Source organism: Lolium rigidum, chromosome 5 (assembly GCF_022539505.1).
Source record: "Lolium rigidum isolate FL_2022 chromosome 5, APGP_CSIRO_Lrig_0.1, whole genome shotgun sequence".
Lineage (NCBI taxonomy): Eukaryota > Viridiplantae > Streptophyta > Magnoliopsida > Poales > Poaceae > Lolium > Lolium rigidum.
The window spans coordinates 17,364,479-17,430,944 of record NC_061512.1 but is presented as its reverse complement, the minus strand read 5'-3'; the positions used below and the strand labels follow the sequence as shown (position 1 = coordinate 17,430,944).

At 42.9% G+C, this 66,466-nt stretch overlaps 4 protein-coding genes and 1 pseudogene across 4 annotated transcripts; 3 read left to right on the top strand and 2 right to left on the bottom strand.

Annotated features, from left to right (window-relative positions):
- Positions 1–16,327: 16,327 nt before the first annotated feature.
- LOC124655678 (NAC domain-containing protein 45-like) lies at positions 16,328–18,037 on the top strand. Its single transcript, XM_047194536.1, has 3 exons — positions 16,328–16,484; positions 16,577–16,872; positions 17,714–18,037. The coding sequence occupies exons 1-3, from the start codon at positions 16,328–16,330 to the stop codon at positions 18,035–18,037; spliced, it is 777 nt and encodes a 258-aa protein (XP_047050492.1).
- A 2,548-nt stretch (positions 18,038–20,585) lies between these two features.
- LOC124658249 lies at positions 20,586–22,863 on the top strand (annotated as a pseudogene).
- Positions 22,864–25,860: 2,997 nt separating this feature from the next.
- Positions 25,861–26,370, bottom strand: LOC124652716 (histone H4). Its single transcript, XM_047191760.1, has one exon. The coding sequence runs from the start codon at positions 26,366–26,368 to the stop codon at positions 26,057–26,059; it is 312 nt and encodes a 103-aa protein (XP_047047716.1). The 5' UTR covers positions 26,369–26,370; the 3' UTR covers positions 25,861–26,056.
- A 27,960-nt stretch (positions 26,371–54,330) lies between these two features.
- Positions 54,331–61,088, top strand: LOC124651858 (UTP--glucose-1-phosphate uridylyltransferase). The gene is made up of 21 exons (XM_047190882.1): positions 54,331–54,433; positions 54,534–54,581; positions 54,679–54,770; positions 54,875–54,965; positions 57,629–57,689; positions 57,776–57,853; positions 57,940–57,990; positions 58,079–58,152; positions 58,344–58,416; positions 58,964–59,021; positions 59,118–59,164; positions 59,233–59,298; positions 59,466–59,498; positions 59,593–59,645; positions 59,730–59,805; positions 59,877–59,933; positions 60,025–60,108; positions 60,190–60,288; positions 60,425–60,529; positions 60,676–60,747; positions 60,830–61,088. Exons 1-21 carry the CDS (start codon positions 54,357–54,359, stop codon positions 60,854–60,856), a joined length of 1,422 nt encoding a protein of 473 aa, XP_047046838.1. The 5' UTR covers positions 54,331–54,356; the 3' UTR covers positions 60,857–61,088.
- A 1,015-nt stretch (positions 61,089–62,103) lies between these two features.
- Positions 62,104–64,663, bottom strand: LOC124655677 (nudix hydrolase 23, chloroplastic-like). Its single transcript, XM_047194535.1, has 7 exons — positions 64,481–64,663; positions 63,945–64,076; positions 63,596–63,672; positions 63,037–63,172; positions 62,804–62,944; positions 62,649–62,707; positions 62,104–62,434 (listed from the first exon to the last, which is right to left on the bottom strand). Exons 1-7 carry the CDS (start codon positions 64,661–64,663, stop codon positions 62,374–62,376), a joined length of 789 nt encoding a protein of 262 aa, XP_047050491.1. The 3' UTR covers positions 62,104–62,373.
- Positions 64,664–66,466: the final 1,803 nt, after the last annotated feature.

The window sequence follows — 66,466 nt, the reverse complement described above, 5'->3', positions numbered from 1 at the left end:
AGTCCTGCTTGCAACTTAATACTGAAAGGGGTTCGGACGATAACCTGAAGGTGGATTATTAGTCATAGACGCAGTTGGATTACGGTCTATGTATTATGTTGTAATCCCCATATCAAGTTTCATAGTAATCATCTTGTCATGCATTGGTCGATATTCTGTCAATTGCCCAGCTGTAATTTGTTCACCCAACATGTTATTTATCTTTACGGAGAGACACCTCTAGTGAACTATGGACCCCAGTCCTATTTCCTTTACTGATAAATTCAAGTGCAATCTTGTTTTGTTTACTTTCTGCAAACATCTCTTTCCACTCGATACGTCTAATCCTTTGTGTTCAGCAAACCGGTGAGATTGACAACCTCACTGCAAGTTGGGGAAAAGTACTTTGGTTGTGTTGTGTGCAGGTTCCACGTTGTTGCTGATGCCGCTAGTGCGCCCTGCCACTAGTCAGCCAGCAACACCTTCAGAAGTCACGCCTTTCTCCTACTGGTCGATTAAACCTTGGTTTCGTGCTGAGGGAAAACTTGTTGTTGTGCTTATCACACCTTCCTCTTGGGGTTTCCCAACCGCTTCCACAACAACTGCCAACAAGATTGTCTGCCGCCATCACCGGAGCACCATCAGTGGGCGGCGACTTTAACTTCATCAGATTGGCAGGGGACAAAAGCAATGACAACATTAATTGCCTGAGGGTGTGCCGTTTTAATGATGCCATTGCTAACATGGCCCTGCGCGAGGTGAATCTGGTTGGGGCTAGTTACACATGGATGAACCGACAGCTGTATCCCCTCAAGTGCGCATTAGACAGGGTGCTTGTGTCTCTGGCCTGGGAGGCCGCCTTTCCTCTATGCTCTTTGACGGCAACTACGAGGATAGTCTCTGGTCATAACCCCTCGCTTCTTGATAGTGGGGAGCGGCCGGTGTGTAGGAAACAATGGTTCTTCTTCCAGACGCGGTGGTTTGGGGTATGTGGCTTCGGGTAGCTCATAAAAGGCAAGCTTGGAGGCTTCCTGAATGAGCGAGCCCCGGTCAAGTGCAGTATTAACCTCTGGCAGCGCGTGGCCCGTAACTCAAGGCAATTCGTGAAAGGTTGCGGGCTAACCTTGGTAAGGAAAAGCGTGTGTTCAAGGAGAATCTCCTCACCTCGGTTCGTGACCTAGATCAGTTGGCGGACTCGTTGGGATCGACGAGGATGGGTGGGCCTTTAGATATGACCTTTAGGATCACCTTCTAATGATGGACAAGGTCGAGGAGTAATACTGCGGTAACAGAGCCGGGTGCAGTGAACTCTCAAGGGGGACTCCTGCACGGCGTACTTCCACTCCATTGCTAATTCATTCGGGCTCCTAGTTTGGAATTCCATTCAGAAGATCAAATCGTATTTCAAGCTGGGAGCCCAACACAAGGTCCACAACGGGAAGTGGGCCTATTTCTGGCTAGACTGGTGGATGGGGACGGGACGCCCAGCTCCGCTACTATGACTCATGCCTCTTCCTCCTCTGTCGACTACACCGAGTAGGATATTGTGATGCTTAAGCACATGCTTGCTTATTCCGGATCTTCTTCACCGAGCACTACTGGCTCTATCACATGTACTTCTAGCACTGAGCTTCCGCCGTCTACATAGTCAGGTACATGTTCGTGGGTTCTGGATTCTGGAGCTCCTTTTCACATGACTTCTGATTCTTTTGCTCTTTCTTCTCTTCGACCCCTTGATCTTCATGTTAATGATCTCACTACTGATGGAACTTCTCTTATCGTTGCTAGTCCTGGCGCTCTCTCAACTCTATCCTTCTTTGTTCCTGATATTTCTCATGTTCCCCGTCTTACCATGAATTTATTTTCCGTTGCCCAACTTGTTGATTCTGGTTGTCCTGTCATCTTGATGTCGATTCTTGCTACGTCCAGGATCGTCACACCAGGGCTCTGGTTGGGGTTTTCCCTCGTCGTCGTGACTCCTAGGGTCTTTGGGAGCTCGACTAGCTTCGTGTTCCTTCTACTACCATGACACCCACCAATCCACACGCTCTTGTTGCTTCCGCTACCTCTTCCTTTCAGCAGTTGCATCATAAACTTGGTCATATTTGTTGTTCTCGCTTATCAGCTTTAGTATATCGAGGTCTTCTTGGGCCTGTCTCAGGAGATGTCTCATTTCACTGCGAGGGTTGTGGATTTGGCAAACGGACTCAGTTACCTTATCCCACTAGAGAGTCGGTGTCTATGCGTCCTTTTAATTTGGTGCATTCTAATGTATGGGATCCGGCTCCCTTCGCTTCGAAGGGGGAATCGCTACTATGTTATATTTATCGATGACTTCTCTCGCTACACTTGGCTTTACTTTATGACCTCTCGCAGCGAGGTTCTCACTATATATAAGCGTTTTATTGCCATGGGTTACACTCAGTTTTCCACGCCCATTCATGTGTTTCGAGCTAACTCTGTTGGCGAGTATGTCTCCTAGATGTTGTGTGGGTTTCTTGCTGAGTAGGGTAATCTTGCCCGGATCCCTTGTCTTGGCGCTCATGCTTAGAATGGTGTGGCTGAGCGCAACCATCTCCACCTGCTTCAGACAGCTCGTGCGATGATGATCGCCGCCTCTCTTCCTCCTCACTTTTGGTTTGAAGTCGTGTCTGTTTCCGCATATCTCATCAATAATCAGCCCTCAACTACCCTGCAGGGTGGCATTCCTCTCGAGTGGTTTTCAATTTTTTCTCACGATTACTCGGCGCTCGCTTGTTTGGTTGTGTTTGCTATGTCCTTCTAACAGCGTGCGAACGCACCAAGCTGACCGCTCAGTCCGTTGAGTGTGTGTTTTCTTCGATACAGTGATGAGCATAAGGGTTGTCGATGTTGGGATCATGTTGTTCATCGGATGCGCATTTCTCGAGATGTGAATTTCGATGAGTCACGTCCATTCAATTCGCATCCTTCCTCCTCGACAATTTATGTGGAGGACATCTCTTTTCTCATTTTTCCGGATTCACCTCCATGTGTGCCTCAAGTCACCACTCCTCTGAGGCCCCCCAGTGTCGGTCTCACACCTTCTTCACCTCCCAGCTCCTCTTCTTCCTCATCCCCAGACTATCCACCTTCTTTTGTCCCTTTTCCTCGCCTAGTATGATTCCCCTTTTCTGTGCACTAATCTCGTCGTCCCCATGATGATGATGCTCTCCTGATATGCCTTCCACTTCTAGTGCATTGTCTTGTATGCATGAGCCACCTCATAATCTTCATGATCGTCCTTGTCCCCCACCTGATCACTATTCTCCTACCCATTATGGTCTTTCCACTCTCCTTGAGCCGACCTCTTATCGGGATGTTGTTGCTCATCCCGAATGACGGCTAGCTATGGTAGAGGATATTGCCACGCTGGAGCGCATTGGAACTTGGGATATTGTTACCCCTCCTTCCTCTTTTCATCCATCACGTGCAATGGGTCTCTTGAGCGCTACAAAGACTCGTTCTGATAGTTCTCTTGAGCGCTACAAAGCTCGTCTTTTGGCTTGTTGTTTTCAGCAGGAGCAAGGTCGTGAATATGATGAGACTTTTACTCCACTAGCCCATACGGCCACTGTTCGCACTCTTCTTGTTGTTCCTTATGTTTTTCATTTCTATGTCCCTCAGCTTGATGTTCATAATATCTTTTTTAATGGCGAGTCACGTGAGGACGTTTATATGCAGCCACCTCCAGGTTACTCAGTTCCCAATGGCATTGTATGCCATCTCCGACGCTCCCTCTATGGTCTTAAGCAAGCCCCTCCCGCATGTTTTGAGTGATTTTCCTCTATGGTGACTGTGCTGACTTTTCTCCTAAAGCACATGACCTTGCTTTCTTTATCCACGCCTCTTCTCGTGGTCAAACTCTACTTCTATTGTATCTTGATAACCCCCAAGTGCAGGGGATCACCGCAGTACAATTCGATAAGTATTTGAGTGTCGAACCCACGAGGAGTTGAAGGTAAACTATCTATTCTATAAAGCTATATAACCCACTTATATGGCCTTCTATGCAAAGCTAGAGTGTGTGTGTGTGTGTGTGTGTGCGCGCGCGCGCGCGCGCGTGCGTGTGAAGAGTTTTTTCCCAAGTATAAGTAAAGTGCAATAAAGTCAAATGCGATGATATGAAGTGAAGTGAGGTAACTCGTGAGAGCAACTATTTAGGCAAATTGCTATTTCATTTGGTTGTCATAATTAGTGAAGCTCGTTATAGTATTTATATTGTTTCTTCTAGAGAGGAGCCATAGATAGGTGTAGCCATATACACTAGATTTAGTTGTGCGCCTTGGCGCACGACCTCGTAGAATTCAAACCTTAAAGAGGTAATTAAAGTTTTGCTATATACACTATTAAGAAGCAATAATATCATAGCAAAGATCATGGACAAAGAATTCACCAAAATAATCGAAGAGAGAAAAAAGAGAAACTAACACTTCAACCATTAGACTATAATAGTTAAATATATGCAGTAGACATTAGCTTGAGAAATTGCTCCGACATGCTCTCTAACCACATGATCTTACCCTTTGAGACCAACGAAGGATACATGGTATCATTGAAGATCTTGGCTTGGGTATGACAGCAATAACTTCAGTCGAAGTGACTTCGAATGATGGCCGAGACCTGTAGAAATTGTTTTCTTCAACAGACACAACAAGCCTGTACCTATTAGAGATTACAGCTGTGGCGATGGAAACGAAACGGCATACACACACCGCACATCGGGAAGAAAGGGGTCGACTCTTATGGGCCAGTTTTTTGCAATCACTCGTAGGATGGCAATACTGGTCAGCTAGTCACCGTGAGCCGCACGAAAAATAAATTCAGCCTCATCAGTACCTTATAAGAGAAATTTAATACGTGGTAAAATACATGGGTTGCAGGAGAGACTATGCAAAATAATGAAGCATCTGCAAAAACAGCCCGGAACACTTCATCAGACAAACACTTCATCAGACATACAACCAGGCCGACTATATACATATGAGCTGTCCAATGGAGAAGAAGATGAATCTAGCCTAGTTGATCTCCCACGGGTTCTATAGAAGGCACCAAACCACTCAGTGGTAGTGGCAAAACCCACAACATGAACATCATAGTGCAAGCGAGCATCCTAGTAGACCACGAGAAGCAAACATATTACTATTAATGACATAACTGAGGCAACAAACCGCAGATTAAAGTTGCTTAGCTCAATAACAGATTTTATTGAGTAATTGTCTGCTTGGAGACGTAAAGGGATAATGGTAGGCAGCGGAGAAGCCATGATGGGCTCGAATTGGTCGATTGCACCAGGAAGAGGCCAATTATCAGTTTCCATCATGCTATACCACACAACAAACAAATATATTTTTTCGACATAAGAGGAGGCACATTTGGATAATATGTATATCCAAGACACAACAGGCCTAGTCAATGAGTGATGAATCTCTGTGAACATAAATAAGCAGTAATTAAGCATAACAGACAATTATGCAAGGGCCACCAACCAAGCTCATAGTCTAAGATTTTTACTACTGCCAGTGTGCAGTCCGCGATTTTTAGGTATCTTAGTCCACGCCTACAAGGGACGAGCCGGCGATTAACATATTTAGTCATAACAGTGGTTTGACTGTCATGGATAAAAGCTGCTACCTTAATGTCAGATGGAAGGCAAGCTCCTCGACACTTGGGTAGTTTTAGCAAGTTTTAGTTCAGAAGCAAAAAAAGGCAAAGAGACTATGAATGTTTTTTATGAGATGATAAACACCAGATCAATATCAATCTAAGCTCCATATTATTGGCACACAGCCCTCTAAATATTTTTATTTCACAAAATATCTGGCACTACACAAGAATACATATTTTGAGTAAAAATTATAACATTGATGCAATAAGTCACAAACACCTATAGATTTGCGGTTCATAATTTTGGTGCACACAAAGATGGATTATCTATCGTTGGAAAAGAACAATCTAAATAGTACACATACTCAGAACCAAGAGGATTTTAATGAAAGTACATTGAGTTTTAGCTAGTTGCAGAAGAAACTAAGTTAGACTACTTAGAGCCAAATGAAATGAGCCTAATACCCATGGCTGCAACATGCTAGACACCACAATCCATACACCTTTCTCCAGCAGAAAGCCAATAGTGAATCAGCATTGCCTCTCCTCGGCTCCGTGACTTTGTGCATCTTTCTGACAAATCTGTATAGAATTCAAAACATTGATTTTCAATTCTAAAATTTACTTGAGAAACGATATTGTCAGAACCCAACCTATTAATATACAAAGGCTGAATCAGTAGAAATTTGACTGTAAAATGGACTTTAAATATGCGAATTATTATCTGATGCGTGAATCTGAAACAATTCACGTAGCTGAAACTGAGAGAGGAAATATATTATACATGCAGGTCACATATCTAAGTATAGTTTTGAAACTGAAATGGATGTTCATTTTAATATTTAAAGTAAGTATATGAGTAAATTAATCACCAAGGCTACTAAATCAATGCATAGAGCCACACTTCTAACATACTTTCCTCAAAATGGCATGTACACTGTAGAAGAAACAACACCTAAAAAAAGAGAGAAAAAAGAGGCATGTGCCAATATTGGTCAGGTCCAACGAAGGCACAACTTGTACAAATCTCAAAATTCACGCGGGCTGAAATACTAAACGGTTTTGCATAGAAATAAAACAAAATATAGGCATAAGCATTCTATGATTTACGTAATTAATGTTGGCAGGATAGTCTTAACTAATGTTGCTTGATCTGCATCACAAACTGGTCAAATTTGAAAATCAGATGCACATCGAAGCATAAGTAGAGAAAATGATTTGATTACCTGCTTTTACTGATATGGTGATATCAAATGGAAAAAATACCGGCATCAAATGATTTATTATGCAACTGCCACTTCTATTTTTACTTGACCTGGATGCAACAACCTTATATTTAGCATGGCACACTTACTGAATCTTCTTAAATGGTGTTGAGACTACTGCAGGAAAACATTTTCAAGCAGACTACTGATTGACTTGTCTCCAGATATGTTCCTATAACTACAGAGTATTTTAGTGAAGATACAAACTTGTGTTCTTAAAATCCAGCTTTAGTATTACTCCTTTGTTTTTTAGACCCAGGTCTGTGATGGTGGTGGCAGTGTTTTGTCCCAGGATAACTGTGCAGTACAGACTTAAGCTCAGTAGTGCAAGGTTAGCATACATGAAAGATGGAAGTATTTGTCAAGAGGGTAAACATGCAAATATTCCAAGAGGGTAGACCAGCCATTTATTCACTAATATCAGTTGAACAACATGAAAGATGGAAGTATTTGTCAAGACGGGAAAACCAAAAGGCCATGCAATTATAACTAAGATAATGAAGCCACGCAGATTATACAAGAAAATGTAGGTTCATAGGTATGGTCACATGACAATCTGAAAGTGCGCAGGAACACAACACAAACATCACCCACAGGCAATCTCTCCAAAATAGCTATTTGAAATGCGAGCATGACATATTATTAAATTCGAATGCAAACTTGAAAAGAGAAAAGAATATGTGCACATGAACGAATCAATTTCAGCATGACGGTTCGATACACACATAAGCACCATGTACATACAAATAAATAGAGTTATATACCCTTGTAGAAGCAGTAACATTTGAGCGGATTAAAAAAGAAATAGGAAACCGTTTATTAGCATGGGATACATATAATACCAATAACAAACTGACCGCTAGGTAAAAAGAGTCTGAATTAGTGGAAAAGAGAAGATCAAATTGGTTTACTGGCACTTGACAACCCAATGTTAGTTTGTAGTGAATCAAAGATCCTGTAAAAACACATCAGGGAGCAACAAATTAAATGGTAAATACAGTACAAATTAAATACTGAAGCCATACCAGTGAAGGAACAACATGTGTTGGAGATTGGTTATAGTAAATCATTAAATGAGGCTCTGAGAGTTAATTAATTAATGGACAATTTATGGAGACCATGATTAGAGATCCTACAGAAAACAATAGTTACAATCCAGGATTAATTAGGAACCACTCAAAAGTAAGGATGGGGAAAGGTTATCTTTTAAGCTACATGGCACACCCACTGACTACAAATTTATGAGTGACTACTGACATAGGAGAATGGGTGGACATTAAGCAAGTGCATATTTGCATCGTGAAATGAAAGTCATAACTGCAAATACACATCAAGGAAACAAGAAACATAATTTTACGAGAAGAACTTAAAACTAAGTATCACTTTGACAACCAAGAAAAAAATGCATATTCATTTAATATGGCCCATTACCTATAATTATTTCTATCCATTGGTTTCACACGACCTACAATTTTGAAGTAATTAATGAGATATCTTCCGGCAAAGTTTGTTCATACATAGTATGGATACTACCAGCTGCAGAAACACCTAACACCTGCCAAATTCCCAAGTCTGATGAAATACAAATAGAAGCGGCTACTGTAAAATTTCAAGGAAAACTTCAAAGTGAAGCTTCAAAGGAAATCAGTTAGTTCAGAACAAACCAACCTTCACTCATTAGGAAAGATGTGTTGGTGCAAGTAAACGATTCCCTCACCTGACAAATTGGTAGTCAATGATAGCTTCATAAACGATTTAAGCTAGTTGCAAGTTGTTGCCTTACAAACACAGTGTCACCCCTATCAAGTATCAACCATGCAGTTTTATAGAGTCACTCCTATCAATCCTGCAGCGTCGCCATAAAACCAGATCAGAACTGAAACCCGAGTCCTTCAGACAAAGACCCTCACCAAATATAGTAAAGAAGCAATAAAGGTGCAAGAATAAGGTAACAGTACCAATGAGTAATATTTTACTAATGATATATCTCAAACATCAATTATAGCTCCAACATTTCTAACCAAACATCAAATGGGAAGAAAATGTTTAGTTTTTCAACATTACCTATGATAAGATGTCCGTGGTAGCACCTTCCCATCAAATTGGACATAAATCTCAATCCTTAAATATTCTCCGGGCTATAACCATTATTGAAGATCTAAAACAAAATCCTATTATGAGTCTGCACCACATTATGATCTGAAAGGTCTCAAAAATTGCAGAGATGCGAAGAATATAAAAAGAGAATGGGTTCCTTAAATACACATATATATATTCAAAATATTCGCTTGGCTGGAAAGGTCTACACAACAGCTGAAGTGGCAAAATCTCTAGCAAACTGAAACTGCACGTCACAGAAAGTTCTTGCAATTAAAGAAAGAAGATAATTACAACAATAGGTCAGTACACAAAACTTCTAGAGATAATTGATTTCGCGTCTCATCGCCGCCCTTGTTAGCAAAGATATTTATAAATCGCACGCACACATGATGTACATGAGTTAAGACGTTTAAGGAAGCAAATTTAGCTCATACCTTCTTCAATATTAGCAAATGTGTGTCCATGATAACAGATATTGCTCGTTGATTGCGTCCAAGATGATGTACCTGAAATTTCACGATATCAAACATCAATAGCATATTAGGAACTGCGTAAGTACAACAAATATCCAGAGCATCATAAACAATCTAAAAATATTGCACTATATAAATCCTGATGTAAAATGGCTTCATTGTCTACCATCCTTTTAATTTTCAGGAGCTGAAACAAAAATCCTTGGTACATGACCAGAGAAAGATCACCAAGCATAACCAAGAAGAATTAAATTCCAGAAGCTTCGTATGATAAGGTGGCGCTACGTGAAATTAAAAATATGAAACCACCCAAGACAATCTTTCAACATGCCTCGTATGATAAAAAGACCATTTTCTGAACTTTTAACAAATCTGGCTATTCCTCTATTTGACATCCGTATGTTGTCCATCAATAATAAGCAAGACTGCTATGAGCCAATAGCTATAATGAGCATCTGTAGCTAACATTGGGTTGACCAAATTATGGCTGGCAATTAAAATTCCATACATAGTTGGACCCGTGATCCATACAACCTAATACATAAATTAAAAAAGACCAACTCCAAGCTTGAAATTTATATCATGGAATCATTTAATGAGGTTCCTAGACCAAATGTGTAACAGGAACCAATTAGGATTTCAATTTCAGCAAACTAATGACGGCCATGATATAGGTGTCCCTCACCTTCATCGTACTGGAAGCTGGTAGGCGACATGGTACAAATCATATTGACCAACTGAAGAAATGCAGCAGCAGTTCACACTGAATAATGAACCATAGGTGCCCAGCCTCATCGTGGAGGCCCTCCGATCAAGGACATGAATATATCAGGGAAGAGACAAATCACCAGATCTGAGGTGTGGCACCTCCATCATAGCCTTCACAGTGGAGATGAAAAAGAGGAAGGGCACGAACCAAATCTCCAAATAAATTCCCCGTACACCACCATACCCCAGCCTCCCTGTCAGACCGACATGCAGCCTGCCAGGAAGAATCCCAGTTGTGCTCCCCATAGTAGGCAGCCGTGCTTCCCGTACACCACCCGCAGCCCCACGCCCCTACACCTTGCGCTGCTCCACCACCACACACGGGCTCACCAGCTCGCCATCGCAAGGCCACTGCTCGCGCGCTCCGCCCCTGCTTCCTCCGGGCAACCGCCGTCCCACTGTCCCCAGCCTCGGCATCATGAAGAGGAGGTGAATGGGTAGCGGGGATTGAGGAGATAGGCCAGGGGATTGAAGGAGCTGAAGCTCGAGAGGCATTGGGTGGGTTGCGGCTCGTGGGGATAGGCTAGGGTTCCTACAGGAGCGAGCGATGGGGAGGAGACCGCGACGGAATTGGGAGAGGCGGCGCTCGGGAGGGGATTGGCGGGCTGGTGGCTAGGGTTTTCTCCGTGGAGTCTCCTTTTATACCGGCGCGGTAAAAAAACGAACGACTCAGATTCACCGGGGTAAAAATGAAGGGCTAGTCAAATCTGATTTACCTTGATGCCCCATAAGGGGGCATCTATTATACCTTTAGATGTGCAAGTACACCCCTAGTGATTGATCCTAAGGCCATTTTCATGAGCAAACAAAGGAATTATTAAGACATGCATATAAGAATGTCCAACCACCGATGTAAGTTTAAAGGTCCCCATAATTGGTCCCCCCGTTAACATGCATCTAAGAATCGGGATCGGGTTTCTGTCGCTCCCACTATACCTCATCCTGTCAACATGCAACGGTGATAACCTTATGCATCCCCTTGACATATGTGTGCACTCATATATCAATACATAAGACCATCATAGAAGATAACAAATACTTGTATGCAACCAACAACAAACTATATAACAATTGCCATGAACAATTCACTACTCAAACATCAACATAGAGATATAATAGATCATGGGAAAACAATATATTGCATCATACATCATGTTTTCCAAGTGATTGCAGAGGGGGGTGACTGTAGATGTTGATGAAGATGGTGTTGATGCCCTCACCGGAGGGGGTGGAGTCCACCGGAGGCGATTCCGGCAGCGTTTCCCCCCTCCGATCTCCGTCGGCGGCGGCATGTTGTCTCTTTGTTTACGTGTTTTTGATCTTCGTCGTTGTTTCCTTGACGAAACCCCCCGGGGTCGTATATATAGTAGTTTTTAGGGCAAAACAAGTCGGTTCGCGAAAAGATGAGAGGAAATGGACGCTCGAGGACCGAAAGAGCCCTGGTGGCGTGACCAGAGGGGGAGGCCGCGCCACCCTCTCTATTTCCCAGAATATTGACCTCCTGGTGGCCCACTTTATCTCATTTTGTTCATCTCGAAATTTCTGAAGCGTGGCCCCTGACCTTTCCCTTTTCGAGTCCCGTAGCTCCTGGAAAGTCAAAAACACTAAAATGTGGCGTTTCCTGCCAAACAGAATTAGAACCGGAGGAGGGGAGATTGTTTAGAAAATCCCATAAAACATTATGAAACATGAGAATAACATTATATAAGATACAAATATGTGGTAATATGTTGCAATAAAGTGCAAAGTGCATGTATGCGTTTTACGTGCATCATATGTCGATGAGATGATCATTACTAGTGACGACTCTGAGTACCTTTGTCAAGGCCTAGCTCCGCGAGCAATTTCTCATGATTGATCTTGGTCATCTTCGGTACTTCCTTAGGATTGAGGTTTCTTCCACCTCTCATGGCTTATATCTCTCCCGGGAGAAATATATTCATGACCTCCTTGCTCGTGTTGCTCTTGGTGATGAGCACACTATCGAGACTCCTATAGAGCTCAATGTTCACCTTTGTGCAACTGATGGTGATCCCATATCTGATCCAATGGGCTATCACCACTTGGTTTGGAGCCTTGTCTATCTAGATGCCACTCGCTCAGATATCTCGTATCATATCCATATTCTGAGGCAGTTTGTCTATGCTCCAACCTCAGTCCACTACAGTCACCTTCTTCGTGTCCTATGATATCTTCAGGGCACGATCTCTCATCGTCTTTTCTTTCATCAGTCCATCTTCTTACAGCTCTAGGTCTACTCTGATGCTACGTGGGCTAGTGATCCTTCGGATCACCGCTCACTTTCTGCCTACTGTGTTTTTCTTGGTGGTTCCCTCATTATTGCTTGGAAGATGAACAAACGGACTGCAGTCTCCTGTTCGAGTTTAGAGGATGAGCTGCGAGTTATAGCTCTCTTGATAGCGACGTGACTTGGTTACGCTAGTTATTGGAGGACATTGGTGTTGCTGCTGCCACATCGACTCGTCTCTTGTCATACCGTACTGGTGCTATCAGCATTGCGCGTGACCTGGTGAAGCATGAGCTCGTCAAGCACATAGGTGTTGATGCTTCCTTTGTGTGCACTGTTGTTCATGATCAGGTTCTCGCTCTACAGTATGTGCCTTCTAAGTTATGGTTGGTTGACTTCTTCACGAAGGCACACACTAGAGCGCTACATGGCTCTCTAAACTCAGTGTTGTTGATCCACCATGAATATGAGGGTGATATAGATGTATAGACCTGTTTCATGTATATCCCCGGTGTCTAAGGGGTTTCTTGCATAGTGTCTCACATGTATATGGATTGGCCTTTGGCCTCCTATGAATGATAGTTGCTCATTCGCAACATAGGTCCTACAAGATTGAGCCGAGTAGTTTCCAACTAGTCATGCTGCCTTTTTATACTACATAGCACACCCAGCTTGGTTGCCAATAGAGCTAAACAGTTTTGCAATTGATTAATCTAACTTTTTCTCCTAGTATGAGCACGGCCGGCCTTGCAGGTTATGTCGCGGCATATGCGACATACACCTATCGATCCACAAGTATTCAAAAGTTTAGCTTCCAAATGGTTGAACCTATTTACGATACATCTTCATTAACATATTCGTTGTAGAATTTACTTCAATAAGAGCTTTAAAACTATACCAAATATTGACATATTATCAGGACTATTATTTACTTCAAAGTTGCCACCCTTTGATTTGAGAAATTGGCATGTTTTTGTACCAGACTTACCATGTGGTAACTTACTAAGAAATATTTTGGCAACTAGTGCATTACTAGTTGGTAACAAAAGAGACCGATATTTTTTGCTGAAACACAATCAATGGGATCATGTATTAAAGTCCCTGTTGATACAAATATGACGATGAAAACGGACTTCCAACCAGGCACAGAGTTGAGGCTTTGACAGTTTTTTTCAAGTAGTTTCTAACCGCGAAAAGATAATTAGGTTCACATATGGAAAAGCAAATTCACATTTTATCATATGTGGATCTAATTTGCTATTGTGCGCGATGGTTAGAATGTTGTCACTATTTTGCATGCAAGTGATTAGCATCTTCCACGAGTGAAAATGCCGGCTAGAAGCTAGCGCGCTTATGTGAGCCATTATAATTCCTGTAATACTAACCTAAACATGGTTCATCTGGTTCTTAGAGTAAATCATATATTTATGTTCATGAAATATTGAACAATTTATGCATTAGATAATGGATACAAAGATTCCTGGGCATGTAACTTTTGGTACATGATATGACCAGTTGTGAGCTGTGCAAAAATCACATCAGGATTTTTTTTCAGTAAGCTATGTAACTAGCATTGTAAACTATATAATTTAGTAACCTATTTCCATGGATCACAAGTCATTTTATTTCTTACCAGAAATTACGTGGGCAAGTTTCTAGACTTTATCTATAAAAATATAATTCTTCTCATCGTTTTTTCGACCATGCACTCTTACTATGTTTTAACAAGTGTGTCCATATGCACAGAAGCTCCAAGAAATACTCTCTATTACACACTTCGCATTTCAGATACAAAAAAAAAGTAAGCATCACATGAATGATAATTATCCAGATTACAATAGCAAGGGACATATTCTTCCCGTGTCTTTAGGACGGCTGTTGTTCCATGTGTTGCCTTGTTTTAAGCTACACCAACCAATTGATCAATGACTCTACAGAGTATATATAGATATATTCATTGATGCAGCACAAATGTAACAAGGGCTGCTTTTATCTTCGAGGTACAATAGATGACTTGTGAATGAAAACACTAATTCTGGAATTAAAAAGGAAATGATATATATGCATATCCAGATTTAACCAATGAATATAGGTTATTCAAATGTGCCCCATGAATGAAAGAAATTTGAGGGAATGTATGACTATTTAAGCTACACCAAAGAATCGCACGACAACTCCACAATGTAGTAATTTAGATTAAGCATCCACCAAAGAATGTATGACTATTTAAGCTACACCAAAAAATTGAGGGAATGTATGACTATTTAAGCTACACCAAAAAATTGAGGGAATGTATGACTATTTAAGCTACACCAAAAAATCGCACGAAGAGGAGGAAAAAATTATTTTACTTTGTAGTGATTTAGATTTTGTGCACGCAGAGGTCGGGAATGTCTAGTAGGTAGGAGAGATGGTTTAACTTGTGGATCATTGATCACTGAATAAAGACATGATTATCCTCCACCAGATTGCACATACATTGCTGAGAATCCGGCCGCATGATACAATTGATGTGGTGTTGCTTTTACGTTCTTGCATGATGTGCCCGCACTCTTGCATGATGCCCAGCTTCATTCAGCGTAGTCTACAAGTGTTGCACCATGCACTCTAATTGATGCCCAGCCTAATTCATTTAAACCAGCAGGTTGTAATCCGTACACATAAATTTATATTTTTTAAAGAAATAGGCAACGTTATTTAGAAGCTAAAATTTTCTTATATTAAATTTTGTACTAAGAGCATCCGCATTCCTATGTGTTATGCAGATGCTAAAGGTGGAAGAAATTATTTAGCACTACTAGTGCTAAAGGGGAGCATGTGAGGGTAGAAGCTAAGCTCAAAAGGCCTAGCACCAACTCCAAGCTTAGCATTGGATGCTGAGCCAAATCAATTATTTTTTATTGATTGTGTCAATATTTTAGTAAAATAGAAGTACTCATGTGAGGGTAGAACCTTAGCATATGTTTTGTTTTATGTGGTGGTCACGTGCTTCGAGGTTCAAGTTTGATCATTAATTATTGCACCAACCAAACATCGGTCGTTTATTTAAAAATTGTATCATTGAATATGTTTTACCTATAACAATGTTGCCGGTGGTATCATATACTGCATCATTCTTCTAATTAATAGTCGAATTTAAATCGTGGAAACATGGGGCTGAAGGAGTATTGCACATGCAATGCTAGCTTTAGGGACGGTAAAAGCAGCTTGGAGAGATAAATGAACAGCGAAAACTATGTGTCTCCATGGAGCTAACTTATACTAGGTTTTAGGGACGCGGATGCTCCGAACAGTCGACCATGTACTATACACCGCTGTATACGAGAGTTCAAGTTTATATACGTGGCGGCTAGAGGTGGTAACAGAATGTATGTTAGATCAGTCCACGATTTCTCACAATTTTCAATTGACACTCGCATATATATTGATCGATTCACTGGCCAGACGGTGTTTGCTGATCAAAAAGAGGGTGCGAAAGAGAAATGGAGACGCGCGCACCGTGTAAGGAAAAGCCTCAAGCTTGCAAGGGAATCTGGAAAAGAGGAGGTAGCTAGCTAAAGGTGGCCCCCATCCGATCGATCAAAATCTCGAGCAAGAAGGGGCGACACGACTAACTGTGACACTGTGCCTCCTCCTACCCCCAGCCGACGACGACGATGGAGCCAGAAGAAAGAAACCTACTTATATAAGGGCCATCAAGCTGCCCAGTAAAGGAAGCAGAAGAGGCAAGGTGTGCATTGCCTTTGGCCAGAGCAACTACCTAGCTAGCTGTTCCAGCCACCGCCGGCGCACACACACACGGCGGCCCGCTCGGCGACTAAGTACGCCGGCAGCTAGCTATCGCTAACGTTCGTGAGCCAGGCATATCGATGGCTCCGGTGGGTCTTCCCCCGGGCTTCCGGTTCCACCCGACAGATGAGGAGCTGGTGAACTACTACCTGAAGCGCAAGATCCATGGCCTCCACATCGAGCTCGACATCATTCCGGAGGTCGATCTCTACAAGTGCGAGCCATGGGACCTCGCAGGTATCATTGTGTGAGATGATCATTCAATTTTGCAAGGCAATTCTTCATGTGATCTCGCATGAACTGACATGATGCCACGCTTCATGGTGCAGAGAAGTCGTTCCTGCCGAGCCGTGACCCGGAGTGGTACTTCTTCGGCCCGAGGGACCGCAAGTACCCCAACGGCTTCCGGACCAACCGGGCGACGCGGGCAGGGTACTGGAAGTCCACCGGCAAGGACCGCCGCGTCATGATGAACCACGGCGGCACCCCGCCGAGAGCGATCGGGATGAAGAAGACCCTGGTGTACTACCGGGGCCGGGCGCCGCAGGGGGTGCGCACCGACTGGGTCATGCACGAGTACCGCTACGATGACAAGGCCGACTCCGACGACACCAGCGCCATCCAGGTGCATACATATACCTTCTTCGTCATCACTGATCACGGTCATCGTCGTGATAATCATAGTTCATGGTGTCCATCTCCTTCTATGCATATATGGAAATAAGCTAGGGCTTTGAGAAGTCGTCGATCCTTTTGTTTTGTGATGGGCAAAGAAATTTTCTGCATCTCAAATGAAAGGAAATTTTATGAGCATTAGAACATGGCTTTCTATCGCGTCTGTAACACGGTAGACGTACCGATGCTGGTACACTTTGCTTTCTCCAGGTACGTACGTACTCTGATGAGACAAGCATGTGTAGCCTGGCATCGCTGTACAAAAAAACAAAGTGAAAGGCGCCGTGGTCTTAGTTAGCATCAGTATTTGAGATTAGAGCTAACAAGCAGACATGATCAGCGTTGATCTTGAGACATTAAAGGTCCAAAGCTATAGAGCAAAGCAAAACCTCATGTTGGCGCGAGTTTGCGTCATGGCCATATGCATGTCGGCGTCGCTCGCGCGCTTTCCGCTTTATTCCGTGCTGAATCCATCATCATCCTCGCAACCCTTCTAATTCCTTCCATGGCGGCCGGCTAGTCTTCTTCTCTCTCTCCCTTAGCTTTGATCATCGGTCTCTTTTTCTAATAACAAGAATAGAACACCATTATGACACTCTGGTGCGTAGATTTGCCCAAACCCAAGGCCAGTCAATTAATTGAAAGAAAATTTGCACATGAGATCATCATGCATCGGTATGAGGGCATAAACTTTCAGAAAAAATACTTGAGTAATCACATGGCAGATGGATCTCTTGTTCCGCTTTCCTTTGCTTGAATTGGTGATGAATACATCATGCATGGTTCATCAGGACACCTACGCCCTGTGCCGGGTCTTCAAGAAGAACACCATCTGCACCGAGGTGGAGGAGCTGCAGGAGGGGCAGTGCAGCATGGCGCTGCTGGAGGGCGCCTGCCAGCAGCTGCTCGCAGGCAGCGGCAGCCGCGGCAACAGCCAGGAGTACTACCAGACCCCGTCGCCGGACGTGCCGGTTGGGTCCACCTCTGGCACCGCTGATGCTGACGACGACGCGGACAAGGACGACTCCTGGATGCAGTTCATCTCCGATGATGCCTGGTGCTCTGGCGCCGCTGCCGAGGAAGACAGCACCACCTGCGTGGCCCTCGCCACCTGATCCTCGGCAGGCCGGCGGGAGAGCTTCTTCTGTTCATGGAAATAATTCTCATGATATATAACTACATATTTTCTGTCCTTTTGTGCTCTATGCTGCTGGCTATTAATCAATAATCACCCGAGTGTTGAAGGTGTAAGATTGAGCAGTAATAAGGTATATAATCATCCTTTTGGGTTCCATCTTCTAGCGTATTGCTGGAGCTTGGAGGACTGGTGCATGAAGGTGAAGGCTGTTGGAATCCTTCCTGGAGTTGAGTTCATAAGGAGGGTCTATATTTATGAAGATAGGGATAATCAGCTTATATTTTTGTTTTGCTTCTTTTTTTCATGTCTTCCTTGGTGTTCATATGTACTATGGTTCATATGTGGAGGACTTGCCACTTTTTTTGTTAAAAGGAGGAATGAAGCTATGCCATTGCATAGCTGTTTTGTGTATGATAAATCTGGGCAAAAATATAACTGCTTTTTTTGCGGGGAAAAATATAACTGTTTTTACCTGCCAGAAAATTGCATGAGTCTGAGTGTGGTGCCTCTGGTTCTGATGTGTCGAAATAATGTCATCTGCAAATCAATAAAACGAAACAATGAACACAATGCAGGTTATAACTTGTTGTATACATACATTATATAGCAAGAGGCAACTTTCTCAATAATAGCATGCTAAATTGTACTTAATTTACAGAAATCAAAAAAAGTTCCGAATAACACAGTTTACATATGTACATTCATGAGAAGAGATAGTCATGAAGATAACCTTCACTGAAGGATCGTCAGAATAAAAGACTAGTGATATAACTCCACTAAGAATTGAGTTCGAAAATTTCAAAATTATGTTATACTTTTATTTCAAAAAGGCATATTTGTTTATGTTTCATAGCTCGTGAATGAAATAGATATCAGAATAAACTAGTTTGTCATTTCAAACATGCCTTCAAATGCCTGAAACCCTACCTTGTATCAAGTTAGAGTTTCAGTAATATCACATGCACATTAAGAACTATACCATATGTTCCATTAAATGCTTGAATTGCAAGGCATTAAAAGTTCTATTCCCAAAGGGTTGAGGGAATACTATTCTAGAATATCAGAATGTCAATCATAATTGCAAGGCAAGTTACCACATGCTGTTGCCAGTAGCCCTAGAATGTCAATCAGAATCCTCACAAGTCAATAAATATAAGCCCGGAGCAGCTTTGTACTCTCAGCAAACATTGTAAGTCCAGGACTGTATTTTTCACAAACCGTGTACTGCAACAAAGTATTGCCCGGGTGGTGCTGCAGCAGCAGCATCTCCTTTTACCACATGTTCAAGAAAGCTTCCTTGTAGATCTCAGGCGAAAAACAGTAATGATGTATCATCTTTCTGAGCATCGGCCCTCACTGGTACCAGAGAAGACAGAACTAAAGTTCATTAGTTCACCTTATACGCGTCTTCAATCTGAATCTTCTTCGCTGCAAGCGTGTTGCCTCTGCATTTTCCAGAACACGCAGGTCAATAGTACCCTTAAACCGTCTCACCGTTTGGATCCTACAAAGTATTTTGCAAATCAACATTTAGCAACAGAAATTGCTTTAGACCACATGCATCTAAAGAGATGCCCATCTTTCCTGTAGAATTGGGTAACACTTGCTGGCCTCTTTACATGCTACCTGCTTCGATGTCATTGTAGTGGTAGGGAAGTTAAGAAGAAAAGAACAGCGAGTTTTTTAACAGCATATTTATCCCCTGCAAATTAAGGTTGCAGTATACATAAAATCTATCTTGGGTTGAGACTGATCATTTGATCTTATCGATCAAATGTATTTCATTCAAGAAAGAGAGGATTTACACTATTGCTGTCAGCTTCAATCAATTACAGACATAGACATACTCAGCTTTCTGATCAACTTATGTGTCTGGGGGCAATTATAAGTTCGGCTATAATTGTGTTGATCGATATGAGAATCTAAAGATAAAAGTTTTGTCTGATCTAGATGGCTAGCGATGCAAGCTCATTGACACTAGAGAGCCTCATGGCTACATGAACCTTTCCTTTTCTTTCTCCCTTCGGAAACTTTCTGTTTTACAATGCCGATCCCAAGACAGATACATGTGGCCACCGCTCCCTATCCTTGTCTTTAGTCCTCTTCTTCTCTACGACACTTCAAAGAGACTTAAGCTTGTGAGGCACAAAAACATGTTCAGTGGGCAAAAGAACATGATCTGATGCAGGATCCAGGCGGGCGACGTGGTGACAACTTTCTCATTCTGATACAGCCCTCCACAACCTAATAGCATTGGAGATCATAAAAGTGTGTTATCCATAGGAAATACAGAACAAAAATCGGTCCCGCTAAAACAAACGAAAAGAAGATCCTTCGGTGCTGTAAGACAGTCTAGAGACTGCTTGTGTAAGAATCTTGGAAAGAGACACAGCTACTTGTAGGGCAGGCTTTGAATCATTTCACGGAGGAGCTAAAGAGCGCAGCGGCTAGACGCGGTAGGGAAAGACAAAGGGGAAAGACAAAGAGAAAGATTGGTGAGAAAGGAGGCGGCGAACCAGGAGATCATGGCGCCGGTTGGTCTCCCCCAGGCTTTAGGTTCCATCCAACTGATGAGGAGCTTGTGAACTATTACCTCAAGAGGAAGGTCCATGGCCTCAGCATCGAGCTCGACATCATCCCAGAGGTAGACCTCTACAAGTGTGAGCCCTGGGAGCTAGCAGGTAACCTGACAATTAAACTCCATTGCGTTATTCATCCTGCTATCTAGCTACTCCCTGAGTCCTGATTGAGCTTCGGATATCTTCTTTGTTTTGAAAGAGAAATCATACCTTCCTAGTAGAGACCCTGAGTGGTACTTCTTTGGGCCAAGGGATAGGAAGTATCCAAATGGATGCCGGACAAACCGTGCAACTCGAGCAGGCTACTGGAAATCGACTGGCAAAGATCGGTCGATCAACTACCAGAAGAGGGCAATTGGTATGAAAAAGACGTTGGTCTTCTACCAAGGTCGAGCTCCTCAGGGGATCAGGAGCAACTGGGTCATGCATGAGTACCGCATCGAGGAAAGTGAATGCAATAACACCATGGGTGTTCAGGTTACTCCTCCATCCTCCTCAATGCCAGTATCAGTTAAATCATTGTGTTTCTTGTTGCATTTACTGAGCTCAGGGTGCAATTCAGGGTACTCAAATCTGACCAATCTTGTAGTAATCATACCTTGAGATAGGTAAGGTTTTAGAGAATTTTGTTTTGAATAAAAACTAAAACTGCTAGAATAAAATTGGAAATAGAGAAAGCTACAGTCAAAAAAAGAAAATTGAAAAGGAAAATATTAGCTAGGGCATACTTCAGGGAACCACGTTGTTTATGCATGGAGTGCATGAAAAGTTAGGGCTCTTCTCTCTTTAACCCCCATATCCATCACCATAAAGAATTCCTTGCTTCCATGGATCATTGCTACTTTACAAAGTACAGCAGAAGTTCTTCTAATGGGGCACACATGGTACACTTTATGGGTGCTCTTGATAAGACAAATGTAACATCCAGTTCGTTTATAGACTGAAAACTATACTGTGTGACTGTACAGTGGGATAGGTGTAGGTGCGGCCACCGGCTCATAATGCAGAATACACATAATCTAGGTCTTTTTTGCATGTTGATGCTACCTTAAAGCTTAGACATCCTTCAGTATGGCCCAGTGCTGTGTCGGTGGCTTTGCACTTTATTCTCCATGTCCCACTAATACTTTACTTAGTAGTTAAACTGAACATTACTGATGACCCCATGTTTATTGTAGATTAGATGGGAGTGAAGACCGCATTTTCTAGCTAAAAACAATAAATACTGTGACATCCATTTGATATTTCTACGAACTATTTATAAAGCAGTACTTCTGTAGTATTCGAAGTCTGTGAATCACTTTTCAAGAGAACTGAACTTGGTTACAATTTAGTCCGATTATAGCACAGCAATTAGAGCACTATAACTGTTCATGAGTGGATAATTGGTCATGGTTTAAGACAACTATTCTACTGCAACATATTTTCAGAAGTGAATGTGCATATCATTTCCCACTGTACATAAATGCTAAATTCTGTGGACTCCCAACATTGGAAATAAACAAGATGTTTTAGCTAGAAAACCTCCCGAATTTGATTAGCAACCAAATAGCTAATTGTAAGTCTTACAAAAAAATCGAAATAAAAGAATGTTGCAAACCCCAATCCACCACATGTATAAACAAACAACGTTATTTGAATGCATGTACCACACATACCAAAGCAGCAAAAGTCCCGAACATATGCCATGCAAAATTTAAAAAAAAATTAAAAAATTAATACCCGAACATATGCACTATGTTCATATGAAAAAATTTAAAAAAATCTACTGTTCATCTTGTTATTTTACAGGACTCATATGCACTATGTCGGGTATTCAAGAAAAATGTGCCAATTGATGAATTTGAGAAGCAAGGGGAATGCAGCTCATCACAGGCTAAAGGAAATCAAGAACAAGTTACAGACTTCGAGGATGCTGGAGAGTCCTCAGGTGTGAACGAGAATGACAAAGACAACTCCTGGATGCAATTCATAGTGGAGGACTTGTGGTGCAGCAACAAAACGAAGTAATGAAGTAGAGACAACAGATTGCTCAACTTGATCTAACCATACATTCCTCCACTAGTTATACAGTGTGTACCTTTGTATATGTTTGATAAGAACACTTCTCACTTTGGACAGTATGAACACTTAAGTTTGGACTCTGATTGTTAATGTAGGCTTATACTTTTCTTCTTTTGGTGATGTAATATACAAATGGAATTTTTTGTACTTGGACTCTTCATTTAGCTACCTGTATCTATCATCCAATGCAATGATTTTTAGTGAAAGCACTAATACAAAATCAGAAACTTACTTTATTGTACATCTTGTCTGGTGCACAGTTTTCATGTTCCTAAACTCATTATCATATCAGTTTACAATGTCTTTCAGGAGTATCATTCTACAATGAAGGGATACCGTACAGAAGTTACTAATCTTATTAGCAATCACCTTTACCAATAAAGATTCCAGTATGGTCATCAGACCGTACTGTCATCTCAGCGATCTTATTCATCAATAGCCTAAGCTCGATACATTTTCCAGACTGTTTTCCAGTTGTAAGTTCTAACTAGGTTAGTTTAGATTTGTCTTGCTTTTGCTTTTGGTTTCGGGGTTTTGCCCTGCTTTGTACTTTGCATCTTCTTTGGCGTTCTTCTAATACACAAAGACATGCATTTAGATGCAGGTTCAAGCAAAAAAAGTTGCAAGTTCTGACTACCTGTTTATATATATAATAGTACTTGTTTGATCATTTCAAGGCTGAACTCTCAATAATAAAACAGTAATAAAATGCTTGGATACATAACTAGAAGGGTAGCAGTAAAACCAAACCCAGACCCCATCAACCTAATGTTTGCATTTTGCAACTTTGGCTCCACACTAGTTCGTTATCTACATGGTGCATTCAGTTCATATCAATTCATCAGCCAAGGAGATCAACTGTTTCTTACAAGCACTCAAAAGGATGGACCAGATCAGTTAGTCAAAATCTGATTTCAGCCAAAGAAATAAACTGCTTCTTATCGCAATTCGAAAAGTTGGCAGATAGTCAAAATCTACTTTCAGAAAAAAACAAAGAATCAGCTGGTTTTTGTGAACATTTTAAAGGATGTCAGTCAGTCAATATACGTATTTCAGAAACAAGCAAAGATCAGCTGCTTCCCATCACAATTGAAATGGTCAGCAAATCAGGTCTGGAAAGTCTTAATTTGTTGTTTTAATTTGAAGAAAAAATGGTGAATTGATTCCATAAAGCAAGTATGAACTTCCCAGAGTAAAAGTCTCAAAATGTCCTATTTGTAACTTATTAGAACCAACTGACAGAGGAGATTTTAATGTAGCAAAGCCATGGAAGTAGTACTGATCCTGAAATTTTTTGGAAGAGAAACTAGCCAGGTAAAAGCAGATCTGTACCAAGAAATAGCAAATCCGGGCCCGGGAGCACGCAATCCAGGCCTCCAGAGTCGTCTATGCCACGGTCAAACCTCTGCCGCCTACTCTGCTCAGCTCCAAACTGTTCCGGAAGCAATTGTCATCCGAGCTCGGAAGAGGCGGCCATGTGATGCACCCAGGAGCTTGACGAAATCACCCAATCGGAACTCAGAAGCGGTTGGAGCCGCCGCGCTGCTGATGCCAACGAAATTTTACCTTTTGGCTCTCCGTTTCTGGGAGAGGAACGGTGATTGCAGGCATTGTTCGAGGGATTTCGAAACAGCTCGAAATCAGCATTTCACAGTTCAGATAGAGATATGGAGATCGAACTCAGAAGATGGGTCAGATCAGGTAGTCAAAAATTAATTTCAGCCTAAAATATAAGTTTCTTATAACAATTCAAAAAGTTGCCAGGTAGTCAGTATCTACTTTCAGAAACAAGCAACGAATCAGCTGGTTTTTGTCACATTTTGAAGTCTGTCAGGTAGCCAATATCTGTATTTCAGAAACAAGCAGCTGCTTCCCATCACAATTGAAATGGTCATGTCAGCAAATCAGGTCTGGGGAGTCATAATTTCTTATTCTGATTTAGAATAAATGATCGGAAGCCTAAATATTAGCGCCTAAAAATCAGGTCTGGGTAGTCTGAATTTTTTATTGTAATTTTAGACAAACTGATCGGAAGCCTTAGTTAGTAGTAGTAGCACATACTACAAATTAGGTCTGGGGAGTCTTGATTTGTCATATTAATAATAGAAAAATATATCGGAACCCTTTGTTAGTACCAGCACATACAAGTTACAATCGATTCCGGGTATGAACTCCCACAAGTCAAAGTCTCAAATGGGCAGCATATATCTTACTAATTTGAAACTTAGATCCAATTCAGAGCAGATTTCAATGTACCAAAGCCATGGAAGTAGTAGTAGTACAGAGGCAGGTAAATCAGATCGGTACCGAGAGATTATTGCAGGAGCGGCAAAGCAAATCGGGCCAGGGAGCAGGCGATCCAACCTCCTCCAGGGTCGCCAATTGCCGCCGCCGCGTTGCAGGGCTCCAGCGCGTGCGTCAGAGCGAGATCACGGCTCTGCTGCTTCGTGTTCTGCTCTGCTCCAAACTGTTGCAGAAGCAATTGGCGTCAGAACTCAGAAGAGGCGGCAACGCGAGGCACCTCAGCCTCGGGTGCTTGACGAAATTCGATGAATCGGAACTCGGAAGCGGTTGGAGGGCTCGTACCTGAGCCGCCGCTGTGCCGACGCCAACAGAGGTATGCTGGTGCCCCTCCGTTCTGGTCGAGGAGCCGAGGAACTGTGCAGGCAGAGCTATCGTTCGAGGGATTTCGAACTGAGGTTCGACTCAGCTCGATATCTGCATTCACCGTTCAGTTGCAGAAATGCAGAGCGCAGAGGTGATTCGAATCGTACCTACGCCCCGGCGAAAGCAATGCCGAAAGCCCTATTCATCCTGCAGCGTCTGGATCTCGGTTCCCCTATCCATTGTGGGGCGGAGGAATTTAGAAGAGCTTTGAATCTGCTCGAAGTGGGCAATTGACAGTTACACGCATTGATGGATTGAATCGCGCACTGATTGAAACACGATTGGATTAGAGCAAGTGCGATGCAGAACGCATGTAAGCAGCAACAGCCTCCACAAATCAACAGTAACAGAGCACATACTGCAGGCACATTCAGAGATATCTAGTCGAATTTCTACAGAGCAATAGAATCGGGGACTGCAGAATGCAATTATTAGGAGGAATAGCTTGCACAGATCGACATCAACAGAAGAGATCGCAGGTAAATTCATCAAGGATTAACTAGCGAAATTCCCATTCCATTCCACCGAACCAGAGGTTCAGCTCGACCTAGTACATCCAACGCATCACAGAACAACAGCAGCAAACAACAGCGAGACACGACGACTACACCGGACAGCAACAACAGCTACGAACCCTAAACACCATCTGGTCTAATCTGGTGACCGCAGAGGCAGGAGAGAGAGGCCTAGCCTCCGAAGCCGTAGAGTGTGCGCCCCTGGCGCTTGAGCGCGTAGACGACGTCCATGGCGGTGACGGTCTTGCGCCTGGCGTGCTCGGTGTAGGTGACTGCGTCGCGGATGACGTTCTCGAGGAAGATCTTGAGCACGCCGCGGGTCTCCTCGTAGATGAGGCCGGAGATGCGCTTGACGCCGCCGCGGCGCGCCAGGCGGCGGATGGCCGGCTTGGTGATGCCCTGGATGTTGTCGCGCAGCACCTTCCGGTGCCGCTTCGCGCCGCCCTTGCCGAGACCCTTTCCGCCCTTGCCGCGGCCCGACATCTTCTTCTTCTCCGGCGACGGCGAGGTTGGTTGACGACTTGTGTGGTGGTGGTTGGTTGATGATGACGGAGGTGGAGCGGGGTGGGATTTTATAGGTGGGTGGAGTGGGGAGGGGAGCGGGGGCCGATCCGCGTGATGTGGGGTGTGAGCCGTCGGATGGGGATGGAGGGTTGGGATGGGTGGAGAGTGGTGGCGCGGATCGGTGACGTGGCGGGGAGGTGTGTTTCTTCTGTGAGGAGGTGGTGGGGTGCTGGGATGCGAGGATGGCCTGACAGGTGGGATCGGATGGGGTTTTGGCTGGATGGGGTTGCGCGGGGTGCTCGTGGCCGCGAAAAATTCGGATGGAAAGCAGGGATTGGGCCCGTGAGTTCGTCTGCCCACTTCGAAAGCGCTTAATTCGTTTTGCACGACTCTTTTTTTTTAACAAGTTTTGCACGACTCAGATCAAAGGCGGATGTTGCAGGTATTCGAAAACATGAACAGGTCTAGAGGTAAAACCAATTTGAAAGATTTTTTTTTGAACCTGGGCTTACGCCAGCCTGAATAATTAAAAACCAACAAGTGTAGAAGGGATCATTACAAACTTTCTGGAGGGAAGGAGAGGAGCATGGAAGGGAGACCTCAAACCATGTCCCCGGGATGCCCCCATAATCCCTTTTTTTTTCATCCGGATGGACGAAAACGATCTAGTCACGTCCCTAGCTTCTCGTTTTCGTCCGCATATAGGCCTAAATCCGTCCGGACTCCCCATCCCCATGCCATCCTCGATTCCCCAGGGTGCTGACGGGGGCTCCGGATGGAGCAAATTCCGTGCTCTGGCCCGCGTGTCAGTTGGATTAGCCAAAAACTGGGTTCGGCGAGTTGTTGCTCCGCGTCGGGTTCGGCGGGAAGCGGCCCGAGCTACCCGCGCACCTGTCAGACCCCTGCCGCGACTTCGTCGACAGGTGCCTCCACTGCAATGACGGGGAGCGGTGGACCTACGAGCAGCTGTTGTGCCACCCGTTCCTTGCCTCGTACACTCACGACGATGACGACGCCGGCGAGCCGTCACCGCGAGCGGTCCTTGACTGGGCGGCGGCATTGGATTCGGACTCCGATGCGTCGTCCAACTGCTGGGAGGCTAATATGGGCATGAAGGCCGATGTGAAGCCCAATTTCATGACTCCACCAGCCTAGTTATCTTATTTTATGTAATGGTCATATATGGGCCAATTAGGGTTTTTAATAAGTCGAGTTAGTTTTGGTTTGGGCCTGTCCAAACCAAGTTAGGCAAGCCCACAAGGGCTTGGCCGGCCACCCCCTCATATAAGGGCTGGCACGGCTAGGGTTTAGGGTCAGACAAGTTTAGGTTAAAACTATTGCGTGTATTCACATGTATCATCCCTCTAGGGTACGGCGTTGTCGTTTATCTAGTTCGTAATACAAATACGTTGTGAAGGTTCTTGTGTTCATCAAGGATTGCCTAGCTCAGGTTTGAGGCGTATCGTTCATCGATCCGTTGTTTGCTGGATTCGTCCCTCTTCTCCAGGCTGCGTTCATCGCGTTGTTGGGAGATTCTATCTACCCGAGTTCTCGTTGTGAAAGATCGGGCAACACCCTAGGAGGATCGCCTGGGATCCCCTCATCATGTGGTATCAGATTTCAGTGTTTCCTCAGCTGGCATATTAGATTTCCGGGTTGCTCACGGCGAGGTTGTGTTGATCGATCTCATTGGATCGTTTTGCATCGGAGGAGATTGGCTCAAGGTTGAAGGAGGTTGGGTGGAGGAAGATTGGTGTTGTTGTGGTGCAGTTTGACTATCATCCATGGTTGTTCCAGGTGTCAAAATCGCGAACTTTCATGTTTGGAGTCGAGAAGAAGAAGGCAGATCGCGATAGGATCCGGCGCCCAGACCGGCCGACAGGCTCCTAGACCGGCCGGGCCGGTGCCACACCCAGTCGACCGGGCCTGAGGCCGGCCAACCCGGCCTAAACCGGCACCCAGGCCGGCATGACCGGACCACAGAGCGGCTAGGCAGGTGCCCAGGCCAGCCAAACCGGGCCTCTGACCGGCCCTGCTGCTGCCGTTTCACCTGCTCGTGTTGTTTTGACTGCTGATGTTGTTATTGTTTCTTCATGTTTTGTTGTTGTGGTTCTTAAGGAAGATGTATACCACGACTACCTTCATATTTTGATGGGTTCGCACTTCGATGCATCTACCATCAAGTGGAGGTTGGCTAGCTCCGCGACACCGGCAGAATTTCAGCTTTGGGAATCACACATTGATGGTGGTTTTGAGAGATGCAAGGCGTTTGATAGTATGTTCGGTGGCCAAACTGAATTTGATATTGCATACCGGCGTGTTGATGATGTTGTGGCTAGTTGGTACCATGATCATCTGATAGTTGAGGGTATCATTGGTGTACAGTCTAGTTGGGCAGATTTCAAGTAGTTTTTGCGTGCTAGATTTAAGTTTGCAAGGTTGAATAAGCAGGTGGTGTGTTCTAACACTATTGTGGAGAGGAAACCTGGCTCTGATACCATGGGCACTATTGTGGTTATGGAGGAGGATGTACCATTGAGCGGGATGAATATGCAACTCAAGAAGATACAAGATGATGCTTGCAAGACAGTTGACAAGGGCCAGCGGTGGAGTTTGTTTCAGACTCAATGCATTATAAAGGGCAAGACTTGCAAGTTGATGATTCATGGTGGTAGCTGTACTAATGACATAAGCAAGGCGATGGTGGCAGCATTGGGGTTATCTACATGGCGTCTTCCTGAACCTAAGCGTCTTGAGTGGTTGAATAACTGTGGTATGCTGAAGATTACTCATAAGGTGTGTGTGTTGTTTACAGCTGATGATTATGTTGATGAGATAGAGTGTGATGTGTTGCCATTGGAGGTGTGTGGATTGCTACTTGGGCATCCATGGCAGTGTGATCGTAATATGACACATGCTGGGAGAGAAAATACATATTCTTTTATGCATGGTGGCAAACAACGAACTTTGAAGCCTATGGGTGATGATCATATCAAGTCCGATGTGGAGTTAATGGTGCGTAAGGAGAAGTTGCACAAGCCTAAAGTGCAGCATGAGGTGCATGATGTTCCAAGCGTTGATGTTTGTGATGTTTCAGCCATGCCTGTAGATGACAAGCCAGTTCTTGTTGGTGACAAGCCGAATGAAGCTACACTTGTTGTTGATGTGGATGTTGCAGCATGTGCTATAGTTCCAGTTTGTGTTGATGCCGGTTGATGCGCGTAGATGTACACGTCCGTTGGGAACCCCAAGAGGAAGGTATGATGCGCACAGCAGCAAGTTTTCCCTCAGAAAGAAACCAAGGTTATCGAACCAGTAGGAGCCAAGAAGCACGTGAAGGTTGTTGGTGGAGGAGTGTAGTGCGGCGCAACACCGGTGAAACCTGCGCCAACGTGGAACCCGCACAACACAATCAAAGTACTTTGCCCCAACGTAACGGTGAGGTTGTCAATCTCACCAGCTTGTCGAAAACAAAGGATTAAACGTATCGAGTGGAAGATGGTGTTTGTTTGCAAAGAACGATAAGAACAAGTATAATGTATTCAGATGTAAAAGAATGGACCGGGGTCCACAGTTCACTAGTGGTGTCTCTCCAATAAGATAACTAACATGTCTGGGTGAACAAATTACAGAGCGAGCAATTGACAAATAAAGATTCAATACATACCAATGATGATTACTATGTGATTTAATCAGGGCATTACGACAAAGTACATGGACCGCTATCCGACATGCATCTATGCCTAAATAATCCACCTTCGAGGTTATCATCCGAACCCCTTCCGAGTATTAAGTTGTAAACAACGAGATAATTGCATTAAGTATGGTGCGTAATGTAATCAACACAAATATTCTTAGACAAAGCATCAATGTTTTATCCCTAGTAGCAACGAGCACATCCACAACCTTAGAACCTCATCGTCACGATCCCGGATTCAATGGAGGCATGAACCCACTATCGAGCATAATTACTCCCTCTTGGAGTTACAAGTATCAACTTGGCCAGAGCCTCTACTAGCAACGGAGAGCATGCAAGAACATAAACAACACATATATGATAGATTGATAATCAAGTTGACATAATATTCTATATTCATCGGATCCCGCCAAACACAACATGTAGCATTACAAATAGATGATCTTGATCATGTTAGGCAGCTCACAAGATCTAAACAATGATAGCACATGCGGAGAAGACAACCATCTAGCTACTGCTATGGACCCATAGTCCAAGGATGAATTACTCACGCATCAATCCGGAGGCGGGCATGATGATGTAGAGCCCCTCCGGTGATGATTTCCCTCTCCGGCAGGGTGCCGGAGGCGATCTCCTGAATCCCCCGAGATGGGATTGGCGGCGGCGTCTCTGGAAGGTTTTCCGTATCGTGGCTCTCGGTACAAGGGTATTCGCGACGAAGGCTATTTGTAGGCGGAAGGGTAGGTCAGGGGGCGACGCGAGGGGCCCAGACCACAGGGCCGCGCGGCCAGGGCCTGGGCCGCGCCGCCCTGTTGTCTGGCCACCTCGTGGCCCCACTTCATTATCCCTCCGGTCTTCTGGAAGCTTCGTGGAAAAATAGGACCCTGGGCGTTGATTTCGTCCAATTCCGAGAATATTTCCTTACTAGGATTTCGAAACCAAAAACAGCAGAAAACAGAATTGGCACTTCGGCATCTTGTTAATAGGTTAGTGCCGGAAAATGTATAATAATGTTGTAAAGTATGTATAAAACATTCAAGTATTGTCATAAAAGTAGCATGGAACATAAGAAATTATAGATACGTTTGAGACGTATCAAGCATCCCCAAGCTTAGTTCCTACTCGCCCTCGAGTAGGTAAACGATAACACAAATAATTTCTGAAGTGACATGCTACCAACATAATCTTGATCAACATTATTGTAAAGCATATGAGATGAATGGAGTGATGTGAACAAAAGATTGCTAACAAAGATAATGACTAAACAAATGAATCATATAGCAAAACTTTTCATGAATAGTACTTTCAAGACAAGCATCAATAAGAGTTGCATAAGAGCTAACTCATAAGCAATAAATTCAAAGTAGAATGCATTGAAACAACACAAAGGATGATTAAGTTTCAGCAGTTGCTTTTAACTTGTAACATGTATATCTCATGGATATTTGTCAACATAGAGTAATATAACAAGTGCAATAAGTAAACATGTAAGAATCAATGCACATAGTTAACACAAGTGTTTGCTTCTAAGATAGAAAGGAGTGATGCGTCTCTGACGTATCGATAATTTCTTATGTTCCATGCCACATTATTGATGATATCTACATGTTTTATGCACACTTTATGTCATATTCGTGCATTTTCTGGAACTAACCTATTGACGAGATGCCGAAGTGCCAGTTCCTGTTTTCTGCTGTTTTTGGTTTCAGAAATGCTAGTAACGAAATATTCTCGGAATTGGACGAAATCAACGCCCAGGTTCCTATTTTCACCGGAAGCTTCCAGAACACCCGAGAGCCGCCAGAGAGGGGCCACATGGGGGCCACACAAGGTGGTGGCGCGGCCAGGGCTGGGCCCGCGGCCCCCTAGTGTGTCGCCGCCCCGTCAGCCCTCCGACTCCGCCTCTTCGCCTATATAAAGGTCCCTGACCTAAAACACGATACGAATAAGCCACGGTACGCGAAACCTTCCAGAGCCGCCGCCATCGCGAAGCCAAGATCTGGGGGACAGGAGTCTCTGTTCCGGCACGCCGCCGGGACGGGGAAGTGCCCCGGAAGGCTTCTCCATCGACACCGCTGCCATCTCCACCGCCATCTTCATCACCGCTGCTGCTCCCATGAGGAGGAGTAGTTCTCCATCGAGGCTCGGGGTCGTACCGGTAGCTATGTGGTTCATCTCTCTCCTATGTACTTCAATACAATAATCTCATGAGCTGCCTTACATGATTGAGATTCATATGATGATGCTTGTAATCTAGATGTCATTATGCTAGTCAAGTGGGTTTTACTTATGTGATCTCCGGAGACTCCTTGTCCCGCGTGTGTAAAGGTGACGAGTGTGTGCACCGTGTGGGTCTCTTAGGCTATATTTCACGGAATACTTATTCACCGTTATGAATGGCGTAGTGAAGTGCTTATTTATATCTCTTTATGATTGCAATGTGTTTTGTATCACAATTTATCTATGTGCTACTCTAGTGATGTTATTAAAGTAGTTTTATTCCTCCCGCACGGTGTAATGGTGACAAGTGTGTGCATCTCGTGTTAGTACTTGGCGTAGGCTATGATTATGATCTCTTGTAGATTATGAAGTTAACTATTGCTATGATGGTATTGATGTGATCTATTCCTCCTACATGGTGTGAAGGTGACAAGTGTGCATGCTATGCTAGTACTTGGTTTAGTCGTGTCGATCTTTCGTGCACTCTAAGGTTATTTAAATATGAACATTTAATTGTGGAGCTTGTTAACTCCGGCATTGAGGGTTCGTGTAATCCTACGCAATGTGTTCATCATCCAACAAGAGAGTGTAGAGTATGCATTTATCTATTCTGTTATGTGATCAAAGTTGAGAGTGTCCACTAGTGAAAGTCTATTCCCTAGGTCTTGTTCCTAAATACTGCTATCACTGCTTGTTACTCGTTTTACTCGAATTACTACTCGCTGCGTTACTATCGCATGTTTACTTCCTGCAATATTACTACCATCAATTGCACGCCAACGAGCTATTTTCACAGCGCCGTACTCATTGCTCATATTCATTCATACCACTTGTATTTCACTGTCTCTTCGCCGAACTAGTGCACCTATTAGGTGTGTTGGGGACACAAGAGACTTCTTGCTTTGTGGTTGCGGTGGTTGCTTGAGAGGGATATCTTTGACCTCTTCCTACCCGAGTTCGATAAACCTTGGGTGATCCACTTAAGGGAAAACTTGCTGCTTGTTCTACAAACCTCTCGCTCTTGGAGGCCCAACACCGTCTACAAGAATAGAAGCACCCGTAGACATCAAGCTATTTTCCGGCGCCGTTGTCGGGGAGGAAAGGTAAAAGGTACTCACACTCCGGATCTCGGCTACCAAGCTATTTTCCGACGCCGTTGTAAGTACTCGAAGCTATTTCCTTTAGATCCTGCAATTGCATCTTTTTGTTTCTTGTTTACACTAGTTAGGCATAATGGAAAACAACAAAAATATGAGAGATCTTTATGAACTTTATCTTGAATTAGGACATGATGTGTTTGAAGAAAGAATTAAGAAACCCATGGAACTTTATATGCATGCTAATGGGAATGTTATTACTATGAATGCTTTGAACACCATTGTTGCTAATGCTATGGAAAATTCTAAGCTTGGGGAAGCTGGTTTTGATGAGCATGATATTTTTAGTCCCCCAAGCATTGAGGAGAAAATTTTATTTGATGATACTTTGTCTCCTATTTATGATGATTACAATGATAGTGGTCTTTTGTTACCACCTATTATGGAGGATAAATTTGATTATGATTACAATATACCTCCTATATTTGATAGCTACTTTGTTGAATTTGCTCCCACTACAATTAATAAGAATGACTATGCTTATGTTGGGAGTAGTAATAATTTTATGCATGAGACTGATGATCCACAAGTATAGGGGGTGTATCGTAGTATCTTCGATAAGTAAGAATGTCGATCCCAACGAGGAGCAGAAGGTGTTGACAAGTAGTTTCGATGAAGGATTCACTGTAAATGCTCACAAACAAGTATTCAATGGGTTTTGATGTAATAGATGAATAAAGTACGAGTAAGTAAAATGCGAGAGAAATAATTGCAGCGAGTGGCCCAATCCTTTTTAGCACAAAGGACAAGCCGGTTTGTTTACTTATAATGATCAAGCGTTCTTGAGGACACACGGGGATTTTAGTCTAGTGCTTTCGCTTCATGTAGCTAAATAATCTTTATTGTTTTGATAAGTGTTGTGTGGGTGAACCTACGCTAATGCACCGCCCTTCCTAGGACTAATACATACTTGTGATTATACCCCTTGCAAGCATCCGCAACTACAAGAAAGTAATTAAGATAAATCTAACCACAGACCTTAAACTCGAGATCCCGCGATCCCTCTTGCATCGGTATACTAACGGGGGCTTAGGTTTCGTCACTCCGGCAACCCCGCAATTAGCAACCGAATACAAGATGCACTCCCCTAGGCCCATAAATGGTGAAGTATCGTGTAGTCGACGTTCACACGACACCACTAGAAGAATGACACCACAACTTAAATATCATAACATTGAATATTACTCAACCATAGTTCACTACTAACATTTAGACTTCACCCATGTCCTCAAGAACTAAACGAACTACTCACGAGACATCATATGGAATACAATCAGAGGTGATATGATGATGAATAACAATCTGAACATAAACCTTGGTTCTATGGTTTCACTCAATGGCATCAATAACAAGTAGAAAGTAACACCGGGAGAGTTTCCCCTATCAAACAATCAAGATCCAACCCAAATCGTTACAGCGGTGACGAGGTGCAGCGGTGGTGATGGCGGTGTAGATGGTGGAGATGATGATGATGATGATGATGGAGATGATGTCCAGCTCGATGACGATGGCGATGGCGTCGATTTCCCCCTCCGGGAGGGAATTTCCCCGGGCGGATTCCTGCCCGCCGGAGAGCTCTTTTCTCTCTGGTGTTCTCCGCCCCGCAGAGGTGGCTGTAACCCTTCGTGAGGTACCCTCTGTGGCTTAGGTCTTCGGGACGAAGGGTTTCGCGAAGAAAAGGAGGCGAGAGGGGCTGTGGGGCCCCCACACAACAAGGTGGCGCGGCCAGGCCATGGGCCGCGCCGCCCTGTTGTCTGGGCCCACCTTGGGTCCAGCTGGCTCCCCCTCCTGGCTTCCTTCGTCATCTGGAAAAATAGGAATTTACGTGTAATTTCCTTCCACAGCTTGATCTTCCGAAATATTGCGTTCGACGGTGCTTTTTCCAGCGAGAATCTCGGCTCCGGTGCTTGATCCTCCAACAATGATGAAACATGAAAAATAGATGAAATAACATAAGTATTGTGTCCCAATATGAAATATATCAATGAATAACAGCAAATTATGATATAAAATAGTGATGCAAAATGGACGTATCAACTCCCCCCAAGCTTAGACCTCGCTTGTCCCCAAGCGAAACTGAGCTCAATAAACAAGACCACATGTTTATGGAGTGAAGAGTCGATAAATAAAATACGGACAAGAAGCATCATATTGATTCACACAAGACATTCTGGTAAACATTCTCTTCATATAACTCAACTTGAAATAAGTAATGAGAAATCACAAGTAAAGGTGCATAGGAAATCATAAATGGTTATGGCAAACTTTGTTCTTGGTCAGAGAACTACTAACGGATTGCTCTTATTTAATAAGAAAGGCTTTCATATTAGAATTTATATAGCAGGGCTTTCATTCTCAATCATAACAATCTCCTCATAATCATTGATAACTTTCAAAGTCATATTCATTCAGATAAAATTTGTACTAAACAAGAAAGTATAAAAGACATAATTAGCTCAATCATAGCATAAATGGTTGGTTCACAACAACTCAATTGCTTGCTTAAGACAGAGGGAAACTAGGTTTACTGACTCAACATAAAAATAAAAGATAGGCCCTTCGCAGAGGGAAGCAGGGATTAAATCATGTGCTAGAGCTTTTCAAGTTTTGAAATCATATAAAGAGCATAAAAGTAAGATTTTGAGAGGTGTTTGTTGTTGTCAACGAATGGTAGCGGGCACTCTAACCCCCTTGCCAAACGAACCTTCCAAGAGCGGCTCCCATGAGGGACGGAATCTCTACCAGCAAGGTAGATCATCCCCCTTCTCTTTTGTTTACACATGTATTTTAGTTTTATTATGGATGACACTCCCCCAACCTTGGCTTTCTCAATCCATGGCTAACCGAATCCTCGGGTGCCTTCCAACTTTCACATACCATGGAGGAGTGTCTATTGCAAAATTAAGTTGCTTACTGATAAATCAGGGCAAAACATGTGAAGAGAATTATTAATGAAAGTTATTAATTGGGGCTGGGAACCCCGTTGCCAGCTCTTATTGCAAAATTATTGGATAAGCGGATGTGCCACTAGTCCATTGGTGAAAGTCCGCCCAACAAGATTGAAAGATAAAACACCACATACTTCCTCATGAGCTATAAAACATTGACACAAATAAGGAGTAGTATAGTTTGAATTATTTAAAGGTAGCACATGAAGTATTTACTTGGAATGGCAGAAAATACCATATAGTAGGTAGATATGGTGGACACAAATGGCATAGGTTTGGTCTAAGGTTATGGATGTATGAGAAGCATTCCCTCTCAATACAGGTCTTTGGCTAGCAAGGTTTGATAGCAAGCATAAAGGTTGAGGGAAACAAACAAATATACATATGATAGAAACAATCATGCAACTTTCTCATAAGCACAAGCAATTTTAACTTCAGAATAATAAACTCATTAGCATAGAGATAATAGAGTAATATATCTAAGTGTATTTCTCTCTTCTATTAAACATCAAAATGTTGTTGCTATTGACCAATGCTAAGTTTGCCAAAACCAAATAGATTTACTTGATGCTCCCAAAGTGATATCAATACTAATGTCAAGAGTAATCATATAATGGAGATTGCAAACTAAAATAAGATGTGCAAAAAGTAAATGATAAGACTTCTCATTAATATTCCATAACGATAACTCACACCAACGGATACATAGATAACCAACCTAGAGAGATACTTCCACATTGCATACTATTCCATATGATAACTTCCCTACTCATGATATGACACTACTTGATAGAAAAAGATAAAGGTAGTGATGATGTGATACCGCGGCACTCCCCCAAGCTTGGAACAAACCAAGGGGATGCCAATACCGATGATGAATTACTCCTTCGGTGATGATGGTGAATCCTTGCCATCATCAGACTTCCATGGAAGAGGCTCTCCATCAACAAAAGACATCTTGGTCTCCGGAAACCTGAAACTAGCAGCATGACTTATGCGCTTAAACCTGTTTTCATACTCACAGTTTTGATTATGAACGTCATAGAGTTGAGCTTGGAGGTTGTTGGATAACTTTCAGTAGCATCATGAACAAATTCAACAATATAACTATCACATGAAACATTCTTGTCATGAGCCATATGCATAAAATTATTACTCTCCACATAAGCATAATCAATTTTATTAGTTGTAGTGGGAGCAAATTCAACAAAGTAGCTATCATTATTATTCTTATCATCAAATATAGGAGGCATAGTATAATCATAATAAAATTTACTCTCCATAGTAGGCGGCACCAAAAGACCACTATCATTATAATCATCATAAATGGGAGGCAAAGTATCATCAAAGAAAATTTTCTCCTCAATGCTTGGGGGACTAAAAATATCATGCTCATCAAAACCAGCTTCCCCAAGCTTAGAATTTTCCATAGCATTAACAACAATGGTGTTCAAAGCGTTCATACTAATATCATTGCTACCAAAGATGCAAATAAGATTTCATAGGTTTTTTAATTTTCGCAGCAAACAATCCATGTCTTAAATCAGGAAATAGAATAAGAAGCTCATTGTTGTCCATTATGCCTAACTAGTGTAAACAAGAAACCAAAAGATGCAATTGCAGAGTCTAAAGGAAATAGCTTCGAGTACTTACAACGGCGCCGGAAAATAGCTTAGTAGCCGAGATCCGGAGTGTGAGTACCTTTTACCTTTCCTCCCCGACAACGGCGCCGTAAAATAGCTTGATGTCCGATGTCTACGGGTGCTTCTATTCTTGTAGACAGTGTTGGGCCTCCAAGAGCAGAGGTTTGTAGAACAGCAGAGCAAGTTTTCCCTTAAGTGGATCACCCAAGGTTTATCGAACTCGAGGAGGAAGAGGTCAAAGATATCCCTCTCAAGCAACCCTGCAATCACTATACAAGAAGTCTCTTGTGTCCCCAACACACCTAATACACTTGTCAGATGTATAGGTGCACTAGTTCGGCGAAGAGATAGTGAAATACAAGTAGTATGGATGTATATGAGTGGTAGTAGTAATCTGAATAAAATATGGCAGCGAGTAAACATGCAATAAAACAGTAAATAAGCGGTGTTTGCAGTATTGGAAACAAGGCCTAGGGATCATACTTTCACTAGTGGACACTCTCAACATTGATCGCATAATAAATAATAACTTCTCTCATTTTGTGCTACATACACTCTTTTGTTGGATGACAAACACCATTCGTTGTGTAGGGCTACAAGAGCACCTCAATGCCGGAGTTAACAAGCTCCACAACATTCGATGTTCATATTTAAATAACCTTAGAGCATAAAAGATCATTGCAAAATAAACCAAGAACTAACATAGCGCACACACTGTCCACATTACACTATGAAAGGAGGAATAGATCACATCAATACTATCATAATGACAATTAACTCCACAACCTACAAGAGATCATGATCATAGCCTACGACAAGAACCACACGGTGCACACACTAGCACCTTTACACCATGCAGGAGGAATAGACTACTTTAATAACATCACATGAGTAGCACATAAACTAGTAGCGATACAAAGCTCATCATATGGATCTCAATCACGTAAGGCAGCCTCATGAGATCATTGTATTGGAGTACAGAGAGAGAGATTAACCACATAGCTACGGTAGAGCCCTCAGCCCCAGGGGTGAATTACTCCCTCCTCATCATGGAGACAGCGATGGCGGTGAAGATGGCGGTGGAGACAGCGGTGGAGATGACTCCGGGGGCAATTCCCCGTCCCGGCAGGGTGCCGAACAGAGACTTCGTCCCCCGAATTGGAGTTTCGCGATGTGGCGGCGCCCCGGAGTCTTTCTCGGAGTTTCGTCAATCGGTGTCGAAGTTTTAGGTCACGACGGCTTAAATAGGCGAAGAGTCGGAGCTCCGAAGAGTCCCGAGGGGCCCACCCCATAGGGTGGGGTGACCACCCTCCGTGCCGCGCCGGCCTATTGGGAGGAGGCCCCGGGCCTCCCCCCGGCTTGCCCTTCCGGCTCCGTGAGTCTTCCGACGAAATAGAATTTCTGTAATTTTTCTAGATTTTTCCGAGCACTTTGGTTTTTGGGCCTTTTCTGCAATAAACAGACATAATAAACAGAAACTGGCACTGTGGCATCTTGTTAATAGGTTGGTCCAATAAATGCCATAATATGATATAAAGTGCAAGAAAACCATGTAGGTATTGTCATCAAACAAGCATGGAACATCAGAAATTATAGATACGTTGGAGACGTATCAGCATCCCCAAGCTTAGTTCCTACTCGTCCTCGAGTAGGTAAACGATAAAAAGATAATTTCGAAGTGACATGCTACCAACATAATCTTAATCATACTATTGTAAAGCATATGAGATGAATGCAGCGATTCGAAGCAATGTTAATGCAATGAGTAAACAATTGAATCATATAGCAAAGACTTTTCATGAAAAGTACTTTCAAGACAAGCATCAATAAGTCTTGCATAAGAGTTAACTCATAAAGCAATAAATTCAAAGTAAAGGCATTGAAGCAACACAATGGAAGATTAAGTTTCAGCGGTTGCTTTCAACTTGTAACATGTATATCTCATGGACAGCTTGTCAATGCAAAGCAATATAACCAAGTGCAATATGCGAGTATGTAAGAATCAATGCACAGTTAACACAAGTGTTTGCTTCTTGAGATGGGAGGAAATAGGTAGACTGACTCAACATAAAAGTAGAAGAATGGCCCTTCGACGAGGGAAGCATCGATTGCTATACTTGTGCTAGAGCTTTTATTTTGAAAACATAAAGAGAGCATAAAAATAAAGTTTTGAGAGGTGTTTGTTGTTGTCAACGAATGGTAGCGGGTACTCTAACCCCCTTGCCAGACAAACCTTCAAAGAGCGGCTCCCATTTTATTTTATTTTTTGGTGGCACTCCTTCCAACCTTTCTTTCACAAACCATGGCTAACCGAATCCTCGGGTGCCTGCCAACAATCTCATACCATGAAGGAGTGCCTTTTTATTTTAGTTTTATTATGACACTCCTCCCCACCTTTGCTTTCTCAAGCCATGGCTAACCGAATCCTCGGGTGCCGACCAACAATCACATACCATGGAGGAGTGTCTATTTGTAAATTTATGAAAGTTAATTAATTCAGGGCTGGGAACCCCATTGCCAGCTCTTTTTGCAAAATTATTGGATAAGCGGATGAAGCCACTAGTCCATTGGTGAAAGTTGCCCAACAAGATTGAAAGATAAACACCACATACTTCCTCATGAGCTATAAAACATTGACACAAATAAGAGGTAATAACTTTTGAATTGTTTAAAGGTAGCACTCAAGCAATTTACTTTGGAATGGCGGAGAAATACCATGTAGTAGGTAGGTATGGTGGACACAAATGGCATAGTGGTTGGCTCAAGGATTTGGATGCATGAGAAGTATTCCCTCTCGATACAAGGCTTAGGCTAGCAAGGTTATTCGAAATAAACACAAGGATGAACCGGTGCAGCAAAACTCACATAAAAGACATATTGTAAACATTATAAGACTTTGCACCGTCTTCCTTGTTGTTCAACCCAATACTAGAAATTACCTAGACCTTAGAGAGACCAATTATGCAAACCAAATTTTAGCAAGCTCTATGTATTTCTTCATTAATAGGTGCAAAGTATATGATGCAAGAGCTTAAACATGAGCACAACAATTGCCAAGTATCAAATTATTCAAGACATTCTACCAATTACTACATGTAGCATTTCCCGTTTCCAACCATATAACAATTAACGAAGCAGTTTCAACCTTCGCCATGAACATTAAAAGCTAAGAACAAATGTGTTCATACGAACCAGCGGAGCGTGTCTCTCTCCCACACAAGCATTTATTCAAACAAAAACATAAACAAAAACAAACAGACGCTCCAAGTAAAGTACATAAGATGTGACCGAATAAAAATATAGTTTCAAGAGAAGAAACCTGATAAATTGTCGATGAAGAAGGGGATTCCTTGGGCATCCCCAAGCTTAGACGCTTGAGTCTTCTAGAAATATGCAGGGATGAACCACCGGGGCATCCCCAAGCTTAGACTTTTCACTCTTCTTGATCGTAGTATATCATCCTCCTCTCTTGACCCTTGAAAACTTCCTCCACACCAAACTCAAAACAACTCATTAGAGGGTTAGTGCATAATCAAAGACTCACATGTTCAGAGGTGACACAATCATTCTTAACACTTCTGGACATTGCACAAAGCTTCTGAAAGTTAATGGAACAAAGAAATCCATCCAACACAGAAAAAAGAGGCAATGCGAAATAAAAGGCAGAATCTGTCAAAACAGAACGAATCCGTAAAAACGAATTTTAAAATGGCACCGGACTTGCTCGATGAAAATGCTCAAATTGAATGAAAGTTGCGTACATATCTGAGGATCACTCACGTAAATTGGCATAATTTTCTGAGTTACCTACAGAGAATTAGGCCCAGATTCGTGACAAGCAAGAAATCTGTTTCTACGCAAGAATCCAAATCTAGTATGAACCTTACTATCAAAGACTTTACTTGGCACAACAATGCAACAAAACTAAGATAAGGAGAGGTTGCTACAGTAGTAACAACTTCCAAGACACAAATACAAAATAAAAGTACCGTAGCAAACTAAACACATGGGTTATCTCCCAAGAAGTTCTTTCTTTATAGCCATTAAGATGGGCTCAAGCAGCTTTAATGATGCACTCGCAAGAAATAAGAGTTGAGGCAAAAGAGAGCATCAAGAAGCAAATTAAAAACACATTTAAGTCTAACCCACTTCCTATGCAAAGGAATCTTGTACACAGATGAATTCATGAAGAACAAAGTGACAAGCATAAGAGGATAAAACACGAGTAACTTCAAGATTCTCAACATAAAGAGGGGAAACTTAATATTATTAAGATGCCTATAACCATGTTTCCCTCTCTCATAATAACTTTCAGTAGCATCATTGATGAAATCCACAATATACCCGTCACTTAAAACATTCTTACCATGGTTCATGTGCATAGAAGTATCATTAATTTTGGCATAAGAAGAGTTCTTCTCATTAATAGTAATTGGAGCAAGATTATTATCAAGAATTTGAACATGGTAAACAAGTTGCATATTAAGGGAATTGTTTTTGGCAATCCAATCATAACTATGACAAGTTTCATAAGGATAATTATAACCTATATCATAGCATTCTTTATAATAATCATCAAAGGTCTGGAGGCACAGTTGTCATCATAAGAAATAGAATAGTTATCTTTCACAGTCGGTTTATCTGTGACCATACCATCATTGTTATTAGAAGGAGATGTATCAAACACATAATGATCAGTAGCAAAAGGATTTTCAAACACCCCTTCCCCAAGCTTAGAGCTTTCTATATCATTATGGGAGGAAGCATGGATAGCACTGATACTATCGTAATTATTATCATCATCATTTTCAGAATTAGTTTCCCAGAGATTTGCAATATCAAAAGTAGTGTGCTCATTCAAATCATGATCACTAATGTATGTAAAGGGCATAGGAAGATCATTGTATTCAGATTCATTATCATAATAATCATTAGGAGCAACATACTTACGGTTACCTAGCGTTATCTCATTCACGTGGGGATATGCCGTTACCTCTTTCTTTTTATTCTCCTTCTTCTTCTTCTTCTTCTTCTTCTTCTTCTTCTTCTTCTTCTTCTTCTTCTTCTTCTTCTTCTTCTTCTTCTTCTTCTTCTTCTTCTTCTTCTTCTTCTTCTTCTTCTTCTTCTTCTTCTTCTTCTTTCCTTCTTCTTCTTCTTTTCCTTCTCCTCGTTCTCTTCTTTAGGAGGAAGAGGCTTGAAGGGTGGCTTGTCCGCATAACCTGATTTACTTTCAGAAACAATAGAAGAAACTTGGGAGGATCCCTCCTTTTCATTAATTAGTTGAAAACACACAACAGTCCTATCATATTTTGGCAAGGTGTCATCTTCTAAAATATTTTGTATGTAAGTGTTTGTATGGCTATTATTAATGCAATAAGAAAAACACCCATGCAGGACATCATCAATATCAAGATCACTCATATGTAACAAAGAGATTTTTCTTGAGAGCTCTTCACACCACAAAAATAAAGTAAGTTCATCATGCTGATTAGGAGTAATTTCATCATCACAATACAAATTTGCAAGCACTCATTGGGTTCAAATTATCATTGGAGGAGCATTGAAAATTAAAATGACCCACTTCATGGCAAACTTCACAAATAAAAGGATAGAGGGCACAAACTTTTTTACCAAGATCATCTAGAGTCCTAGCCCACTTTCTAGTTTTTTCATTAATATGGTGGATACAATATTCATCTTTGATTTGATTAATTCCACAAGGTCTATGCATTCCACAAAAATTAACATGCTTATAGGAAATAGCATTCTTAGGAGTTTGAGCATGCTTATTGCAATTATTAACAACAATTTCATTTTTCATGCAAGCCTCTTTAAAAGGTTCATGATACTTATCAAAATTCTTCTTAGGCAATTCAAAATGAGAAGCAAAGGCTTTATAAAGATTTGCAATAACTTGAGAGTCAAGACCATAGGTAACACTCATATTTCGAAATTCATCAGTATCCATAAAAGTTTCAATGCATTCATAATCATAATTTATACCTGACTCTTTACCTTTGTCGTTCTCCCAATCTTCAGCGTTCTTCTGAATCCGATTAAGAAGGTCCCATTTAAACTCTTCTTTATTCCGCGTGAATGATCCAGAACAAGTAGTATCCAAAGAAGGTTTTATCCTGAAAAGAAAGTCTTGCATAGAAATTATCAATGATAACATTACCAGGAAGCTCATGATTGGGGCATTTGAGCATTAAGGACTTCAATCTCTCCCATGCTTGGGCAATATTCTCTCCATCATGAGGCCAAAAATTATATATACGGTTTCGATATTTGTGAATTTCACTTGGAGGATAGAACTTGGAATAAAATAGAGGCACAATATCCTTCCAATCAAGAGAGCGCCCGTCCTTCAGCGAGCTTTATACCAATGCGCCGCTTCACCAGATAGCGACATAACAAATAATTTCTTCCTAACTTCATCCATTGAAATTCCTGCACACTTGAATAACCCACATAATTCATGCAAAAACAGTAAATGATCTCCAGGATGAACAGTTCCATCCCCTTCATAGCGGTTATCCATAACACGTTCAATAATTTTCATAGGTATCTTGTAAGGAATACTTTCAGCAGGTGGATTTAAAATGTCACAAGCATCATTAGAGTTATCGCATATGGGAGATAAAGTATTATCACAGCAAATTTTCTCCCCTAAAGATGGGAGGCTAAAAAGATCACATAAACTAGCTTCCCCAAGCTTAGACTTCTCCATAGCATTAGCAGTAATTGCATTCATACTAATAACATTGCTACTAGCATGCAAATAAGGTTCCATAGGTTTTTTAATTTTCGCATCAAACAATTCTAAACCAGGAAAAAGATTAAAAAGCTCACTAATTTTGTTGTTGTTTTCCATTATGCCTAACTAGTGAAAATAAAAACAAGAAACAAAAAGATGCAATTGCAGGATCTAAAGGAAATAGCTTCGAGTACTTACAACGGCGCCGAAAAATAGCTTAGTAGCCGAGATCCGGAGTGTGAGTACCTTTTACCTTTCCTCCCCGAGCAACGGCGCTGTAAAAATAGCTTGATATCTACGGGTGCTTCTATTCTTGTAGACAAGTGTTGGGCCTCCAAGAGCGAGAGGTTTGTAGAACAGCAGCAAGTTTTCCCTTAAGTGGATCACCCAAGGTTTATCGAACTCAGGGAGGAAGAGGTCAAAGATATCCCTCTCAAGCAACCCTGCAATCACTATACAAGAAGTCTCTTGTGTCCCCAACACACCTAATACACTTGTCAGATGTATATGTGCACTAGTTCGGCGAAGAGATAGTGAAATACAAGTAGTATGGATGTATATGAGTGGTAGTAGTAATCTGAATAAAATATGGCAGCGAGTAAACATGCAATAGAACAGTAAATAAGCGGTGTTTGCGTATTGGAAACAAGGCCTAGGGATCATACTTTCACTAGTGGACACTCTCAACATTGATCGCATAATAAATAATAACTTCTCTCATTTGTGCTACATACACTCTTTTGTTGGATGACAAACACCATTCGTTGTGTAGGGCTACAAGAGCACCTCAATGCCGGAGTTAACAAGCTCCACAACATTCGATGTTCATATTTAAATAACCTTAGAGCATAAAAGATCATTGCAAAACAAACCAAGAACTAACATAGCGCACACACTGTCCACATTACACTATGAAAGGAGGAATAGATCACATCAATACTATCATAATGACAATTAACTCCACAACCTACAAGAGATCATGATCATAGCCTACGACAAGAACCACACGGTGCACACACTAGCACCTTTACACCATGCAGGGAGGAATAGACTACTTTAATAACATCACATGAGTAGCACATAAACTAGTAGCAATACAAAGCTCATCATATGGATCTCAATCATGTAAAGCAGCTCATGAGATCATTGTATTGGAGTACAGAGAGAGAGATTAACCACATAGCTACGGTAGAGCCCTCAGCCCGTGGGGTGAATTACTCCTCCTCATCATGGAGACAGCGATGGCGGTGAAGATGGCGGTGGAGACGGCGGTGGAGATGACTCCGGGGCAATTCCCCGTCCCGGCGAGGTGCCGGAACGAGACTCTCGTCCCCGAATTGGAGTTTCGCGATGTGGCGGCGCCCCGGAGTCTTTCTCGGAGTTTCGTCAATCGGTGTCGAAGTTTTAGGTCACGACGGCTTAAATAGGCGAAGAGTCGGAGTCGGAAGAGTCCCGAGGGGCCCACCCCATAGGGTGGGGTGACCACCCTCCAGGCCGCGCCGGCCTATTGGGAGGAGGCCCTGGGCCTCCCCCTGGCCTGCCCTTCTGGCTCCGTGAGTCTTCCGACGAAATAGAATTTCTGTAATTTTTCTGGATTTTTCCGAGCACTTTGGTTTTTGGGCCTTTTCCGCAATAAACGGACATAATAAACGAGAACCGGCACTGTGGCATCTTGTTAATAGGTTAGTCCAATAAATGCCATAATATGATATAAAGTGCAAGAAAACCATGTAGGTATTGTCATCAAACAAGCATGGAACATCAGAAATTATAGATACGTTGGAGACGTATCAATGTCTACGGGTGCTTCTATTCTTGTAGACAGTGTTGGGCCTCCAAGAGCAGAGGTTTGTAGAACAGCAGCAAGTTTTCCCTTAAGTGGATCACCCAAGGTTTATCGAACTCAGGGAGGAAGAGGTCAAAGATATCCCTCTCATGCAACCCTGCAACCACAAAGCAAGAAGTCTCTTGTGTCCCCAACACACCTAATAGGTGCACTAGTTCGGCGAAGAGATAGTAAAATACAAGTGGTATGAATGAATATGAGCAGTAGTACGGCGCCAGAAAATAGCTTACTGGCGTGCAGTTGATGATAGTAATATTGCAGGAAGTAAACATGCAGTAGTAACGCAGCAGTAGTAATTCAGTAACAAGCAGTGATAGTAGTATTTAGGAACAAGGCCTAGGGATTAGACTTTCACTAGTGGACACTCTCAACTTTGATCACATAACAGAATAAATAAATGCATACTCTACACTCTCTTGTTGGATGATGAACACATTGCGTAGGATTACACGAACCCTCAATGCCGGAGTTAACAAGCTCCACAATTCAATGTTCATATTTAAATAACCTTAGAATGCATGAAAGATCGACACGACTAAACCAAGTACTAACATAGCATGCACACTGTCACCTTCACACCATGTAGGAGGAATAGATCACATCAATACCATCATAGCAATAGTTAACTTCATAATCTACAAGAGATCATAATCATAGCCTACGCCAAGTACTAACACGGATGCACACACTGTCACCATTACACCGTGCAGGAGGAATAAACTACTTTAGTAACATCACTAGAGTAGCACATGGATAAATTGTGATACAAAACACATTGCAATCATAAAGAGATATAAATAAGCACTTCACTACGCCATTCATAACAGTGAATAAGTATTCGTGAAATATAGCCTAAGAGACCCACACGGTGCACACACTCGTCACCTTTACACACGTGGGACAAGGAGTCTCCTGGAGATCACATAAGTAAAACCCACTTGACTAGCATAATGTCATCTAGATTACAAGCATCATCATATGAATCTCAATCATGTAAGGCAGCTCATGAGATTATTGTATTGAACTACATAGGAGAGAGATGAACCACATAGCTACCGGTACAGCCCCGAGCCTCGATGGAGAACTACTTCCTCCTCATGGGAGCAGCAGCGGTGATGACGATGGCGGTGGAGATGGCAGCGGTGTCGATGGAGAAGCCTTCCGGGGGCACTTCCCCGTCCCGGCGGCGTGCCGGAACAGAGACTCCTGTCCCCCAGATCTTGGCTTCGCGATGGCGGCGGCTCTGGAAGGTTTCGCGTACCGTGGCTTATTCGTCCGGGGTTTTTTAGGTCAGGGACCTTATATAGGCGAAAGGGCAGCCTCGGAGGGGGTCTGGTGGGGCCAGACACTAGGGCGGCGCGCCTGGCTCCTTGGCCGCGCCGCCACCATGTGTGGGCCCCACGTGGCCCCTCTCTGACGGTTCTCGGGTGTTCTGGATGCTTCCGGGCAAAATAGGAACCTGGGCGTTGATTTCGTCCAATTCCGAGAATATTTCGTTACTAGGATTTCTGAAACCAAAAACAACGAGAAAACGAGAACCGGCACTTCGGCATCTTGTTAATAGGTTAGTTCCAGAAAATGCATAATAATGACATATAATGTGTATAAAACATGTAGATATCATCAATAATGTGGCATGGAACATAAGAAATTATCGATACGTCGGAGACGTATCAGGGTTATCTCCCAAGAAGTGCTTTTCTTTAACGTCTTTCAGCTAGGCGCAGAAAGTACAAATCAAGTAACATCAAGAGAAGAAGCATCAACATCATAACTTGTTCTAATAATAGAATCAAAAGGCAACTTCATTCTCTTTCTAGGGAAGTGTTCCATACCTTTCTTGAGAGGAAATTGATATTTAATATTACCTTCCCTCATATCAATAACAACACCAACAGTTCGAAGAAAAGGTCTTCCCAACACAATAGGACAAGATGCATTGCATTCGATATCCAAGACAACAAAATCAACGGGGACAAGATTATTGTTAACCGTAATGCGAACATTATCAAAAACATCCCCAAAGGTTTCTTTTTAACATTATCAGCAAGATTAACATCCAAATAACAATTCTTCAATGGTGACAAGTCAAGCATATCATAAATTTTCTTAGGCATAACAGAAATACTTGCACCAAGATCACATAAAGCATTACACTCAAAATCATTGGATTTCATCTTAATGATGGGCTCCCAACCATCTTCTAACTTCCTAGGAATAGAAGCTTCAAGTTTTAGTTTCTCTTCCCTAGCTTTAATGAGAGCATTTGTAATATGTTTTGTAAATGCTAGATTTATAGCACTAGCATTAGGACTTCTAGCAAGTTTTTGTAAGAACTTTATAACTTCAGTAATATGACAATCATCAAAATCTAAACCATTATGTTCTACAACAATGGAATCATTGTCACCAATATTTTGAAAAATTTCAGCAGTTTTATCACAAGCAGTTTCAGGAGTTTCAGTCAATTTTGCGCGCTTTGTACTAGGAGTAGAAACATTGCCAACACCAATTTTTTACCATTAATAGTAGGAGGTGTAGCAACATGTGAAGAATCAACATTACTAGTGGTGGTAATAGTCCATACTTTAGCTACATTATTCTTTTTAGCAAGTTTTTCTTTTTCTTCTCTATCCCACCTAGCATGCAATTCAGCCAACATTCTAATATTATCATTAATTCGAACTTGTATATGAAAGTTTCTCGGAATTGGACGAAACAAAAGCCCAGAGTCTTATTTTTCCGGGACGAAGACGGAGCCAGAAGGACACACGCAGGAGAGCTGCCACATGGCAGTACATAGGGCAGGTGCGGCCCCACCCTTGGCCGCGCCTGGCCCATGTACTGGCGCCTCGTCGCCTCGTTTGCTCCGCTCTTCCGCATTTTTATTCCTCGTATCGAGAAAACCCCGGAGACGAGAGCCTCCATCCACGAAAATTTCCGACGCCGCCGTCAACCGAAACCCTAGTTCGGGAGGGTTCTGCAGTCCATCCCGGCACCCTGTCGGAGAGGGAAATCACCGCCGAAGGCCTCTACATCGCCATGTCTTCATTCGAAGTGATGCGTGAGTAGTCCTCCACGGGACCATGGGTCCATAGCAGTAGCTAGATGGCTGTCCTCTCCTTGTTGTGCTTCATGTATAGATCTTGTGAGCTGCCTAACATGATCGAGATCATCTATTTGTAATTGCTACATGTTGGTTTGATGTGGATCCGATTTACAGAGAGATTGCTTTGGTTGAGATTATGTATTATGTTATTATGATCTTGCATGCTCTCCATTTCTAGTAGATGCTCTGGCCAAGTAGATGCTAGCGACTCCAAGAGGGAGTATTTATGCTCGATAGTGGGTTCATGCCTCTATTTAACTATGGAATTGGGGGAGCTGGCGGAGGCATTCTTCATCAACAACGACGATCCCATTGAGGCACAGAAGCGCGCCTCTACGAAGCGCTTCTTGCCTTTCAGCTTTTGATGGGTTGTGGCGTCGAAGCCGATTTTGAGGAGCTGTCGAAGGTGCTCCCTGTAGATGAAGACGACATTGCTGTCAACTTGAGTCCCTTCACCAAGTCCGCTCGCTTATGTGCGCGCCAACTGATTGATCTGGTGCCGGCGAGTAAGAAGAAGGGAGCAACCAAGACTGTCCCGAGCGCTTCGGGACAAACTCAAATGCTTTGAACTTGTCGCCTTAAATTGTAATCAACATTTATAAGTAGCTTAATTCTCTCGTGTTATAATTAACCATGTTGACAGTGTTGACAACATTTGCTTTTGCTAATCAAATTGCCACTTTGTTGGCGCTCCCGATGGGAGTTAAAATCTGAATATGCACACTTGATTCCTTTTCGCAGGTGGCACCAGGTTCTTCGAGTAGTTTATGCATATATTGCATCTAGAGACGTATTTTGTGGACAAATCAATATAATTATATAAGTTAACCAAAATACTTATTGTTGTGGTATAATTTGGTGTTCCCAATAAAATTTAATGTTACTTTGTAGCTTCGCCACCCCACCCCCGCAAAAAAAAAGTCCACAAGGTCTGCCACTGGTGTTGTCGTGGTTTTTCTATCATTATGCATGCCCTGAGAAATACACAACATCTGCCCATAACTTTTTAAGCGATAATTTTGAAAACGAATCAGAAGTACTCGAACCAACTTCTATTTATTTTTATATGTTGGTATTCATCTTTTGAAGAAGTGGACGGCTAATATATAGGGAGGGAGGCGTCTTCTTAGCCACCGTACATTGCCCTGGTTTGTGATTACCGCGGACGAAGTTAAATGTATGTATGTATTTCCATGAGCTCCATGTTATGCCATTTTTAAATTTACGGCCCACGTCGTGACATGATGAAGCAAACTTGTACACGTGTGTTACATGTTGTGTCTTGGCATGCACATAAACGTTTTGATTGCGCCACTGAAAAACCATTTGAATATTCGAAAGGAAATGACGCCATTTGCAGCAGAAAACTTGTCAAAAAAGAGACAACTTCGACACGTATGAGGAAATAACCAGGCACCTTGTTTTGTCCATTGTTTTCCCAAGAGATGCCATGGGAATCTAATCTCCGCAAAGCACAACCGATAAGATGCTACTCAAAGTCTCAAACCATCAACCAATCAAGCACAAGCACGGCGCACTTTCCTTTGATCTCTAGCGCACAGCGTAGTGCGTGGAGAAATGCGTGATCATTTCATGCCATGTTTGAGATAAGCATTTTCAGTTTCCCGACGAACACACACGAATAAAGAGAGCATTCGCTACAGTACCAAACTCCAAAGGACTATGGGAGCAACCTAAACTCGCGGTTACGTGTCAGCATGTACGTGAACACGACACGTATGTAATCGTTGGCGATTTGAGAATGGAAATGTGAAGGAGACATGACGTGGACAGATGAGCTGGATGAACGGTTCGAGTGCTTGATGCTTTCTCTGAACTTGCCGTTATCGGCAGCAGTAGGAGTGACACGTCGCCTTCAGAATTCAGATGTGATTCGGCCAAGATCGAGAGAGTCATTTCAGTCGATAAGCGTTGAGATCCTGTTCGGCTGAGAGCAGGGGACGATAAAGCACCAGCCATGCTCCCGAGACTGTTTTTTTAGTACCGTCCGGAGGGTGGATTCGTCTCACGTATCGCCCGTGCAGTTTACCAACATTTCGTTTTTCATTGTTCTTTGCGATGCACCGACAAACCAACGAGAATATATAATTGTGCGTGGGACATATATAGGTTTGGTGGAACGTGCATGTGATCTGTGCAACCACCCTGAGATCTCTTTAAGTTAATTATTAAGTGCTCGTTGAGCCTAACTAATTATTTAATTAAGCGTACATGGTTGGAGCATGAAAGCTGCACAACGAGCAACCAATATTGTTCCCGAGCGTACATGTGTTTGTGATGTTGCATCAAAACTCGAACAAAGAAGCCCATCCCAAATCCAGTACCATTTTCTCTAACCCGTTTTGCTCATATCATTTCTTCCTCTATTTTAAAATGTCCAACATGTAAATTTAGTCAATAGTTTCTAAGTTTGACGAACTACAATGTGAATCATACAAATATATTTTCCGTAAGATATATTTTTATAATTTATTTATTCAATATTGCAATCATGAATATTCCTTTCCATATATTTGCTCGAGCTTTGTAAACTTAACCATTGACTGAATTTATATGTGATGTATTTTGGACAAAGCGAGTAGTTTTGGATCCATGGCACAATGGAAAAGACAATATATATGTAGAGGTTGTCGGACGATCCATCACATTGTTCCGAAAATCGGTGGTATAGGAACATCAATTTACATCGATGCCACTAATCTTATTTACTTCTTCAAGTCAGCGGACATTGCATCATGTGCATTTTGACATAAGGGCCCGCTAATAATGTAGCCACTTGATATGCAAATGCGGTAAAGCTAATGAAAGCACACAGACACACGGTGCACTCAACTATAGCCTTATTTCACAATTTTAAAACTTAATTACTTTACTTGGTGAATATGTTTCCGTCATTGTGTCATAAGACACAAATGATAGAGTTCGAGTTGTTTCTCTTGCATAACATAGCTGATTGCACTTCCTATTTAGAAAGTGGAAAGTCAAAGCATGAACACAAACAATTCTTACACACCTTACATTTATGGCGCCTGTGGTATAAGATTTCCGCTCAATGTCCATTGTTTATCTGGAAACACATATGCACATGTGTTCTTATTTGTTTTTCTTTGGGGGAATTCAGAGTGTGAGAGCCCAATCACGTAATTAGTTATGAATGCGAGTGTCCATATATAAACAAGCCTACACGGATGATGCATATGTATACCATGTGTCCTCGTAACAATGAGGTCCTGTTTTTCCAATGCGGCCCATGGGCTTGACTCACGGGTGGCTCTCTACCCCGACCTCCACGTGTCTAACACCGTAAACCAGGCGAGATACATAGCGTCACGCCGTGGTGGAGACCACAATGCCCTATAAGAGAGCACCACCCATCTCCTTTCTTTCCATCAGCGCCTCATTTCGTCCTCTCGACAGGAGATTTCCGATGAAGGCAAAAGCGTGAGCAAGGTGGTATGCGCACACTCCTGCCTTCATCGGAGATCTCCTCTCGCGCGGTCGAAGCCTCAACAAGCCTAGATGATCAGGCGATCGATCCCCCGCTTCTCTATCTCCTGGATCTGGGCAGGCGCGCGGTTGGCGTACGTTCGGTTGCGCGCATCGGCCAACTAACCAACGTTAATTTCTCCCCTGGCTAGATCTAGGGGGTAGAGAAACGGGAGGGGTCGATCGGTTACCTGGTCTTGTCAATCTTGGCAACTGCGACATGGATCTTCTGTTTATTTTTCTTTTTCGTGGATATGTGATGCAGATCTACTAGCCGGCGCGGAAGAGGGGGAGCATAGCCGCTAGATCTGATATCTCTATTATTTTCTTCCCAATTCTTACCCTGGAAGCGGATCTCCTGTTAGGCGCAAGAAGAGGAGGAAGGCCGCGGGATCGACTTGGGATATCTATTTATTTTTCTTTTCATTTTTCTTACACTGAACCTTCACGATTCGTCTGGTTAGAAAAAAACACGGTTACATTCAAGATACATGTTCTCCTCAATTTTGTTGTTGTTGATGTTGTTGTTACCACTCCTGTAGTACTAGATCGGAAGCACGACACTAATGGAAGGCTCACCAAAAGAAATTGATGGAACTTCTTCATTTTTTTATATGAAACTATACAATTAACTTTACTATAGTCCAAAAATGCCTACTGTCTCTGTGCCAGCACATTTCGCCTGCCGTTTCACGTTTTGCCACCCACAGCAAAGACTTTTTTCCCTAAAAAAAAGAAAGAAAGACGCTTTTCCCGGATCCCGACGCCGAACCTCGCGGCGCCCGCACCCTTCCCGTCCCACCGCCACCGCCGCCAGCCGAATCGAGCCGGACCGGACCGGACCGGACCCAGACTGGCGTCCGACCCGGCGAGGCCACTCCGCCGCCACGCGTCCGCCGCACGCCGTGAGCACATTCCGTCGCGTATTCCGTCCGCGCCGCGCATTCCGTCGGCGACCTTTATAACCGAGCCGCGCGCTTCCCGTCTCCTCACACACACACCTCACCACCTCCAGTCATCTGAAATCTCCTCCCGTCCTCTCCTCCTCCGCTTCTCCAACCCTCCTCCACCGCCCGGATCGCGATGGCCGCCGCCGCCGTCGCCCCCGACGCGAAGATCGAGAAGTTCCGCGACGCCGTCGCCAAGCTCGACGAGATCAGGTGCCCGATCGATCCCCGCCCCCTCGCCCGGATCTACCCTGCTCACGCTCGCTTCCGCTCACGTTTTTTTTCTTCTGTTCGAATTTGTCGGTGCTTGCAGCGAGAACGAGAAGGCCGGCTGCATCAGCCTCGTCTCGCGCTACCTCAGGTAAATGCCAACCTCCTCTCCTCCTCTGCGCTCCGCGGCGCCTCTTCGTTTCCGACCTGCTCACGGTGTTTTCTGACGGCGGTGTGTGTTCTGGCAGCGGCGAGGCGGAGCAGATCGAGTGGAGCAAGATCCAGACCCCCACCGACGAGGTGGTGGTGCCGTACGACACCCTCGCGCCCGCGCCCGAAGGTGAGGCCACACTGATCTGACTATCTGAGTTCGATTCGAGTGTTTAGTCAGTGAGTGAGTGAGTGAACGCTCGCTCACGCGGGATCGCGTTGGTTGCGCTGCAGATCTCGATGCCATGAAGGCGCTGCTCGACAAGCTCGTCGTGCTCAAGCTCAACGGAGGCCTCGGCACCACCATGGGCTGCACCGGTCCCAAGTGAGCGCACCCTCTTCACGCCTTCCCATCAGTCAAATCGCCTTGTTTATCTGCACGCCTTTCCGAAGTTAGATTTCGACCGTAGAGCAGTTCAGTTTCGCTGCGAACTGCTAGATGCCATGTTGGTTTGTTCGTGCGATCCTGCTTATGATTTCCCCTGTTCGTTACTTTTCTGGTTGTGCCGTGGTTTAGCGCACGCCTTTTCGCGCCTACAAATGTTTCGTCAAACGTGATGCTACAACTTAACATCAGTTGTGGGCTGCTTATGCAGTAGTATGGCACCCGTCTTTCTGTTAACTTCATTGCCACTTGTCAGTTTTTGGATCCAAATGCTAAGATAATATATGATATTATTCTTGTCACTTTCAAGATCCCGTACGTGTTTCTTCCTTCGCTTGATACGCTGTGTGTTGGCTCTGATACGTGTACCTCAAATTAGTCAGGAACTTGCTCGTGTGCTCTGGTACGTATAGATCGAATTAGTCATACAGTTGGTATTGACCATGCCTGCTCGCTCATTCTTGCTGTGGGTATATTACATTATTCTGACATGGTTCACTTAAACTTGTTCCCAGATCAATAACAACAATGCTATCAATGCTCTGCTTATTTTTTGTTATGTCCTGATTTGTCATCAGTGAACTGCTGAATGCTTGCACTACATGATCATACACTTCTTTTCTGCGAGCTAGATGCCATGTTGGTCTGCTCGTGCGACCGTGCTTATGATTTACCCTGTTCCTTAGTTTTCTGGTTATGCCCTGGTTTAGCACACCTTTTTGCGCCTACAAATGTTTTGTCAAATGTTGATACTATAAATTAAACATCAGCTATGGGCTTGTGCAGTAGTATGGTACCCGTCTTTCTGTTAACTTTATTGCCACTTGTCGTTTTTGGATCCAAATGCTAAGATATGATATTATTCTTGTCACTTTCAAGATCCCGTACGTGTTTGTTCCTTCAGTTGATACGCTGTGGCTCTGATACGTCTACATCAAATTAGTCATGAACTTGCTGTTGAATACTAGTGTGCTCTGATACTCATAGATCGAATTAGTCATACAGTTGGTATTGACTATGCCTGCTCATTCTTGTTGTGATGTACGTAGTATTACATTATTCTGACATGGTTCAGTTAAACTTGTTCCCTGATCAATAACAACAATGCTATCAATGCTCTGCTTTTTTTTTTATTATGTCCTGATTTGTCATCAGTGAACTGCTGCATGCTTGCACTGCATGATCATACACTGTTCTTGTGAACTTCTAACACAGCCACTGAAACATGGATCCATCCAAAATGGAGTTGTGGTTGACTATGTACATGGTTTACTTCACTATCTGCTTGACATACCATCTCAATATTTGTCGTGCGATCCTGCTTATGGTGATTATCATGATTTTCTCTGTTCTTTAGTTTTCTGGGTGCGCCGTGGTTTAGCGCACACCTTTTCGCGACAAATGTTCTGTCAAACGTGATGCTATAACTTAAACATCAGTTGCGGGCTTATGCGGTAGTATGGTCACCGTCTTTCTGTTAACTTTATTGCCACTTGTCTTTTTTGGATCCACATACTAAGACATGGTATTATGCTTGTCACTTTCAAGATTCTGTACGTGTTTGTTCCTTTGCTTGATATGCTGTGGCTCTGATATGTCTACTTCAAATTAGTCATGAACTTGCTATTGAATACTCATGTGCTGCAATAGGTATAGCTCGAATTAGTCATACAATTGGTATTGACTATGCCTTACATTATTCTGAGATGATTCACTTTAACTTGTTCCCTGATCAATAACAATGAGGCTATCAATGCTCTGCTTTTTTGTTTATTATGTCCTGATTTGTCATCAGTGAACTGCCGCTTGCTTGCACCGCATGATCATACACTTGTTTTCTGGACTGTGTTCTAACACATCCCATGAAACAGTGATCACTATCTGTTTGACATACCGTCTCTATATTTGGCATGCCATCCTGCTTATGGTGATTATTATGATTTGCTCTGTTCGTTAGTTTTCTGGTTGTGCCGTGGTTTAGCGCACACCTTTTCGCGCCTACAAATGCTCTGTCAAACGTGATGCTATAACTTAAACATCAGTTGTGGGCTTATGTGGTAGTATGGTACCTGTCTTTTTGTTAACTTTATTGCCATCTGTCGTTTTTCGATCCACATGCTAAGGTATGGTATTATTCTTGTCACTTTCAAGATTCCGTACTTGATATGCCGTGGCTCTGATACGTGTACTTCAAATTAGTCATGAACTTGCTATTGTATACTCATGTGCTCCGATAGGTATAGATCGAATTAGTCATACAATTGGTACTGACTATGCCTTACATTATTCTGACATGATTCAGCCTAACTTGTTCCATCAATAACAATGAGGCTATCGTTTTATGTTCTGATTTGTCATTAGTGAACTGCTGCATGCTCGCATGGCATGATCATACACTTGTTTTCTGGACTGTTCTAACACCTCCAATGAAACATTTATCCTTGCAAAATAGAGTTGTGGTTGAATATGTACATGATTTACTTCATTATGTGTTTGGCACACCGAATCAATGTTGGGCATACCAAATATGTTATATTTTTCCACTCCATGCTTTATAATTACCTTCTGAAACAAGTAATTAAATTGCCTATTGTGTCTTGCAGGTCTGTTATTGAAGTTCGCAATGGGTTCACATTTCTTGACCTTATTGTGATTCAGATCGAGGTATTCTTAGTTTCTACATATACCTTTTATGCAATGACTGGGTATAGTGTTCAATGGTTTGTGGCTGATAAGTTTCACCTCTGTAGTCCCTGAACAAGAAGTACGGATGCGATGTCCCTTTACTTCTCATGAACTCCTTCAACACGCATGACGATACTCAAAAGGTTGGTACCTCCCTTTTTCAATTTTTATTAAGGGTAACTCTGAATATTTGGACTCACATGCCTGCATAACGACTTCTCCTTTGAAGATTGTTGAGAAGTACTCCAACTCCAACATCAACATCCACACTTTCAACCAGGTATGAAGTTGGTACTCCATTTCTTTCTTCAAGTATGTTGCATTTTACATCACTACTGTTGTCAGCTAACAGAAAATTGTGCTCTCAGAGCCAATATCCCAGGATTGTTACTGAGGACTTCTTGCCACTTCCGAGCAAAGGGAAGTCAGGAAAGGATGGCTGGTTAGTTATCTCTTAACAATTCTAAAATTGTCAATAGCTTTGCAATGCTGATGTTTTTTTTTTTCGTTTGTGTTATTTCAAATACCTTCTTTGCCTTATTTATAAAAATCTGAACTAATTTGAGTTAATCGATTCAGTTTCCTCAGTTTTTTGTGATTTTTAGGTTAATACAGTTGTTTTTGGTTGTGAAGGTATCCCCCAGGCCATGGTGATGTTTTCCCCTCTTTGAACAACAGTGGAAAACTTGATACCTTACTGTCGCAGGTGAGCACAAATGCTTAATCTTCTATATGGGCAGAAAGTTCAGTATGACTGGTTTATACAGCCATTGGTTTCCAGGATGTTTTGACACAGGGTTTAGATCTCCCTTAGATGGTATTGTGGTATAATGCTTTTCTAATGCTCCCCTGATTCTTTTCACATCTCCATAACATGAACGCACATTCTTGTCCATCAAAAATAATAAAGAAGCATGACAGAATGTTTTCATTAAAGAATCTAATAGTGAAATGGTGCTCCTGTAAACTCATGTGTTTAGGCTTATTTACCAACAAACAAATGGTTTGCATCATGTCTGTTATCCATCTCATTAAATAATAAGAGTTTGCTCTTATTCTTAGAAAACATTGATTAATGATACAAGTCATTGCATTGGACAACCAGTATCTCATTGTCCCAATGGAAAGCACCTTGATGCCATATGAGGGGGAAAGATTGGGTGAACTAGCCAGTATATTTGCAGCTCCATGTTGTGGAAGTTTTTTCGCTACTTGTATTCTCGTGCTTATTATATCTGCCAATTTTCTCCCAGGGCAAGGAGTATGTCTTTGTTGCCAACTCAGACAACTTGGGTGCTATAGTTGACATCAGTATCCTAACATGAAGATCGGTTTTGTTCATTTTCAATCTAGTTCTTTTTTGTGCCTTGTACATTCTGCCATGAATTGAATCCTTAACCATCACAGAGATATTGAACCACCTGATCAACAACCAGAATGAATACTGCATGGAGGTATGTAACAAAGCTACTTTTGCAATTGAATTTGGAATTACATAACTTAATTTCTGCATCCATGTTAGGTTACTCCGAAAACATTGGCTGATGTTAAAGGTGGAACCCTCATCTCATATGAAGGAAGGGTCCAGGTATAGTAATTGCTTGTCCAAACTTGGCTGACTGTACTTAATTACCTTTTTCTGCTTGTAACATAAAAATCGATGGCTATGCTGTAATTTTCAAGTTGCAATTTTTAATTTGTACAAATTAAACATGATATGCAGCTCTAAATATTTTTCTCTATTATTGCGTGCAGCTCTTGGAGATTGCCCAAGTCCCTGATGAGCATGTAAGAACCCTCCATTCAGTTGTGCTTTTCTAAGCCATGAGAGTTGTAAGAGGCCAAGGACTTATGAATACTTCCCTTTTGTGCATTTGGTCAGGTGAATGAATTCAAGTCAATTGAGAAGTTCAAGATATTCAATACCAACAACCTGTAAGAAACTTAAGCTGTTTCTTCCTTTAATTATAATTAATAAAATTAATAATGACGTTTGTTGCTAACGGCTTCTGGTATCAGGTGGGTGAACTTGAAGGCGATCAAGAGGCTTGTTGAAGCTGATGCACTTAAGATGGAGATCATTCCCAACCCTAAGGTACATCCTGGTCGTGCATTTTCTGTTCGATTCTGTTCATTTGAATTTATCTAAGCAGTTAGTTCTTACAGGAAGTTGATGGCGTGAAAGTCCTTCAGCTGGAAACTGCAGCTGGGGCAGCGATCCGGGTATATAAACAACTTGTCTTAAAATGATGTTGCTGCTCCATCTTTGTTTCTTTTCTTTAATTCTGTGCACTAATGGTTTTCCTTATTCTAGTTCTTCGAGAAAGCAATCGGCATCAACGGTCCCCGCTCAAGGTTTCTGCCCGTGAAGGCTACATCAGATTTGTTGCTTGTGCAGGTAGATCTGAAATTCTCTCCATGTTTTTTTTGGTTTGGCATCATGATGAGACAACTGCTGACCTCATTTTTTGTCCCACAGTCTGACCTCTATACCTTGGTCGATGGCTATGTCATCCGCAACCCAGCTAGAGTGAAGCCTTCAAACCCTTCCATTGAGCTTGGTCCTGAGTTCAAGAAGGTGATAGTCAAAACCTTCGCCATTTTCATTATGCATTTTTTTTTGTCAATTAGTGGAAACAAAGCATATAGAAGATCAAATGGTGTGGTGAAACTGGAGTGTTGTTCTGACTTGTCTTTTTGTTGACAAATTGTAGGTCGCCAGTTTCCTGGCCCGGTTCAAGTCAATCCCCAGCATCGTTGAGCTCGACAGCTTGAAGGTCTCTGGTGATGTCTCGTTTGGCTCTGGCGTCGTACTCAAGGTAAACCTCCAGTCTCTGTTCTCCTTTTATTTACCCTGTCAGTGGCGAAAGGATGCAGAACTGCCTGTTATATATGTCTGTTCCATCTGTCTGCACATCTCTATGTACCTGGCCTGACTTTGACTCATTACCAATGCCATCTGCAGGGCAACGTGACCATCGCTGCCAAGTCCGGAGTCAAGCTGGAGATCCCAGACGGATCTGTGCTTGAGAACAAGGTAAGCATTCACATCCCAAACTATCAATCTGAAACTGGGGTTCTGCTATCCTATGCAGTGACACATGTCCTTTTCTCTCCAGGACATCAACGGCCCGGAGGATCTTTGAGTGACGCTCGCTCACCACCGCCAGACGCATCCTGGAAGCCTTCCAGTTCTCCTTCCCTGAGTTAACAACAGTTGTAATTTTCGTGTGCATTCCGCTGTGGGGTTGTCCTGTGGGAGCCCTGTTACAGAATAATTGTAATCCCCTCTTGTCCATCTGCACTTCTGTTCTTCCTGGGTGGTACCAGGGACGTAAAGTTCTTTTGGTTAAGTGATATGCCATAGTTTTATTTTCATGTCTGTGCTTGGTTGCTCCTCTCTTCTCATTGTGATGTGGTGTTCCTTAGTTTTTAATCTTGCTGGAGAGTATTTGGCTGCCAGTTGTGCTGTTCACTGCATTCATACTGGCTATTTCATTGAGAGCCTGTTTGGCAACTACCATTTCATTTGGCAAATCCACAGAAATGACTTGGTACCGGAAGGACTTAAATTAGGCATAGGATGAAATTTTCTCTGTAAAATTATCAATTGAATTCCGGAACCGCTTCCATGCCAGCCAAACAAGTTTTTGTTGGAATCACAAATGAATATTTTGATTCAAGCCCAAGATGATGCAAGCCGAACAAGCTCTTTATAGTTTTTAACCTTGTTAGTATTTGGCTGCCAGTATGAATGTAGAACTAGATACAACCATATTAGCAACAAATAATCTTGATTGGAGGGAGTATTTCATTTCCATGGCATCCAAATCTTCAGTTTATAAAATATCTGCTTCCATGCTCCAAATAAGCATGAATTGCGAAGCGGCTAAGGGATGAACGCTGCAACCCCAGTAGCAAGCTTACAAAGTCCGGCTAATGTGAAGGGGTCAAGCCCCACCCAAGCTCATTCATATCGTAAACCACCACTAGTAGACAAGCTATGGGCACCATAATAATATTTCTACTAGTTGATTTGTACCTTCTAATTATCTATAGAACAAACTGACAGCAGCAGAACACACAAGCTTGGATCAAGCTGCAGCACGGTCCAAAACTGTTGTTGTAACTAACTGTTTCTTCCAACACGAGCGTGAATACCCCAGTAGCAATCGACCATTTTTGCAAGTGAATTAGTTGCAGTAACAGTTGAAGAAAACAACCACATAATTCAGTTTCAAATTGCAACCCACCACTTATGTATTCAAATTAGTTGCAACAACAGTTGGTAGAAACTGTTACAGAATTTAGTTTCAAACTGCCGCTGGCATCACAACCCTTACCAGTGCAATGCAGGACTTTAGTTTGCAGCACCATGATACAAATCATTTGGTAAGCTGATAAAATCAAAATGCAACCATCTTCTAAATTGCTCAAGATATCCTTTGTGAAAAGAAGGGCTCTTCAAGAAACATAATCATTTACAATTCCAGGAGCAGCTTAACAACCTACAACAATCCGTGGCCACACAAGGCCCCACCCATGAGTCCATGCATGACCAGTTGAACCAACGACCAATGTGATTGCTGCGCCGATGTCCTAGGGTTGCTGTGTGACAGAAATCACATTATCCATCGAGATCAGCATTGAAATTTGCACAAGCTCACACAGCTAAATGGTTGTCGATATCGAAACTGCGGAGGTCTGAAGCTCCGGCTCCAATCCTGCATATGGGAGTAGCCCAAGTTAAGATTTGATTACTAAACTGCTACAGGCCTACAATTAAAATGTTGCACACATGATGTCACTGAAACATGAATTATGCAAAGAGCAAGAAGGAAGCCAGCAAAGGTTTTCGAGTTCAGTGAACTTGTAGTTAAAGGGTACATGGTTATCGATCGTGACAATGACCACAGGGTCAAAAGAAGTGAGGGGTACCTCTTGTTTATAGTGCAGTAATGGAATTTGATGTTTCCAGACTTGACATCTTCAATATACTGCAACAGTTCATATACATGTCAGAAGCTATGGGATCAAAGGGCTACAAAGTAGAGCTTGCTCCGATGGTGATTGAACAGGGAGGAGGGTTTTACCATTCTCAGGGTGACGATGATTGAAGAAAATGCTAGAGAATCGAATGGTATATCATCCAGAGCAAAAAGTGCACATTCTAGCGACTCGACTCCAGGTGAGAAATTTGGGGTCTTCATTCTTGCTCGGAAAATAATGTAACTCTACTGCATGGCATCAGAATACACAAGAAGAAACAACTTAGTAGTGTATGGAGGTAAACATGAACACTCTGACTAGGCTACTTTTCACTCACTTGGCCAATCAGCGGAATATCCAGCTGAGCAAAAGGAGAGACTATTTCCACATCTGCACAAGCTTCTTCCAGTGTTTCCCTGGAGGCTCCTTGTGCTGCAGACTCTCCGACCTCCAAATAACCAGCGGGAAGAGTCCTGTTGATGCAACCTTGATTAGAATGATTGACCAGCACCAAGTCCTGTGCTCTTTGCTAGTCGTTTGCGAGAACATCGCAGAAAGGAATTGGAAACATGGTAATAGTGAACATTGCATCAGGAAAAAAAAGGAGCATTCGCGAGCTTAAGAACAAATTAACAACCACAATACAAGCATCAACATCATAACAATGAATTCTACAGTTTTACACTATCAATAATACTATAAGCAAACAGTCCTGCACACGCTTCACTGTGGATGCAAAATTGGTTTTGACACTACATACATAGACAAAAAAGAACTTGTTCTTACTGCTAACAGCAAACAGTGTACAACCACACAGCTCTAAAGCATGGTACAGACAGCACAGAAGCCCTGATTACGGACAGCAATGGAAAGGCCAAAACTCAAAAGCAGCTTACCAAAGACCATAAGCTGGTTCTATCTTTCTTCTGCAAAGTAGGACCTTGTTCTCATGCTCCACAAGGCACCCAACAACCTACAAAGACCCCGACACGGATTAAATGAGAAAACGAATGGCAACAGCTAACACACCTACACCAGTTATTTGCTACATGCATTATTGCAGTTGAACGACGACATGGCAAAGATAAGAAAAAATATCAGGCCTAAACAACGGAAACTGGAAGCAGTTGGCATTTGAACCAAGCAAATCATTACGGTATCTAGGTTCTAAACCCAAAATGCATATGCACATTATCTTAACTGTGAAGATTGACACCCGCTAATATTTTGTTCTTCGGTCCATACCATTTTGGGGTTTTCGTAGTGAACTCTACCGCAGGAAGAACACACTGCCCGCATCTTCTCGTCCCCATCCGGCACGGCCATTTTCGTCGGGCTCCCGCAGGCCGGGCAGAAAGGGATCCTCGACTTGGGCACCTGCGCAGGGAACCGTTAGCGGTGCATACGGTAAGGTAGAACAGTATCGCTAGAGCAATGGCTGTGGTGACCTTCTCGGGAAATCAAAGCTAGCATCCACATATATTATCAACAAGCAGTCGAACACTGGCTGATTGACCAGACAAAAAGAAACCGGAGCACTGTGGTTAAATTAAGACACTGTAATTTGCCTGGTTCCAATGCCAATTGTCCACACACATGGTTGATAGCTGTACTACGAAATCAGAGCACCGTGGGTTCACTAAGAAGAGGATGCGGAGATCATAGCTAAGGAGGCCTTGTAATCTGGCAAGGCCCCTGGGTTAAGGTCAACGCCCGGACATCTTATCTGCTGCCTGCCTACCGATAAGGAGGAATTGGGGAGGAGGAAGACGCGGACTCACCGCGGGGGGCGAGGGGGCGGCGGGGGAGCTGGCGCTGGCGCTGGAATTGGAGGTCGACATCCGGAGCGGGCGGAACCGGGCAGCGGCGGCGGCGGTGCGGGGCAGGGGAGCGGCGCCGGCGCGGCGGGCGAGGAGGCGGGCGGCGTGGGGGAGGAGCAGGTGGTGGGATCTGAGGAGGAGCATGGCGCGCGGTTTAGTAGGGCGAGGTTGGTGGCGTGGCGAGCGGAGGAGGGAGGACGGCGACCTGGAGGTGGAACGGGAGGGTGGGCGCGCGGTGAGGTCGGCCGCGGAACACGTCGGCTTGGTCGGCGGTGTCGATGTGGCTGGGCCTGGGCTGGGTGGCTGCTGGCTATTGGGCGCTGCGGCGGGGCGGGTCGGGTCGCCACCGGTGAGGTGGTCGATGCGGTGGATAAACAACTCACGATGCCGTGGCACGTTTTATTTCCTAGGCCACATTTTGGTAATAATCCCTATGATTAATGTTTGCATTTACTCCACTCCGTCCACAAATAAGTGGATATCTAGCTTTCTAAGGAAATCCACAAATAAATGTACATCTAGACTTCTTGGTATATTTTTTACGTTTAGACCCCTAGTGCATGCCTTGATCCTAGCCCCCATTAATCATTTTTGGTTTCTCAATGTTATTTTATTGGTTACTAGCATGCACAACATTTATTAGCGCCTAAATCAAAGCATCTTCTTGATAATGAGCAGATTGATTGAAAGAATGAGGGATTTTTTTACAAAAAGTTTAAGGTCTCTTGAAAACCGCGCGTGTCCACTTATTTGTGGACGGAGGGAGTAGTACTCCCTCCGTTCCTTTTTAATTGACTCGAATTTAGTACAAACTTGTACTAAATCCGAGTCAATTAAAAAAGAACGGAGGGAGTATATTTTATAGGAGTTGTCCATTAGCAATGCTTGAAGCATATGTTGGCTTCAAGGTTGCAATAAGAAGAAGAATATGTCTTGAAGGGAAGAATATTAAGTAACCTCTCATGTGTATCTTCAAGACATCAACATGATGAAGAATGAAAAAATGAAGTGCAAGTTCAAGATAAGCATCTATAAGAGATCATAGGCTTGAAGCTTGCCATTCTTATGATGATCATGGATATGTGAAGACATGCCCAAACAAGAGGCTCTTGGAATGGTTTGTTTCTTACCAATCTCGTGGTGTTAGTTGTGAGACCGGGTTATAGGATAAATAGCCATACTATCAAGAGGGGCTCTCAAGTGAGTAACTTCGTCGTATCGTGCGGAGAGAGATCAAACCTTTGCATCAGTGATATCATCTTTCTTGGTTCTTATCCATGAGTGGATTTAGAGCTTGTCTTAATCTCCATGACAAGCTCTAGTTCATCGAAAACGAATTTCATATGCATTCTCTATTGCGTTTTCGATAGTTGGTGATTTTATCGGTTTAACTTTTATAGATAGGTAAAACCTTTACTCATCTTAGAAGAGCTCTAAGCTCCCAGTATTTTGGGCTCCTCCGGGTGATCGGCAGGTCGCTATCACCGGCCCCATGGTCAGTGATTCGCGAGACATTGCTTGTTCTAGGCCTATATCTGTCTACGCGCTTCGTGCCAGCCTAACCGACTCCAGCCGAACCGACTAGATTTCCTCTCAACCTTCATTGGCTCCGTTGCTTCACCCCCACACGCACGCCGCTGTTCTCGCGGGCGCTACTGTCCTACGCCTTGATGTCTACGCACGCTTCTATTTCTGTAGACAGTGTTGGGCCTCCAAGAGCAGAGGTTTGTAGAACAGCAGCAAGTTTCCCTTAAGTGGATCACCCAAGGTTTATCGAACTCAGGGAGGTAGAGGTCAAAAATATTCCTCTCAAGCAACCCTGCAATTAAGATACAAGAAGTCTCTTGTGTCCCCAACACACCTAATACACTTGTCAGATGTATAGGTGCACTAGTTCGGCGAAGAGATAGTGAAATACAAGTAATATGGATGATTATAAGTAGCAAT

Bases quoted from the DNA above. Each gene is read 5' to 3' on its own strand.
- LOC124655677 (XM_047194535.1), bottom strand. From the start codon at position 64,663: ATGCTCCTCCTCAGATCCCACCACCTGCTCCTCCCCCACGCCGCCCGC. The intron at 63,173-63,595 runs GTAAGCTGCTTT...TTGCATCAACAG, and splicing joins GAACCAGCTTATGGTCTTTG to GACTCTTCCCGCTGGTTATT. The intron at 62,945-63,036 runs GTGAGTGAAAAG...GCCATGCAGTAG, and splicing joins ATATTCCGCTGATTGGCCAA to AGTTACATTATTTTCCGAGC.
- LOC124655678 (XM_047194536.1), top strand. From the start codon at position 16,328: ATGGCTCCGGTGGGTCTTCCCCCGGGCTTCCGGTTCCACCCGACAGAT. The intron at 16,485-16,576 runs GTATCATTGTGT...TTCATGGTGCAG, and splicing joins CGAGCCATGGGACCTCGCAG to AGAAGTCGTTCCTGCCGAGC. The intron at 16,873-17,713 runs GTGCATACATAT...ATGGTTCATCAG, and splicing joins ACGACACCAGCGCCATCCAG to GACACCTACGCCCTGTGCCG.
- LOC124651858 (XM_047190882.1), top strand. From the start codon at position 54,357: ATGGCCGCCGCCGCCGTCGCCCCCGACGCGAAGATCGAGAAGTTCCGC. The intron at 57,854-57,939 runs GTTGGTACCTCC...TCTCCTTTGAAG, and splicing joins CGCATGACGATACTCAAAAG to ATTGTTGAGAAGTACTCCAA. The intron at 59,165-59,232 runs GTATGTAACAAA...CATCCATGTTAG, and splicing joins AGAATGAATACTGCATGGAG to GTTACTCCGAAAACATTGGC.
- LOC124652716 (XM_047191760.1), bottom strand. From the start codon at position 26,368: ATGTCGGGCCGCGGCAAGGGCGGAAAGGGTCTCGGCAAGGGCGGCGCG.